Genomic DNA, 71,685 nt, shown 5'->3' with positions numbered 1-71,685 from the left:
AGCAGCAAAGAGCTACATATATAACAGGGCTGCAACTAACGATTATTTTCTTGATTAAATGATTAATTGATTAGTTAAAAAGTGTCGATCAGTGTTCTCCAAAGCCCAAGAGGACGTCCTCAAATGTCTTGTTTTGTCCACAACTCAAAGATATTCAGTTTACTGTCACAGAGGAGTGAAGAAACTGGAAAATATTCACATTTAAGCTGGACCCAAAACAGATTAATCGATTATCAAAATAGTTGGCGATTCATTTGATGACATTTGATTTGATTCATTGTTGACAACAAATCAAATGAATCGATTCATCTTTGCAGCTCTAATATATAGTCTTTGTTTATTGCAGGTTACACGCTGTTTGGTTGAAGTTCTGTCCAAAGCTCTTTCCAAACCGGACTCCCAGCTGGATCAGGAATGCAAAGATATTCTCCAAGCAGGTTTGTAGCACAAGCAGATTTTTCACTGTGCATGGAGATAGTAAACAGGCATATTTAAAGCATTAAGGATATTGTTGATGCAGTAATCTTTTAACTGTCAGGTTGCTGAGACATTGAGAAGCTTGTAGATTCAAACACATAAAAAACACTTGAACAAATATATCTTGGCAAACAGCTGGTGACAAAAATAGAGCTACAGTATTTAGATTGCTTTCAGCTTTCAACTTCGGGGTTGGTGATGGCGCAGTGGATATGACACCTGCCTTTGGTGTGGGAGACCTGGGTTCGATTCCCACTGCGATACATCAACCAATGTGTCCCCTGAGCAAGACACTTAACCCCTAGTTACTCCAGAGGAGTGTGACCTCTGACATATATAGCAATTGTATGTCGCTTCGGATAAAAGCGTCAGCTAAATGACATGTAGCTTTCATGCCACAGACAAAACAAGAGTGACCAAATACAAGATGGGATTTGACCTTAAGGCTGAAGTCTTAGAGCTATACTGAGCACATCTTATGATTTTTCTTTTGTTCTGTATTCATAGGGGTTAAACATGCCCCGCTGGACAAGAAGAGTGAGGAGGGAATAGTAACTCATGGAGAGGTGGCCAAAGGTCATCCTGAGGCAAAGGCAGCAGATGTGAAAGACATCGAGGCTCTCCTACAATCTGTGGAGGAAAAAAGAGAAATCCCCGAAGACGAACGCAGCCAAGAATCCTGGAGCCTGGGTGATGAGAAAGAGAAGAGACACGAGAACGAAGAGGAAGGAGAGCGGGAGAAGAGGAGCAGCTGGAAGCCTGGAAGGTACCACCAAAGGAAACACAAACGAGGAGAAGAAGAAGAAAAAGAAGAAGAAGACAATGAGCGCAGTCAGGAGAGCTGGGGGATCGAGGAAAAGAGATCCGAAGACGAAGGAGGTGAAGAGCGAGAGAAGAGGAACTGGAGGCCTGGAAGATACCACCAAAGAAAACACAAACGCAATGAGGAAGCTTTAGGAGGAGAGAGGGAGGAGCCAGAGGAAGAACGTAGCCAAGAGTCCTGGGATGTGGACAAAAGGCAAGGGAACGAGGACGAGGAGGAGAGAGACAAGCGCATATGGAAGCCCACACATCGCTACCACCACAAGAAAAAGCTCCACAAACGTGGTGATGAACCACTGGAGGAGGAAGAGGATGGCGAACGCAGCCAGGAGTCCTGGGGTCTCGACAAGAGGGACTGGAGGGCTGGAAGGTACCACCAGAGGAGACACAAACGTGACGAAGAGCTCGCCGAAGAAGCCAGGGAAGAGCCAGAAGAAGAACGCAGCCAAGAATCTTGGGGTCTTGACAAGAGGGACCGGAGGGCCGGCAGATTCCACCAGAGGAGACACAAACGTGACGAAGAGCTCTCCGAGGAAGCCAGGGAAGAACCCGATGAAGAACGCAGCCAGGAGTCCTGGGACTTTGATACTGGAAGAGAAAAGAGGGACTGGAGGGCCGGCAGGTACCACCAGAGGAGACACAAGCGTGACGAAGAGCTCTCCGAGGAAGAGCCAGAAGAAGAACGCAGCCAGGAATCTTGGGGTCTCGACAAGAGGGACTGGAGGGCTGGAAGGTACCACCAGAGGAGACACAAACGTGACGAAGAGCTCTCAGAAGAAGCCAGGGAAGAGCCCGATGAAGAACGCAGCCAGGAGTCCTGGGACTTTGATACTGGAAGAGAAAAGAGGGACTGGAGGGCCGGCAGGTACCACCAGAGGAGACACAAGCGTGATGAAGAGCTCTCAGAGGAGGTGAGAGAAGAGCCGGAGGGGGAACGCAGCCAGGAGTCCTGGGGCCTCGACAAAAGACATGGAAAAGAAGAGCAAGAAATAGAAAAGCGTATATGGAAACCGACACATCGATACCACCATAAAAAGAAGTTTCACAAGCGTGGCGGAGGCTCATCAGAAGAAGAGGAAGAACAGAGGGGTGATTCAGAGGAATATGAGGAAACGGCAAAGGACGGGGACCAAGTAATGAGGTATCCAACAACTCGTACTCTTTAATTCTGCAACTTTGTATTCTGCACCCCAATACACAAAACACTGCAGAGCTCAGTTACACCAGTTTCCAATCAATTGGGATCAAAACACATTTTGCACAAGAAATGAACAAGAAATGAAATGTACCTGTGCTGCCATAAATACTGTTGTAAGAACAGAAACTAATTGGGGCTGTTTTTCAGGTATCTAGCAGAAAAGCGCAATCCATGGATTTTCAGAGGTTTCTACCATCCTGCGTGGTATAAAAGGGATTCAGATGAGCATGCTGCAACTTCTAACAAGGTAGGCATCATGTGTATCTTATTTTCCTGCATATATGAAGCAGAAATATTTCTGCAAATTGCTTTCGATTAGCGGCAACGGAAACATGCAGATTAAGGAAATTTGATCTTTCTAAAAATGTCCTTGGGTAACTTTGTAAATGTTCCTAGCCTATTAAACCTTTTAGCACGTGTATGTAATTTTGCTTAGTATTAACCCAGCACCAGTCAATTTTCTAAAAAATAAACTCTGTTTCTTCAACCATTTTGATTACATTATCAATTACCAGTAATGGTTTGATTAGCAGAGCAGATCATTATTTTGCCTACATCGTACAGTTTAGACATAATGTGATTCTGCCTTTAATGTGTTCAGATGGATGAACTGGCCAAGTTACTGAGCTATAAGATAAACCAGCTGGCCAGCCATTCTAATCAAGAGGAGCTAAAGAGGAGCATGCACCAGAGAGCACTTACTCCACAGGAGGTAAACACGGCTTTCACTTTGTGCAAAAACAAAAACACCTTTATGACTGATGTGAGAATTTATTTGGTGTCATGTTCACCTCTGATTAGACCACTGAACTGAAAATACATCTCATATCTAATACCATGTAGCAGCCAGGATTCAGGCAAAACTCAGTTCTATGTTTGAAATCACCTTTGATCCATAATGTAAAGAACCTCAATTCGGCTGGCATTTCCATAAAACAAATCTTCCCCTTTTATATAAAGCTGACCCAGTAAAGCCATGAAGCACATCAAGTGCCTCTGCCACACTGTTTCACAGTGGGGGAAAAGCAACCATGCTCATTATGGTAATCTCTAGTCTACATGGAGATGTCAGGATTTAGCCTTCAGAGCATCGGTGAATATGCATCTGTGCAAATGCACATCAAGAACTGTCCCCCATGAGCATGTCCCAAATACATGGAGGAGAAATATAACCAGTGTATTCATCATAGGCAGTGGCTCTTTCCTCAACTCTGGAATACGCAAGAATGATATTTTATTGTCTGGCTCAAATCAGTTCTTCCTCACAGCATCTCTCTTCTCCACAACAACATGTGTGCTGTGTTTCTATTTGCACACCAGCTTTTTATGACTGCTGCAGTAATCACACTAAAAACCCCATGATTATAGCCTCCCAGAGCAATCAAAGTCATAATATGCCCATTAAAAAGAGAGCGCCGGCCTGTAGAGACCTCCCTATCTTGTCACATACTTAAAGCAGAAAAAGTAATCAGGAAGGAGGTGGTGTAGTGATGTCAGTTCTACAGCACCACAAATCAAGGGATAATTAGGGAATGTTTAACCTAAATGACCAATTTACATAGATTACACAGATTTCTGAGCAGGCATTTGCTGATGTATGCTCGTTTTTCAGGAGAAAGAGCTGGAAAACCTCGCAGCGATGGACACGGAGCTGCAGAAAATCACTGCCAAGTTGCATGACAACAGTGCATAACCAGAATGGACAGCATTTAAAGACACTATTAGTGGACAAAAGCTGCTGTCTTTACTGTATGTCAGCCAATTTAGTGTGCTTGGTGTTAAAAAAACAAAAATGTATCTTGGAGCCTTGCTAATACATTTTGTCAACTTGTTTATCAACATATTTGTGATATTCAGATGTTAAATGAATCTGCATGGGAATGGTTTTGATGTTTACATATATATACACATCTGAGGCAAATTATTCAATCATTGTGTTCTGAAGAGTTTGTTCAGTCTGTACTCAATAAAGGAGTTATTCTGGGACCAAACAAATTACCTCTCAAATTATTTCTTGATGAAAAAAATAAGTGTACACACATCCGGCTTAGTACTGCTTTTTAATCCTGTGCAGATACAGATTTAACCCACAGTGAAGCTGCATTAGCAACTAGATCATCAAAACAAATGGCACTTTCTGTGGGGAAAATAAAAAGCCTACCTAGAATCTGGAGAGCATTAACTCGGTACTGCCTCAAGTCACAAATTTGTCACTTACACTCAATTTAGATTTCAGAAATTCCTTACGCAATACATACACTGAGCTTACACTGCCTAAACTGATTTATAGTTTGCTTCTCAGCATTACACCTTTATCTGCACTGATCTGAACACACACGACAGGAAAAAGTGCTCCGATGAATGCAAACCAGACACTCCGGTCTCCCTTATTCCAGATGTGTCAAATCATTTCAGCAGAAAGAGAAGTCCGTGCTGGAGGAAGATCCCTATAGGCCATTGGTAACGTGCCCTTAAAAGATGGGATTCTTCTGTATTCGTTTATCCTTCAGTGTGGGTCAGTTTCAGTCTCTTTGCCGCTGGTTCCTCAGCTCGCTGGGAGCCGGCGGGTTTGGAACGGTCCGCGGCAACCGTTGTTCCTGAGAGGAGGTATCCCCCGCCCCCGCTCATCAGTAGCACAGGATGTGTCCTGTTAGGCAACACCTAGGGACACGACGCAGAAATACAGTCAGGAGACATTCACTCTAGAGGAAGGGCTGGGTGGAATAACACTTTGGTATTGAGGGGGAAGATCTGAGTATGCACATTGTTTTCATCTACTTGCTGCATAGTACACAATTCTGGAAGAAGCAACACAAACAAATAAGTGTGGGCAGTGAGTGCAAATGTTGGGGGAATTCAAGAGGATAGAAATGACAATTCTGACAATTTATTTAATGGTTTAAAAAGCAAGTAAAAATGCCAAACATTATTGTAATGTGAGAATGTGCTGCTTGTCTATGCTTTGTCGTTGCAAATTATAATTATAACAAAAATATTTATGGTCAAACAATAGATGTTAGTCAGACCCAATTTGATTAGTGTCACCTTCATTTTTCTTTTTTCTTTTTACAATTATCTGACATTTTATTGACCTAAAGATTAATTTACAAAAAAAATAAGAGATGAATTGCTTACAAGAAAGCATAAAAAGAAATGTTGAGCAGTGATTTGAAAATGACTCAAATTAAGCATCCAATGTATTCTATAGAGCAGCCATAATACTATATATCAGTGCTGATTTAGAGTTTAAATGTTACCTGGTAATGTCTGAGCCAGGTGTCTGTGAGTCTGAGGTTGACTGTACCGCCCTGTTCCTTGAGCTTTGTGTAGCACTCAATAAGAGCCTACAGAGATGGAGATGGGGAAAAAAATGGCATTGAGGAGGAGGACTGCAGAGTCAACAAGTCAGGGTGATCTTTTCAGCTACATAAGCACAAAAGGTAATAATAGGCAAGGACGTGATGGCCATTGTAACTCCTTGGCAGTGACAGGAATGTCCGCTGCAGTCATGTTATAAGGTCATTTCCCACTGGAAGATTAAAAACCTGTGTGCAGTGGCAGCTAATGAGAGACATAACTAATTATCCTCATCCAAACGTGTTGTGGTTCCGGTACATAGCACTAGCCATGATGATCTTACCTCTTTGTATTGGGAGTAGACTACAAAAGGCCTGGAGGGGGAGAGGAATTTGAGCAGGCCCGTTAGGACTGGACACGGGTGAAACCGACTGGCTATGACCAACCTGCATGTGGGAAACAAACAGATGATGAAGCAAACCTGTCCAATATGACATACACTGTAAACCGTGCACTTTGTTATTGGAAATGTGTATGTTGGCAATATCGATGCGAGTTATGACCGGAATACTTGGGGATTTAGTACCTATTGTAGACCTTCATTTCATATTTTACGTAGCTGGATGAGAGTCTGTAAAAAAGGCTGATTTAGGACAGCCTGCTCTAAGGTCCAGTTTATGATATAGCTGCTATGATGTAGAGAAGACTCAGAGGAAAGTCAATCGACTAACAAGATCAATACTCACGTCACCCTCACAACACTTCATTCATTAATCATGAATAAGCTATAAAGCAAGTTCCTCATTTTATATGACAGGAAGCTGCACAGCAATCACTTTGTTCACCTAGTAGGGGCACCGTGTGTGAGCTCAGAGAAAGGCATTCATCATGACTTTTTATGGACATATATATAATACTTCATCATTCATCACTTTGTAATCCCTGTAGATCTATTTTAATTACTGTTGTTTACTCCACGGCGCCATCCAGAACTGATAAAGCCGAGGTGGAAGAGAAAGAGGCCGATGCCGAAAAGAACAGAGCGGTGCAGAGGAACAGAAATGTGAAAGCAAGAAGCCAAATCTGACACCAACCCATCAGCATTCCTGCCTTCCAGCAGGGCAGCAGCAGCAGCCAGCTTCTTCCGTTTCTCCTCCTGCTTCACCTTTTTTCCCTGAGCCTAAAAATAGATTAAAAAAATAAAAATAGGACACTGAATTTCAGATCCTTTTTCTTTTTTCTTTACATACATGCTTCATCCTGTTGCTTTCAAATATAAAGGCACGACAGTGACACAAAAATGAAGGATGTCCTAAGTGGGGTCAGTAAATAGTGGGCATACTCTGGCTTCTTTGAGTTTCTCCTGCTCAGCTTTCTCGTGGTCATGGCTGCCATCAGCCCCACTGCTGGTCTCCATGCTCTGTTCCTCTGGACTGCCCCGCCGTTCTGCCTCAGGCTGGTTTTGCTCCTCCTCTGCAGCCATGTCAGACTTCTTTGAATCTGTAATGTTGAGGGAGAGAATCCACCTCAGAGGCATGTCAAAGACTCTTAAGTCTGTGTAGTTAATAAAAAGGTCAAACTATGATAAAATGACCATCCAGGAAATATTTAGTTTTCTATGGCTTTTCAGCACTAACTTGCAGCTACTCCGTTTCATCTAAAAACAACAAGCCTATAACTATTATTTATATATATATATATATATATATATATATATATATATATATATATATAAAATAATATTTTTTTTAAAAGGCAGGCTCTACCAGCACTGGGATCTTTGGCGGCGGTGTCCAGAGTGCCTGCCAGCAGAGCATTGACATGGCAGATGGGAAACTCATGCAGCATATCGTGAAAATGTTCAGGGAAGCCAAAGCTCTCCACACCCGCCCGAACGGGCCCACCTCCTGGGTACATTTGGATCACTGAGCCATAGCCTGGATGAGGAGGAAAGAGAGGGTCATTATACAAAAGGGCCAGTTAAGGCTTTTTAAATACATTATTTGTATAGAAAATGCTCAAATCATTTGGTCAGACGGAAGAACACTGCAGAAAAGTTTACGGGACTGACGTACCGCCCATTCTTTCCATGATAGATCCCAGCACGAGGCCAGCACAAGTCTCAAAAACCAAAACTTTACTGCCAGCGTGGATGTTTGCCAGAGTCAACATCTGGGCAAGTGTGTCATACCGCAGGTGGCTGCATCACAGGAAAACATACACATCATACATTCATCGCTCTCTGCTCTATTAAAGTCAACTTTCACACATGCTGCTAATCCTTGTGCTGACTCACCAGATCTTCCCCGGTTCCCGGCCATGGTACATCATAGCCAGGATGCGACAGGACGGTTTTAGAATCGTCACAGTATTTTCATACCTGGGAAAGCACAGGAATGGTAACAGCTGATAACACTAATTACAACGCACCACATTATGTTAAGTCAGAAACAAATTGTGGGTGCATCCTCGGAAGTGACTCACTTCTTCTTTTTCTTCTTGATGTACTTATCCTGGGCATATTCAGTCTTATCTCTGAATGTTGAGCTGTTCTCTATAAGCTGCTGAATGATTTCCTGTGGAGCACACACACACACACACACACATTTTCTCCAGTCTCTCTTCTGTTATACTTCGACATTTCATCGGATAATTTAAAAGATAAAGGTTCCCATGACAAGACAAAAAACAACAATGCTTTACGTCTTCTCTACCCTGCCTGTGCCACTCAGCCCCCAAGCCCACTGATTAGCTATTTAAAATGTAAGTCATTAACAGTGGGTCACAAATATTTCATTTCCTTTAAAGGTCGAGTCATTTCCTGAAATTGCTGGCCACTGTAGTTTTAAGCATACATTATTCAGGAATTTGTTGGGGACTATTTTCAGTTGTGAATTGCATTTATTTTGTGCACAAGTTAGTATTATTGGCAGCAGAACCTTGTAGATGGATTGATAAACTACGATGCTCAGGTTCAATAAAGCAACCAGCCCTGTGCGACTTGACAACAATGGATCTCTATGGCACAGACGGATACACTATATCAGGCTTTGGCTACACAGACAAAACGTTTTACAGTGATCCATCCATTGTTGTTTTTTGTCTTTCACAATGTAGATTTGATGGATGTCAATAAAAGAGGATATTGAAAAAAAATTGCCCACGTTATTCTTCAAACAAAAACAGACATCTGGCAGTACGGTCATACTTTCCCATTTATGTATTACATAACATTACATTACTTTCACAGCGAGCTGGGTTGACTTTGTGTTTGAAAGGGTAAACCCGCGTTGATCGACTCCATCGACCTTGCGAACTAGGTCCAGAGGTGGATCGGACATGGGTCAATTTTAGTGCGACTTGCACAAGGGTCACTAACAACCGGTGCGGGATAAATGATGTCATTAGGTGGAAATGGGAGCCATAGTCGTTACGCAATTGTCACAGGTCGCTGCAGCCCATAAACAAACGGCGCGATGGCAGCAGGCATGTTTTCAGCTACAGTGGAGGTAAACAACAGTTTGAACCACATATGTGTGTGCGTACGTGTATTTTAAGGTGCAGGAGCTCCTGCCAGTCCAGTCCGTGGTGAGGAAGAAATTAAGCGGCAGATTACGGGGGGACAGTAAAGGTCCCCTGGCCATTACCAGCACATGAGGTAATTGGTATGCATCGCTCCTGGGTTGTGAACCAAGTCCTATCTGAATTTTGTGTGTCATGACGAGGGATCAACCCGTGTTGACTGGCTTGGTTTGAATCAAACCAAAGTTTGACAAAAGAAGGGTTGAACACGGGTCAGTTTGCCCTGGTCCGACCCTGACAAGATTTTGTTTATGTACCTGACCCTTCATTCCTTTCTCTTTGAGCGTCTCAATGTCATCCCTGGTCAGTTTCTGTGATTTTCCATCGTCTACAATGTTCCTGTTGTCTGTGCCTGCCTCCTTTGCATCTGGGACAAACACATAAAATAGATTACTCAAAGTAAAAAATGAAAGCCTGTAAAAGTCTTTTACATGTCCATGCATACAGTCTGGAAATAACGGATTTATACTCTGGAGGTATACAAAGTGTCAGTTGTAAAACTCAAACATGAATGTGACTAGTGGGTGCTATTTAACAGCAGCAGGTTACACACCAGTGGAGCTATCTGTGTGCTTGGGCTTCAGTGGCTGCAGGATCCCTCCAGACACAATCTCAAATGTGCTGCTGTATAACTGTCCAACAGCTTTATCCAGGAAGAACCACTGCTTCTCAAAAATCACCTTCCTGTGAGTAGAACATACAGATCTATACATCCCTATGTGCGGCATCCAGCATTCAAATGTTGCAATGTGTATATCACTGGTGAGGTGTCAGTTATGGTTTAGCTAGCCCCAGTTTGTGCCTCTTATGCAATTATAATAAATGGGGCTTATGTTTAGTTAGTTTGTTTTGTTAGGTTTACATAGTTTGACTTACTTCTTCGGTTGAATTTGCACAGCTTTGAAGATATCTCCCCGTTTCAACACAACGTAGTCGCCCTCTTTAATTCTGTACAGAGAATCATCGTCAACATTGTCCGCCATAATAAAGCAGATTAAACCAGCTCACCAGTCCGCTGTCCCCTTCAGATAATTATACGGAGTCGCCGTTGACAAGGCACGGTTCAAAAAGGCACTAAAACACCCTGAACTAAAAGCAAAATACGGCAAATCACTATTTCCACGTGTTAGCTTTCACTTCCCTAGCTTCCCAGGACGACTAAACAATTGCAGATTGTAGAGAGTGCCATGTTTCAACATAGTCATCGGTGATTGGCTGGATTTGCGTCGCTGAGCTTGCTGGCCAATAGGCTATAGCCAATGGTAAAGTGCGATGACTTAGTAAAAAATATAAATTTCAGAATCATCGATGAGCGTGAATTTATCGTCAGAGGAGAGGGAAGGTGCGCTATGAAGAAGTACAGACTTTAGACACAGCCTCATTTCACAGTCTTTGTGCACAACCCGAGTGCTAGAGAATATATATTGAGATGTAAACCACATTGTGCGCAATGTAAGCAGCAGTGTTAGAAAAGGGTACACATTAGTGAAGGTGATGTCACTGTATCTTGCACACAAATTGAACGAGGTATATGGCTGAAGCTTTATTGGCGAATACATTTTGGATTATTTTAACGTTAATATACTATAATATATATAATATTCACTGTGTGTATAATGTATAATATACACTGTGTAAAAATATACATTATAATTATTATAATCGTTGTCCAGTTTCAGTGAGGAGATGTAGAATATTCCCAGTCAGTTTTTTCCCCCCATTATTTGTCAGTTGAATTCTCTTCCCACAATATTTCAACATGTTTGCATACGGGATGACATATCTCATATCTTTTATATACAGTAAGCTAGTGTGTATTTAGAGATGTGGAATATATCAAATAGTTGCAATATATGGCAAACACACCAACTATTGTAGACTTATAGCCATAGGCTGTAAAGTCTATGCTTATAGCCTATAAATTGCAACAAACTATTGACACATTTTTTTATTTTTCACATACCACTTACCATAATAATCTGAATAATTGGAAAATGGATGATGTGCATTGATTCTGGCCAGATGGTGTTAAGGCATGTTGAGAATATTTACTTTTAAATTGTACGACACATTCCTGAACACTTGAATTCAAGCTGGATTTTGTTATGTATAGTTATAAAAAAGTATACACTTGATAGCCTACCTATCAACATGGGAGCTGGTAGCCTACTACTGGATTGCACTTCAACACAGTTTGTAGGGTGAACATATGGCAGATGTGGGACCATGTCATCACCCCTTGGTTGGGTGTGTATTATTTCCCACCATGGGGCCACAATCTGGTGTTTTATAACAGCCTTTAAACAGTGTGCCAACTCTACCTGCCCACCACTGCACAGCAGTGCAGCAGTGAGGTGGTTGAAAGAGCAACAGAGAGCCTCTTACACTGCAAGAAATGAAACAACCCTGGGAAACCGCTTCAGTAACTTGCAAGTCTCAAGTTATTTTCAAATGACCCAACTACAATCAGACAGTAAGTCATAGTGACCTCAGTCCAAACCCATAAGTTATCCATCATCCATCCATCCATCCATCCATCTTCGTCCGCTTATCCGGGGTCGGGTCGCAGGGGCAGCAGCTCCAGCATGGGACCCCAAACTTCTCTTTCCCGAGCCACATTAACCAGCTCCGACTGGGGGATCCCGAGGTGTTCCCAGGCCAGGTTAGAGATATAATCCCTCCACCTAGTCCTGGGTCTTCCCCGAGGCCTCCTCCCAGCTGGACGTGCCTGGAACACCTCCATAGGGAGGCGCCCAGGGGGCATCCTTACCAGATGCCCGAACCACCTCAGAATGAGAAGGCAGAATGAGTCTGCCTTCTCCAGACTCATTCCCTACCTGGAGAAGGCACTCCATCGGTTTCCTGCTGAGAACCATGGCCTCCGATTTAGAGGTGCTGATCCTCATCCCAGCCGCTTCACACTCTGCTGCGAACCGATCCAGTGAGTGCTGAAGGTCACAGGCCGATGATGCCATCAGGACCACATCATCTGCATAAAGCAGCGATGAGATCCCCAGCCCACCGAACTGCAACCCCTCCCCCACCCCGACTACGCCTCGATATCCTGTCCCATAAGTTATATTAAAGTTATATTAAACTTGAAGCATGTTCTGAAGCTTTCAGTGTTCAAATTGTTGAGTAAATCATGAATCAAAGACACATACATAGTTCTTGTGAATTTTTAAGCTTCTCTTTTAAGGCCATGTCGCAGCAGTTCACAGTGTTGGTATGGCTGTCCATGTCTTTAAGCACAGAATATAATATTTTCTGAAATTACATTCCATCATTGTAAGGAATAAAGTTCATTACCGTCTATGAATTAATGAGTTTAACCTTCAATGTAAAAACTCATAGTGTTACAGCAAATGAACAAATGTGAAACAAGTTGTGAAATACAAAAAACACCCTTTAATGCTTTTTTACAAAATGTTTTTCTGTCTGAAACAAGGACATTTCTTCATCTAAGCTTAATTCTTACAAATAATGCATCTACGTTTTGAGAGAAGCTTGACAACATATTTACATCGCCACTATTTTTCTAGTTTAGGGTACATTGCTATAACTTCACAGATGAATAGATGACAAAAAATGATGCTATTCTGTGAGTGAAAATGTTAAACTTACAGTATACAGTATTACACTGTCTTTGGCAGCGATTTGCTCAGTGTTTAGGGTTACCATTGCTACAGTAGATGAATGCTGTACATTCACATTGTAACACATGTAAATAAACAACAGATGTACTAAAAGAAGCACGGGCTCGTATCTTTCCTCATTCTTGGCCTCCAGTTAGCTTATGGAACAGTTCTTCGTCTAGCGTCTCGTTCTGGTCTTTAGATCTTGTGGAGAGGAAGATGTAACCGCCAATGAACTCATGGACCACCTTGCAGTCACAACTCAAACAGCAGAAGGCTATTGACACATTCTGGTCGAACTCTATGGTCACCTGGAATTACATACAAAGTATTCATGTCTCTGAAGTAATACTGTCTGTAGGCAATACCCCAAACTGCTTCCCCGAACGAAGAGACATATCAAAACACAATATATGGCAGAAAGATCCCTCACCTGTCTTATCTCCCAGTTAACGTTCCACTGCTTCATGTTGGCGAACCTCCATGTGGTGACTGGCAGAAAAGAGGACATGTCAAGACGAATCAGACGGTTGTATGAGATTCCCAGAATCTCATCCTTCTTACTGCCTTTGAATCTGAAACGAATAACCAAATCATCAATCATAAACACAACATTTAGATGTTCAAATATGTCGCCAGTTGTCTGTATCATAAACACAACATTTAGATGTTCAAATATGTCGCCAGTTGTCTGTGTAATATGCCTGAATATGTGCACTGTACCTGACAATGTAGTAGTTGATACCGAACTCTGGAAGCGACTGCCAGGCCTGGATGAAGCGCATCTTGGCCTCCATTAGGGACAGCCGCGCTATGTTCTGATGGGCCTCCAGGATACGTGCGGTAAGCTTGAAACAATCACAGGCAGATTAAGCAGATATATTTCGTGCTAACAGTAAGGGAACGCTGATGATTGCTGGCAAAGTATACTGCACGTAGCCCTTAAACAGACCTGTTTGGTCTTGTGCTTCTTGGTGTAGCGTGGAGAAAAAAAACATTCGGCATTCATGTCCATGGCGTCAAGGTCAGGAGCGGCCTGACCAGGAGGGGGCGCCAGGCTCTTCATTTGCAGAAAGGACTGGATGTTCCTCACTTCTGACTTGTAGGAGCTGTAGGCCATTGTCTTGCCCTTGGAGGCCAGGATACATGCAGCTTTCCACTTGGCGTACTGTGTTTCCTGCAGAAATTACAGGACGGTTACAATATAAGCCCGTATTTATGTATGCACACTTTACAGGGATTTAAAAAAGGAGGCAGAATTGCTGCTCATTACAGGATAATGTTCATGGGGAGAAAGGTGTGGGACATACATTGTCACATCTGATGTACACCTCGTTCATCCCGTCAGCAACCGGGAGCAGGAGCTTGATGCCGAACTTCTTGTCTGTCACGTTGACATCAGGGACTACCTCACAGCCTGTCAAATGAAGAGATAATTGAGTGAATTTAACTACAGAAGAAGAGCAAGATACAACAGATCTGCTAATATTATCACAGAATAAAACTGCAGCTACGGTGGAGGCTTAAAGGAGAATACCACTGAATTTCTTTTGGACTGTAATAGTTGATATTTACTACTTTTCCCATACTAATAGCAGGAGAAAATAATTTGTATAGCATTATTATTATTAATAAATAATGACAATACCTTGGTTCTCTGTTTTCTAGCTATGCTCAAAGATGTAATCACACATCATGGAAATGCTCATATTCAGGGGTTATTACTCCTCAACAATACAGAACCCATTAAGAAGTGGTTTTCCACATCATTCTTCTTCACTGACCTCGGAGGTGTAACTGCTCTATGGGTTCTCCACTGGAGGTCTCCTTGTTCTTGTAGTAGGAGATGGTGGTGTCCTTGAATACAAACCAGTACTCTTTGTACGGCCGCAGCGATAGTCTTTTGGGCCTGATTTGAGAACGAAAGAAAGGAAAAACAAATCATTGGTTGTTTTTTTGGTTTTTTTTGCCTGCAATAAAGGTTATTACCTTGATAGCGCTGCGTAAAAGACTGTAAGCAAAACAGCATAAATGTTTTATAATGGTATTAAATATATATTTCCAGTGAGCAGCTCAACAGAAGGTTGTTTTCCTTTGAATCAATTACCAGACTAGTCTTGGGCAAGATACTGAACCACAAATTGTGTAAATGTTCAACCAGTGTGTGAATGGGCTGAATGGTGCTTGTGGTGTGTAAAGCGTGGTTGCTGAGACTAGAATCGCTATATAAATGCAGTCCATTATAAGATAAAAGCAAATATCAGAGACGTAAATACACATAATAAATTTGAATAGAGAATATTTTTACCCGTCCCATAAATGACCTTATGGCAGCAAGCCACTAAATTAGGCTGATTTAAAGGCCACTGGACAGGTGAGGGCTTAAAGGACAGTAAAAGATCAATTTCAGATCGAGATATTTGAGCTCTTACTTCAGTCATTAATGTTGGCATCTTCATGTTATAGAAACAAAGGTGGGTTTACCTAAACAGCCGGAGGGAATCTGCCAGCTCTGGAATGTCTGTAATGTCTTCCTGGGGGCGGGACAAACAACTGTAAATTATCCCGTGTCTTCTCCTGACATCACCATGTTAAGACATGCAATCATCGGAGGCCTACCTATCACTCCTGCTTAAAAACAGGTGTTCTACTGTAACCTGAAAACCTTAAAATTACAGTTAATATTCACTCCAGTGTAGTAGCGTCTAAAAAAGAAAAATATGTTTACCAGAATTCGGTCTGTGTGTCCGCCTTCAAGCGTCACCTCCAAGTTGGACAGGGCAGCCTCCACTTCATCTATTTCTGGTTCGTTGGAGTGGTCCAGTGGTTCACTTGACATGGTCAGTTTACAAATGTGGTACTGAAAATGAAATGGAAATCAAGGTTTTTAGAAAAACCCTCCACTGACTTTTCTAGTAGCAATGATCAAATATTTTAACAAGTACAAGTCATTATGACTTAGGAGGTTATGCAAGGCGGGCATGAGTCAGAGGGAGGTTTGAGCACAGCCTGGTGTGCCCGCCATTGCACTAATGTGTAGGTGAGTATAACACTGATCTCCTTTTGAATCACTGTGATATCTGAATCAACGGATCAGAGATGGCCTGAGACTACAGAATGTCACAGCTGAAACATGACACAGTTATGATGGTAATCATTAGTTCTTGAGAGCCAATTTATCTGATGGGGTGGCTATAATTCTTTCAATACTGCTTTTCCCGCTACTCAATCTCTCTTTCTCAACATCCCCCTGCCGTCCTCCCTCTCCAGGGGGATTTTCCTCATGTCCTGACATGTCCTCACGTGGATTTAGACACCAAACCAGCTCTCACGGAGGGATGATACTCCTGAGCTAAGACACACACATAAACTGTCCTTTATTAGCTAATGTAGGCTACATTACTGTGCCCTTCAGATAACTGTGGTTTGAATGCAGCATTTATAGATCCACATACTGTTACAGAACCTTATGTCACTTTCATAACTGTGATTGCATGTTGTTCACCTGCAATGAAGCAAACATCAGCATTTCCTCCTCAGTGCAGTCTATCTCCTCCAGCAGGATGGACCAGCGAGCTTGTTCATACAGCTGGGTTATTCGGACCGCGTCATACTAAAACACAAAAAGCATGCACTCAAATTCATTTCAAAACCAAAAGTCAAAAATATCTTTTTTTTTTTTTTTTTTTTCCCCAAGGGGATACATTTTGGGTCTCTTACTTTGGGATTAAGGTCATAGAAGACATTGTACTTGAAGCGAAGCAATAGCTTTTCTTCGTCTTGGATGTCTTGCTCCATAAGAGAACGAGACGAGTCCAACCACCTGTCAATCATAGAAACGAACAATTAGAGGTGCTGTGGTAAGAAATATCATCCACATTTAACACCCTCTAGTTTCAAATCAATGAGCAAAAGCCTATTATCTACCCTGCATTGTTGATTGCTTTGTCCACTGGCGAGAGCGGCTGGTACAGCTTTGCCAGCTCAGCAGGCGGCAGGTTTGGCTGGGAGTCGGCTAGAGGGTTTTCTCCAAACCAAAGGCTCGTGGCAGAAACCGGCATCCCGTTCTCTGGGTCGTAGGTGGCTGTCATAGTCTTACTGTACATGGGGCCTTGTTTTAAGGAGAATGGCAGATACATGATTAAAATGGTCAGGTTTCAGCAAAAAGGCTTCTGCATACCTTTTATATTAATAATGTATTTAAAAGGAATTGTAAGGGGAGCTGCACTTAAAGTTGAGATCAACTCACTGTCAGATTGTGGTTAAAAAAAAAAAAAAACATTTTTAAAGAAGGATTAACAGTAAAGAATAAAAGGTACCAACTGGGTCGACATAAAAGGCGGCAGAGATCAAACGTCTTTATTAGAGTGATCTTTCGGTTGCTGTGGAATCTGAACCGGATACTCAGTGTAAGAGTGAGCGAGTGCGTGTTGGGGAAACCCCAAAGACTATGGCAGCATACTGAACAATTCTTTCAGATCTCACAGATGACCTGTCAGATATCCGCAGCACTATATATAGAAATTTCTCATTTCTTCTCCTCCAGCAGAAGTAATTTATAGAAATAAAAATGCTATCCCTTCTAGGGCTGGACATTAATCATGAATGTATCCAATTACAGACATTATAAAAACTAGTGAGTCTTCTGTGAGCTAAATATAAATTTAAAAAAAACTGAAAAAACTTCTATCTGTGATTAGACATTTTACCTTAGCAAACTGAACACGTAGCACTCCAAACACAAAGCATTACTATTTCATGCAAAAGGTTTACATATTGGTGGAGGCCGAAATGATAATACAGCATTACACTATGACAAATTAACGAAGGCCAAGACATGTTTAATAACGCTGGAAACATTCAGAAAACATTTTTTTTTTTTTATTCTCCAGCCAATGCATCGGTTTCTTCTTTACAGAGATGCTGCAGATTGTTTTGAAATTAAATTAGATGCTTTTGCGCTGTGAAACTAGTTTTTTGTAAGAAACAGCACTGTGTTTCACAGTACCTGTGCCTCCTGGCCCCCCGCTCAGTAAATCAATGTCCCAGATGTCGTCATCTGCTGAATTCTTGTCTTTCTTCTTCTTCTTCTTCTTGGAGGGATCGTCTGGAGGCTTCAGCAGGGACAGTTCCTCTGATCGTCTGATGTCTGAGATGGAGCCAACACCAGACGGTGTGGGGGGGGGGGATCAGGGAGAATATGGGAGCAAGGTGAGTCTTAATTTCAGATCAATCCACGATGTCTCTGTCTAAGACACATTAAATGTTAAGAAAAGCAGCACAAAGGGACACTGCGATCAGAAAGGACAGAGAAACATACTGAGTATGCGACAGATCTCCGCCACCGTCTTAAAGACCACACTGGAGAAGCTGACGGTCATTTTGATGGTTTTCATATTGGGGAGCTGCAGCAACAGGGCTTTGTGCTGGGGTGTATAGCGCAGGTCAGCATCAGCCTGTGTAGAAAAATTTATGTTTTTGAAACCACACCATCCACCAATCCATAATTATCCTTCCTTTTTTATTGTGCTGATTTGGAGATCTTTTCAACCTTAGTTGGGCTTAGAGGAACTTCCCCGGTCTGTGGAATGTGTACACAGAGGGTATATGTAGTATAAAGTGATGTTCACACATGCAGCGCAGATAATGGACACCAAAAATAGACAGTGAGCCTGTTTTGGAGAGGGAACTTTGACACATAAATTTGTACATATTTTCCTCATCTTTCTCAGCATTCATTTGTTCGCTATCACTTCGTTAACAGTGACATCTTCACTATGACTATATATGTAGTTCTTTGAGCTTGAACAATGCTTGGCTGTACAATATGTGTTGGAATTATAAACCTAATAAAGGCTGGGCTGACAATATAAAACCACTGATGGGTAGCCATGCCTCAAGAAGCTACACACTCACAGACACACACAGAATTAAATTATTACGGCTTTGACTGGAGTATTCTACTGTGCCATGGGCATTCAAATAGCATTTGACCTTTTGTAGAAATACATTTTATTAAAGATTATTTTCTGGGCTTTTATTTTTGTATTAGATAGTGATAGTAGATATAAAGGAATGACACGCAGGAAAGGGCCACAGGTTGGCTTTGAACCCCGGCCGCTGCAAAGGACTCAGCCTACGTGGGGCGCACACTGTACTGGGTGAGCTAGAGGTCGCCCCTGTAGAAAAACATTTCTATTGATTTTTGTTTAATTGTTTTTGGATTTATAACATATTAGCACAACTATAAAAAAAACAAAAACAGATTTAATCACTGGCATCTACATGTTACCTGAATTCCATACTTGTCCAAGGTCCAATGGGTTTTGAGCAGCCAGCATTTCCTCTGTTCCCACCACAGGGCATGGTCTGACCAGTCCTGAGGAGCCTCTGCAGACAGACAGATTAAGTAAACGTATTACTACCATGTTACTGTCATATCTCAAGTTTAAAGGGTAGCTCACACCTAAAGTTATTGCACACATTTACATGTCAAGTTTAAAGGGTCTTTATGTGGAGCTCTTGCATTCTTAACTACAACCTCGACATCTGCTACCGACACAAACACTTCCCGTACCCACTGTTGTGTAGGTGGCTAAGCATGATTAAAGTGGGGTTTTATGAGTCTACCTGACATCATGTTATGGTGCTGGGCTGAAATCCGTCTGTTGATGACAAGCTACTTAGTCATCTATTATGTCTCATGCTGTTTAAACCACCTTACTGAAGTTGCCATAATACTAGCTCCTCTGAATTTACAGAGACCTGTTAAGCAATATCAGATAAGATCCTGGCTGAACTTTGGCTCCTAGGGCTACATAAGCCAATGCATTGTGGCAAAACAATGGCACTGCAATGTAGAGAAATGCAGGGCAAACAAGGGTGTGGCTTGACTAACAGACCTGTTGTGGGAGCAGGGAGAGGTTGAGGCACTGTGCTTAAAACCGAGTCGAATGGATGTAAGCTTTTACCAGGTAAACAAACCAAAACTGAGTGTGACGGATTACGGTACGGCAGTGTTTTACCCATCTGAACCACTTACTGATCTTCTCCACCAGCTTAAGCATGAGGCCTCCAACGTGCAAGTCTCCCTTCACCCTCAGTGTAAATTTCATGGACTCATCTCCATCTTTTTGATCCACCTGCACGGACAGCTCCCATGATTTTTCTCCATGCTCTGCGGCTGTGGTCATGGCCCTGTTCTTAAAAGACAGAGGTGCATAGATTATAGACAGGATGCTCCTTGGTTTATATAATAAAACCTACCGCTATCTTTATAATCCCATGGTGGGGAAATTCCACTAAAATATGTTGATTATTTCCTTCTTTCTTTTGTTTGGGAGATTAGGAAACATCTGGGATGAAAACATGAGTCAGCGGATTAAGTGTTTCTCAACATCCTGTGGGAACATCCAAATGATCTTGGCCAACAGTTAACAAACACAGATCTTTCTTGGTTTTCAGTGGCCAGCAATGGAACAGATTTTCACCATGCTTCTTCTGTATTATCTCTGCAATGATACCGCAGCCCCTGAAGTACTCCTCTTAGCCGGTACATTTATAAATAAGATATCAGCGAACATGCAGACTGGCAGATGTACTGGCTGGTGCCAGCAGGAAAAAATACATGAGATCGCAGAACACACAGTAAACACAGCAGGCATATCACAGCTGTAGGGCTCTGCACAGAAAGGCACAACTAGGTGGAGAATTGTTGGATTTTAATTTTGAGAAAGAGTGAATGGATAAAAGACATCAGGCAGGTAAGAAAGGGGAGAAGAGCGGAGGAGGAGCAGGCAGGGTATGGAATGTGTGACGAGCAGGGACACGAATCTGGTGCAGGAGAGACCATGCAAAACAACAATCTCCCCACACTGCACCAATCTCCCTTCATTTCACATCTGAATTTAGAAAGTGTGGTGAACAAAGAGATGCCAACTCACACACACACACACACACACACACACGTCTAGGCTGGGGCTATCAATAGAAATACCTGCTTCATTTGTCCTGGGTAGCCCAGCAGAAATGTATACTGTGTGAAACTGTGTTGCCGGGAGGCTAGGTTTAACGAACCCACTCTGCTTTCTTTGTGCTGCTCCCTCCCTATGCAGCTGTAGGGTACAGTTAAAAGTTTGAGCCTGCATGTCTGCTGAGGAAAGACTTGTTGAGATGTGTTGGAGCGTGATGAATTGACTCCAACATTACACTAGCTGCAAATAAAGGCCACAAAGTGATGGGAGGAGCAATGATGTAATTTGGGCCTCATCAAAATGCAAACAACAAAACATAAAATCTATTTTCATACAAAATATGCAACTGTTTAAAGAGCTCTCATATTCTAACTCCTTAAAAAGGTATAGCCAATGTGAACAGTGTTTAATCGATTATTTCTAATTTACAGGTGTTTGATTTCCAACCAAAACTCCATTGAAAGAGTGGACTTAATATTGGAACAACTAGAGGAATGCAGCACTGGAAAAAAGACATGCACATTCCATGAAAAACACAGCAACCCATTCTTTACAATGCAACTACACACATATTATTATAATAGGAGACATTGTCCAAAAGCACCGTGCATCTCTTCTTATTGTAAAATCATTCTTACTAAGGCAAATAGTCTAAAATAAAAAACAAAAACAAAAATGATGACAGTGAACCCTGGGGCAATGAGTATGATGCCTTACTTTTGAGCCATAAACAACACTACTGTTACATTTTAGTATGAAGAATACAGTACAATGTCAGCACAGTCTGTTCAGCAATAATAAAGTCCTACCAATTACCCATTACCTTTCCTTCTGTGTAGGCTTACCACAGACACATAATCTAAACTGGACCATTTCCAATCATGTGATTTTTTTCCTTTCTTCTTCAGGGACATGAGAAGTCTGCTTTATTCATTCCCAGCTGGATAATGGCCCATAAAACTAACAACGTCAAAACTCTGAAACCACTCTTACCTTTATTCAAAGTTTTCTGCCGGAGAGCTATTCCTAAAAATGTCTTTTGAAGTGGAATGAACCAGGAATGAACGAAGCTCCTTCAGGTGTAAAACACGCCCCGTGCACAGGTAGAGAGTAGGTGGAACCGTTAGAGGAAGTCGGTAAACGTTACGCTACAGGTAAAGGTGGGTTTGTCCACAACCGGCGTTTACACGATGTCTAATGTTTGTGATTTAATAAATTAAAACAAGTTCTGCAGGGCTCATATACCATAGCTAGTGCAATATATAGCTAGCTAGTACGCTACTTCAAATGACTAACATTAGCTAACTACATGACAGACATAACTGTAATATGATAAGTAACGTTACCCAAAAACCGTAACATAAACATACTCTACCTAACGTTACTTAACGACAGCGAATGCTAATACTTGTCGGTCACAGTGTGGCGGTAAACTAAATGACTAACGTTACATAGCAGTAAGCTAATGATTTGCAACTTGGTAAATATTAGCATTAGTATTTAGCATAACAAAAAACTAGCTAAATATACTGTATCAAGGTGCTTTCAGTGTAGCATACATTTTAAATGAACCCAAATTTGAAAGAAATGGACCAAAAGAAAATGGCAGTTAACGTTAGTCTTTTATTGATAAAATAATGTGTCAGCACCTACTATTAGTATACTTAGCTAGCCAATAATATAATAATAGTAGCAGTAAAACATATAGTAGGCTAGGCTATAAAGTATAATTTTATTTGGTTGGGGCTTTCACTGGATGGGACTGGCTAACCACTGATTGATGGATTGATAGAAGACTGGACTTATTTGTGACTGCATTTTTAGGAAAGCATAACTTTAAACTGTTACGTTAGCTAGGTCAATTAAAGCTACATATTAAAGGGGCAGACCCCCAACATTACACATTTAAAGTCAGTTTACCAGTCATGGGAGTACTAGCTACTCAGTTTGTGGAAATAGTATCCTACTGGTTGCTGTGGTATGGGGGGGCGGGGTATACTCCTTTAAGAAAGTAGCTAACAAACAATACTTAATTTTACATACAGCAAATAACTACCCAGGCTAACACAAGCCTGCTTTGTGTCAAAATTCAAAAGTTACAATCTTTAAGAACGTTTTTTTGAAAAAGTTTAAAGTTGTATTCTGATGTTGACCTATTTACACAGACTACAGGAAGAAAAACCCTGTTGGGATTGAATTTGGATACTTACAAAGGAGGTATAGTCATTGTGAAAATATCATATCAGGGCTGATGCTCCACTTTAAATGGATTTAAAGAGACAAGCCCACAACATGATGAATAATAGTTTACCTCAGATGAATCAGCCCACCTTCCTTAATGCCCACATCCTGCCTAATGAGTAAATCAAGATGAATCACTTGAGTTGGTCTTTTCCACGCTATTGTCAGCTTATGAAAGAATAACAACACAGTCAAACTCTTTTATTTGTACAGATGGCGTTCCACTGACACACTGAGTTATAGCCAATTTTGTAAATTTAATATGTAGGTGTGTTTGTGCCTTCTGTGGACTTTTCTTGTTACAGGCACTTGGTCATTATGAGATGAGCCCATGTGTGAAGCCTGCCACCCCCTGGTTTCAATTGGTAAGATCATACAGTATCTTTTTGACTTGGCTGGTAGTACTTGAGCAAAAGGCATACTATGACTAGATGGGGACATCAGACTCATGTAATCAAATGACAAACATAAATGAGATCACATGGGGTAATAAGGCAGCTTGAGCACAGATGGAAGTTTAAGATTAAGTTACATTTTAAGATAACTGTATATTGAATAACAGAAACCTTCTAAATTCTGAAAGACAGTAATCAATTCCTGCACACTGTCACCACTTATTTAAAATGCAATTTCAATTTCAATTATAGACTTTCGTAGGCACCCAATGCCTAAATTACATAAATTGCTTTCTTTCACATGATTTAATGTCCTATGCATGTGCATTAACACTTAATGTAATCTCCAAATTGTAGAAAAAGGGGAAAAAAGATAGAGAGACACAGACACTAAAAATTATGGCTGCCCCTTCTTAGACGTTAGTCGTCTTAGCAGTTGAAAAGTCTGTTATTTAAATCTTGGTGGACAAAGAGACTTTTAGTTGATGAGTCATTTTTATGGTCATTTAATGGACACTAAGTTAATATTTATTAGTCATACTGTAACTGGAAAATTAGTCATATCTCTAGCATCACAGTAATATTCACCACAACTGTAAGCACTAGTCTTTTTGTATTTCGGAGATCCTTCTGCATGACTGCATTCATCTGCAGAGAGACATTAATAAACAATTTGACATATTTTTCTGTTAAGTCAACCGACTGATAATTAAAGGACACCCAAGAACTGTTAGTGGACATTAACACTTAAAGTTCTGTTCCTGCCACACAGTGGCGCCATTAGACCACGTCTGAGTTTGAGGAGGGAAAGCTCCTTAGTTTTTGAACCAGTTTTAAGAGAAAGGCACTTCATGTCTACGGCTTATAAACTGGCCACTGTTTTGCTCCAACTCTGTAGTTCTTTACATGTGTGTTTTATAGCACTGAATCATAAAGGTGCTGTAATGGAGAAATTCAAGTATGTATTGAAATTAAAAACATCTTTACAAAACGGGTAGCTCAAATCAAGTAATTTGATTGGTTCATAGCCGTGATATAATAATCATATACAACGCCTATGACGTCTAATTCCTTTGCACAATAAGTATCATACCACATCTGAGAAAATGAACTGATAGCTGGTGCCACGGAGGGAAGCCATTCATCTGCGCACACACTAGCCATGACACACAGCTGGTTTAATATCAGCAAAGTATCCCTTATAAGTGTACACTATATTTAGAATATTTTCACCGCTTTACCTTGCGGTCAGACAGCCCTTTCCAACGGGGAGCTGGAGCCGCTATCTATGCTCTCTTCAAAGCCACCAGACCCCATTGACAAAAACAGTACTTTTAGCTTGCAGAAAACACGAGTTGCTGTATACTGCTGCCTTGATCGGTTAGTTTGTGTTATTTTGTGCTTTTCTTTATCTGTAAGCAAAAGAAATAGCCTGTGCTAGTTGCTAGTGTAGGCTAAAGTTACCTGCACTGCGTTCCTTAGCAACCGCCTCAGTATGTGCAGACAGACAGCCAGCCAGCCCAGGAGGGCCCATTTAATTGTGAACATGATTATTTATTAATATAATACTGAACGTTTTATAAAAGCAATAGCTCACTTGAGGCCGTCATATATCACAGCTAAAGGGGTTGCTGTCCCTCCATTTCGCATTGAGGCGAACAATGGCCTTTCGCAAGCTATTTCTTGATTATCATCTCCTTCGTCACATGATATTTTTCTCACTGGAAGAAAGCAGGAACTGCCAATCACCACTCAAGTTATTATAATATGAAAATGGCTTTTAAAGGAACGTGGTAATTAAAAATGAAAGGCAGTATTTTTGAGTCACTCTCAATTAGTGTCATATCAACAGCAGCCCTGGCTTTCTAGATTGTGATTATAAAACCATGCCATCTCAGGGGTAGTCTGCAGTGGTGTTTAATTGTTGATAGTAGGATATCATACTTTATTGATTAAGTGGGAAACTTGTCTCTTTATTTAGGGACCCATGCCAGAGTCAGCTGCAGAGAAACAGCCCTAGAATGGGTAAGGACACTTCAGCATAAACCACTGCGCTCCAGTTGAAGGTTTCTTTGACCACCTGATCATTTTGACCACACCCTACAGATTACTGTAAGTGTAGCAAACATGCCTGCGAGTCTGTCTAAGCTCTCTGTTCCAGCTCAGTCTTTAGTGCTGGCACACAAGGTCGTCTTGAGTCCTTGTGTTTAAGAGGAAATGTAAATTCCATGACAAAAACAAACAAATAAACCCTGAGCCTCATAAACTGTGTCATTGGTGGACAGGCACATGGAAAATAACATCATTTGGACCTGTCAGGCCTGGATGCAGTACAGACAAAGTAACACCATGTCCATGTCATCATGACACCTGTGGTCATAATGGCAACATAGCACACACAGTCCAAGCTAAAGGAAAGGACAAATATCAACTTCACTTTACTACAGTGCCTGGGAGAATGATAAAATGTAGTCTTGAGGAGAGAGAGAGGGAAAAACGCTGGACTGTGGTTTTAGACACAATAAATTACATCTATTGCCTGAAGCTGGTCTGAACCTACTTGGAAGCGGGTGGGAAACAACATCTGTAGAAGCCTTCGCCGGGTTTCTGTATTTATGGAAAGAGAAACCTCCTGGTGACCTGGGAACACGCTTACCCAATTAGCAGCCTTGCCGACGGATCAAATGGAAGTGAAAACATTCACTGCCGTGACGGAGACGCATCACAATGCCCCATTCATGCTGCCGAGCCCCATGCTTTTGGGGTGAGGTTGGAGGGGGGGGGGGGGGGGGTGTTCTTCTAGGGATGTAGTGGGGAGGTGGGATAGGCGAGAGGGAGTAATGAATGCAACAAGAAACTAACTTACCTCACCAACTTCTTTGACGTGTCGATGGAGGCCGTAATTCATGACTGAATATGGGTTCGGAGGTAAACACTGTTCAAAGGTGTTGTTTTCATAAGGTTACCGACCACTGCTCACCTCGGCGTTCCACATCCCCTTCACCTCAGCCCTTACATCCCCTTGGACGCTCCCACCTCTTCATCCCAACGAATCCCTAACGAACGAACTTATCCTGTGGGACCAGCACTGAGGGGGTCAGGAGGCCTGAGAAACTGCACTGGAAGAGAGGCTCTTGACAGCACAGGGCTCTGGGGAGAAAAGGCTACACTGCCTCATGGTCTGCAAAGAGTTGCAGCTCTGATTCATTTTTACTCTTTGAGGGTTTGAAAATGATGTCTTTGTTCTGTTTCTTACTTTTCTTTTCTTTTCTTTTTTATTGGGAATTGATTCATTCTTAAGCCACTGACCTCCATAGTTACCATGAAATTCCATACCAGTTCCTGTTCAAATAGAAAAATGAAACTCAAGAAAAGACAACCTGCACCTGGCAGGTTATTTGTTTTACAAATGTCAGTGTAATGTGAAATTCTGTCGTGATGAGAGTCAAGCAAAACAGGTGTGATGGTCAAGAGAGGATCTATGACTTAGAGCAGAGCGATTGACTAAATACAGACTGTATGTGTTGATAAAAGTGCCTTTATTTGTCTAAATATTACCGACCTCCCCTTAGATAGAATGTGTAATCCTTGCACCGCAGTGAAGGCTCAGTATAAAGGCTCTTTTATTTCTAAAATTAATTGTATGGGTGGAGCGATAGGTGCTTAAGTAAATGGCGTCTTACGTCCATGCTTGTGGATGTTTCCATTGAAGCTTATAAAAAAATGTTACCAAGCCAGGGTCAATGCTGTAAAAAGAAGTTTAAACATGAAGTTCATGCATTTTCAATTACATTTGAACTTTCCATACGACACAGCCAAACTGATACATTCCTTATTTTCTGTTCACCTCTCCTTGCATGGAAACATCTGATAGAAATAAACCTTTTCATGGTGTCAGGTCAGATAGCCATAAATACAGCTTGTCAGCGCAGTGTGGCCCTCACATCTAGAGGAGAGGCTGTTCTGAACCGTGGTTTGGAACAGGATATCACATGTTTAAATATTGCACTTCTTTCTGAAAAGTGGCTACTGTAAAACAACTTCCATTACAGAGTATCGCTTTACCTGTCACCGGCCGTATATTTCAACCCTTTGCTACCCAGAAACATAAAAGATATAGATCAGCACAGCCATGTGGATAGATGGTGATCATTTACCTCAGGCATATACTCTGCTAGTCCAAAATTGAAAGAAAGAAAGATGGCCTTTTTCCAGATATTATGCCTGATGAGTTCACTGGCCTTTTTGTTAGCAGAATTTGTGATGAAATGCTGTCGCTCAGATCATAACTGTCCCTATCCTTCTTTGTCAGTTTTAGCAGGTGTGCATGAAAGTTTGAAGCTGTTGACATTTTTGTTCCTGTGTGAATATCAAATATGTTGAATAAAGCCATATGCAATGCTGTGACTTTTATTAGGTTTGTCAGAGCACACAGAGACTCAGTGGGAACACTGCCCATATTCTGTTAAAGATAAAATAACACCTTTTCTTGCAGGTCCTGTATGCAGAGGATGTTGGGTGATCTGGCCACATGTGCACGGAAGCTTTTAGATGCCATCCAGCCACGTCCTGTGCTACAGAGCGACATGGAGGAAACAACCCTTGTCACTTGGCCTTGAAGTCGCTGTGACTGATCTCACAGGTACGGCATAAGAGGAAGCGGTGTACTGTGTTCCTTTCCTCCCCACATCAATTTGCCAACTGGTTCTGAATGGGTGCCATTTTGAAACATGCAAATGTGGGTAGCCTCTGCCTGTATCAGCTGATGCAGGTCAGTGTTGTTTTTGGCCAGTCCTTAAAGGCCTGAGGCGAGAAAGACATACTGACAGTTAGAAAAGGTCGCATAAACTCAAGCGGGATTACTTTACCAACACTTTCCATGGCTGAGATCCTGTGAATAGATCCATTGTGGGGTGGGTCTTTGCTCGCAGAAAGCAAACCCTGTCAGGATCCAGTTCATTAGCACCCAGTTTACTGTTTGAAGTCAGATATTTATCCGGTGTCTAAAGGGGAACCCCGTTCAGGCGTGTGTGTGTGTGTGTGTGTGTGTGTGTGTGTGTGTGTGTGTGTGTGTGTGTGTGTGTGTGTGTGTGTGTGCGCGCACTTGTACAAATGTACCGTACTCATAGGATCTACAGGGGGTTTCCAGAGCAAATTGCTCAAGAGCAAATAAAACTTTCCATGGCGCAATAAAATGTATGGAGAACGAACAGGAGGGACATTGGTGCAGCTCTGAAGGTGGGAAACAACCTTGAGAATTTGTTGAAAAAATATATACACAAGGTTTTGATATATATATATATATATATATATATATATATATATATACATGTATATGTGTATATATATATGTATATATATGTATATATATATACATGTATATGTGTATATATATATATGTATATGTATATATATATATACACATATGTATATGTTCTGACAGCCACTGACCTTGACTCTGTAAATAAAAAATAGTATAGGAAGTTGAAAATATTAAACAAAGAACATTTATGTTACATTGTTACGTTATATTTTTCAAGAGGCACGCTTCCTGAAAAATGAACAGTGAGATTATATCATCAAAAGTTTAGCTATTCAATATGAAATGGAATTGGTGTTAGTAAACAGTGCTTGAAACACTGTTTACTTGTGGAATAACACTGAAGCAGCAGTAGTCCGCCCTCTTCTGAGTTATTCTACTGTATTTCAAACTATCAAGTGAGTGTGCCTGTGTTTTCTCTTTTCTTTTGTTTTCATTTGTTCTTTGGAAGGCGTCCCTGTGCCTCTGGTCAGACAAAAGTGCTGCGTTGAGCAAAACCTCCACTCCACTTTTATGGTCTGTGTGGGCCGTCCTATTTGTACATGCTTAGAGCAAATTAGACCAGCAGCTGCGCACGGCCGTCCCATTCCATGTTGGCTTTTCATGATAAAAATATGCTTCGGTAAACCTCGCAGCTTGGATCCAGAAATATATGGCCCGTTCCTTCTGGCCCTGACACCTCTCCATATTTACAATCAGCACTTCCCTTTTCCGGCATAAAAAGAGACATAACATAAGACATAAGGAGACAGAGAGGCAGAATAGAGGTGTGGGAGTAAATGAGAAAGAGAGAGAGGGTTGCAGAAAGAAAGAGAGGGACCACCTAAGCAGATTCTTTCCACATGTAGAAGGAAAACAAGCTGCACTAAGATGAGTATGAGGAGAGGGAAGAGAGAAGGCTGCACCTGTTGTGGGGTGATGATCGGGCCACGGCTGACATCAGTCCTCGTCACGTGTCACGCTACTTGAGTCATTAACCAACTCCAAGCAAGTGAACGCTTTTTGTACACATTTCAGAATAATCTCTTCTTGATGTAGTTTGGAAATGTAACGAAAAAAAACAGCAGTATATTTTTAATGTGGAGTGATTAAAGTGTCCAAAGAGGAGAGCTTGTCTTCAAAACAACATTGTAAGCTGACAATAACATTTTATATATAAAGTGGCAACATGTTTGTTTGATACGATTAGACTTTTAATTCATTTCCAGATGGTTATTTGAAGGAAAACAACAATTTAAAGGATATAGAAGCACACGTTTACTTTTGTGATGGTATTTATTGAAATATGCAGTTAAAAAGGAAATATCTGAATTAGTGTAGAAGCCTTTTGAAAAATCTTTCTTCCCTACATCTGTGTGTACCTGACACGGGACACATTCTGAAATGAGGTTGACTTTACTTTTTAATATTTAAATAAATATCACACACCTGCCTGATTTCCATTGATTAGTCAAGTCCCCCTTTATTTCTTGGGACAGTTGGGAAAAGTGGTAGGTAAATATAATTTCTGACAGTGTGACAGGAATAAGGAATAGTCCCTGCTCGGAATTGAGTTCTAAGGCTAATCATCCATGATAACAACATTGGAAGCCAAAACACACTCCATGTGAAAGAGGTTGTTTTCATCTGCATGTTGCACCAGCACGGCTGGCTGACAGAGTTACCTATTCTCCCGAGGGCTCTCACTCTCCTTCTGCCTGCTATTGGACTGGCCTGCAGCAGGTCTCGTAGCCCCTGGGGACTGTCCTGGGAGACCTGGACAACATTGGCAGCAGGCGGCTCAGCGGTGTCATTTCGCCGTGGTAAGCTATGGACAAAAGCATCTCTTGTTGTCGCAAGCTGTATGTGGTGCTGCTTTCCCAGCCCCGTGGAAAGCAAAGGACAGCCAATGACCAATGCCAAACAAACCTGCTCCAGCTCACCTGTGCAGTGAATGTGGAACCGAGTGACCCAGATCTGGATGGAAACCATTGCAAATATTTCCCAGCAAGGTCTGTGGAAGAAGCATTTAGCAGGGCCTCTCAGCAGGGAATTTAACTAACTGTAAATGACTCTGACTCCCTCCAGTTTTTGTCATCTGTTCCTAAGAAGTAGTAAACAGTCGGTTTACCATCAAACCGTCCAGCACATAGCTCAGTGCAATGCAAGGTGTGGATTGAAGTGTTATAAAACTCCAATGCCTGGACGGTTGTGTTTACCTTGTCACTCGCTTAAGAATTTATTGCACAAAAGAGTAAGTAATGAGAATGACTTAGTGATTAGAAGCAGAGTTGTTGTTGATGAGCAGTGAATCTGTTTATTGCCTTGTCTGTGCAGTGCTGCTGGCCAGGCACACCTCTTTTGCCCAAACTACAGCTCAGTTTAGAAGCATAAGCCATGCTGCAAATATTTGGCTTGGCCACAGAAATTGAATTATATTGGCACAGCAAGCCTAGAAATAAAAAAAACCAGCAACCTTGGGAACAATTATGCAAAGTGAAATGCGGTTAAACCAAGTGCTACTGGTTTTCCTTTCCATCCAAAAGGAGAAAAAAAGGGGGACATGTGCTGTGTTTATCTCCCTTAATAAATATGTTAAAACATGTATCCTTGCCATGGAAGTTGTAGCTATAGCTCATTTTTGTAGTGTTGTATAGCTTCTTGGTGTTACACACAGCCTTACAAAGTGAACACATCTGCTACAGAGTTGATGCGTGTGAACCCAAAGCTGTGGTGACTTGATTGGCCATTTCAACCACAGATAAAACCCAATGAGAAATAGCATTTAATAAATGTTTCTTCTGTTTCCTCAGAACATGTGCTCTGACAACATAATAAATATCATTTGATATAAACAGTAATTATGTCTGCCTGTGCAATAAGATACATAGAGGATGATTTGTGCATCTGTTCAAGTATTCATTTATTTTCTCTATTCAAATTGATTGTAGAGCAATAAAGAAATGTATGCTATGTACTATATGTATATATAGTAATGAATTAAAAAAAAAGATAGATTTGGATAAAGTCACAAAGTATAAGTGCAATATTGAGTGACAGATGAATATAAGTTAATATAGGAATATTTTAAAACGTTATAATGATGTAAGAAGTTAAAGTACCTAAAATAAGGTCACTGTAAAATCTCTAAATCCTAAAAGATAAATGCTACCAATAAGTCCTTGTAGGAATAATATTCAGTGCTTGTCGCCCTACTTTTTCAGACCTTTACAGCTGTATTTACCAATAACACTTGTCTGTAAACAACTGTTTCAGCCTGCCAACATTGGTGTTAATGCTGTCCAACTAGAGACCAGTTTTTTCCCCTCAATTTTATCTGTGGATGACACAAAATTGAAACGGTCAATGTCTAGAGTTAGATATTCGGAAGGCTGATAGTTCGCTTACCTGCTGGCATTGAACATTTCAACTAAGAATAATCCCAAGGAAAAGGCATTGAGTGTTTCATTTGGATCACATTATGAATCCTTGAGCTCCACTCCCCACTAACCATAAGAAATAGGGTTATTGGTTTTTATAATGGTCTCATCAGTGGAGTATTTACTGGCTTTTCTTTCATTTGCCATTGAAGCCCCACCTGCAGAACACAGGAAACACAAACTCCATTGCTCTCATTGACACAAACACTAACGCGCCTAGCCAGCTAGCTAGCTAACCGTCATGCAAACCTTTAAGCCAGCTTTGTTTGCTCACAGCTGAGGCTCAAAAGAAAGGCAGGACCAGTACAGAAAAGGGCCAGCTTTGACAATTTTCACACAAAGGGAGCACTGTTGGCTAACAGTGAGGGGCCTGTTTCTGGGAGGTTTGCACTGTTCCTGGGGCCCATTTCATGGAACAGTTAGCAAGGCCAAAGGCAACCCGTGGACTGTAGTGATAGTTAAGGCCTTCGGGGCCAAACCTGGGTCTGGCCCTCTGGCTCTCCCCTCTGTCCCCCACCCAGTTCAGAGGCTTTCACAAAGCCGACAGGGGAAGCTGGGTGCTGCAGGTGTCCTCTAATAAAGACCCACATCACATGGGCTGGTGGACTGACTGACTGAGTTGGCATGTTTTTGTTTTTCCCCCCACAGGTGTTGGAAAAATCAAGACAATACTAATTTAATATTATATAAGCCATATGCTCACTATAAGAATGTTGAAATATTAGTTGTATAATAATTGTTGTATTTTCATATTTTTACTATATGTAAATAAGTCAGTACTTTGTCTGTCAGCCAGTTCAATGCTGTTGATGGTTTATGTTACTATTACATGTCAGTGATCTGTGTGTGGATTTAATAAGAATGTGGTCGGCTTCAGTGGTCTGGAGTGTCAAGGAAGGTGTGGTTGACTTATTCAGGTTAAAGCAAAACAGTCCAGGCATTTATTAATGGAGAGATTAACATAAAAAAATAACCCAGGCCTCAGCTTAAGCTGCTGGACCTATCCATCACTCTGAACTGGGCTTAGGACAGAACGTTAATTTCTTTCTACCTCCCATCCCCACACACAGTGTTTGAGAGGATACTTCCTCCAGCTGCAACTGCAATTTCAACAGCTATCAAAATGAACAATCTCTGCCTTCGTTTGATTTAGCCCTAATGGGATGGAGAGCCCAGAAATACGGCTTGCGTGGTGAGAAGGGGAAATAGGAAGAAAGCATGCAAGTAAAGACGAGAGAGAGAGAGAGAGAGAGAGAGAGAGAGAGAGAGAGAGATTAATATCCAGGCTTCTCTCCTCCTGACCACAGAGTGGGCATAAAGAGCCCGGCGCCTCATTGATGTCAACCCTAGCTGTGCCTGTCCTGTAGTTTTCAGTTTGGTTTGGACAGAACAGGCGGCCTGGCCTAGAGGGGTTGGGAGGACAGGGCCCAGGGTTTCCCACATCACTCAAAGGCTTCTGATAGGCGGTCACACAGGCCGGTAATGACAGGGGGAGAGATTTAGTATTAAAGTCTCCTCTGCTGCCTCCTCTGCTGCTGTCTGACGTCAGGCTGTTAAATACGGGGATGAGAGCATGGCATGGCCTATGGGGAAGGGAGTTAGACCTGTCTTAAGTATACAGCTTTGTGTGAGAGAAGTCTGGCTGGGTTCCCTTGGAGTGTTGCTAAGGACACAAGCTGTACACAACATGGGGGAATTTGGGATCACAGTTAATCATTAAAGGGATTTGCATCTGCCATAAATATGAATTCAGTAAAGGTAAAGGGTGATACGATTGAAGGAGGAGGGACTTCCATGTACTAACATAGTGACTCATTCTAAGTGGTTTGTAATTCACTGAGTGGACTCTAGGTTAGAAATACAATAATGCAGGCCAAAACTACCAGCGAAATGATTCTTCATAGTGTTTAGTTGTTTGGAAGTCCTGGCTTTCCATATTTTCAGATGTTTAACCACTATCCCACATACAATACTGAGGGGTTTTCCCTGGTTATTTGTAGAGTGTTATAACATCTTGGAAAGCCAACTGGATGGCTGGAGACTGGTTTATAAATGTCATACACTCTCAAGTAAAAGACCTCATTGTCTTTGGCAGTTTGCAACTCAACCGTACAACCAATACCCAAAGCAGCTCAGCAACATTAAAGCAGCCGATTGCTGCACCTGCACCCACAGATCATCACACCATTGTGGCATTTAAAGAAAAGGCCTCAGTCAAACACGCCCCCTGACCTTCCCCAGCTAACATAAACTAATTAGGCTGGCTCTGAAAGGAATGGCCCGCCATTGGATTAATCAGCCTCCACAGATCTGGACCATGCCATTCTGCGCCGGCCAGCTCTCCCCACTAGAACCTCATTATCTCACGTTTTCAAAGGAGCGCCATGGCAAATAGCAGAAGGGGCTGAAGGGATGGAGAAATGGAGGAGGTGGTGGTGCAGGAAGGGGCTTCCCCAGTTCCTCTCTTCTCACATCGGACTCAGAAAGGAAATGTCAAGCGTGAAGCTCAGAGAGTGGTCAGTACCGCTCAGTCCAGCAGGCAGCACAGAGGGGGCCTTTGTCCACCATCACTTAGCGCCAATTACAGCCCGTCAAAATAGTTTTTCTGCTGTGGGGCGACGTGTTAATGGGCCCGGAGTTGGGTGTGAGGAGCGACCTTGTCCACACACACCAACCAGGGGTCAGGGGTTAATAGGGACCCTCTGATGTGGCGGATGAGATTTCGGCAACCTTTAGCTGGCGAGGGAATGTCGGGACAAAGCCTGCAGAATGTGATACAATTAGGCGGACAGCTAGCCATCTTGAATGCTCCATAGAAGTGGGATGGCAGCATTAGCTAGGAGCAGATGGGCTGCCGGATGCTAGCCAAACAGGTGCCACAGAAGGTCAAAACCCCTCCCAAATGTGAAAGAGGACCCAGGTGAGGACCCACAACACTCAGGGCTTTATTTGGAGTGAGCAGCAATTAAAAATCCTGTTGAACAAATGACTCTTCTGGACACAAAGAAGGTCCCTTTGTACTTGTGAAAAGGTCAGAGACCGTCCAGTTTTCTGTTGCATTTCCCATCCCAATCATGAACCCATGGAGCCGAAGCTTGTCTTCAACAGAGGACTGGACCAGCAAGCCTGAAGACCGCCCTCAGCCAAACTCGGAAGCTGTCTACTCTCCCATATGAGAAAGTGAACTTGGCACAACTGCCGTCTGACCTATACTGTGTTTCCTGAGTTTAAGTAATCAGTGATTATCTGATGTAAGATGAAAAAGTCCTGGCAAAATGAAATGTTCTTAACATTCAATTGTGCTACGTGTGCCTGGTCTGGGCATGTGAGCACAAAGCCAGGCCTCCGTTTACACCATAAGTGTGGGAACAGAACCAGTGCCAAACTACCCATGGGCTCTTCGCAGACCCACAACTCTTTGCCAGGGAAAGCTGGAGATTTTTGAAAAAATACGCTCCACCACACTGAGTAAATCCAACCACATGCAAGCCTGTGGGAACTAGTGGATGACATCTATTCGCATATGAATACTCTCAAAATACTTTCTGGACTTACTGGTGTTCAGATCGTTCCCCCCACCCAATCCTCTTGGAAATGGAAGTGGTGATCTGGCCCCCAGCTTCATCTACTTAATGTTGAAATAAAGGAGGTGATTGAACTCAGCCTCCAAATTGGATTTGTTTAATCTGCATCAAGTTTGAACATCCTGTGTAAACACAAGCGTGTGCAGATGCCGGAAACGCCACGGCTGGAAGTGTAAATGCCCGAGGTTGGCTTTGGCAGAGAATCAGAAGAACAGGCGGGGGGGAAGGAGGCCTGAATAGAGGCTGGAGAACTTCCATTGTTACTAAAGGGTCAAAGGCTACTTCTTCAATGTACAAATGAGTACATTGAAATGGTATAGATTGATTATGGGTGACACAATGACAAGGGTTAAAATAATTTCTATAATTCTGATAGTTTACAGATAAGAAAATCCCACAAAGATAATTATTACCAATTAAAAAAAAAAATGTCTGAAGTTCTATTTAGTTTTGTTAGAGTTCTAGGAAGTCTTGTTAGACTCACAATCTCTGGGAACAGAATCTGCAACCTCTCCTCATAACCTTTACACCAACTTTTTTCTTTGGCAAATGATGTGGAGGCAAAATTGAATAAACACAAACATCATTAAGAGTTCATGTGTTCCAGTTAAACAACCCTTTGGTTAGACTCTCATTTCCTTAATGGCTTTGCAGCCATATTTCACCCCTGTGTTAAGTCACAAATCATTGGCAACCAACATGTTTTTTTCCCCATGTTTTCCTCAGAGATAAGTGAGAATATGGCTTTGCCTTGATAGGATTTATTTGCTTACAGCAAAGGCTGCACCCTTTCAAGACCAACTCATTAGGGAGTGTGTTTTGGGGAAGGGGGGAGAAGTAAAGGTCGCTAGAGGTTAATTCCAATCGCAGTGCCTCCTTGAAGCAGCATGACAGCATGTCTCCTTTGCTCACAGATTGGATGAGTTCTTGGTGATCAGGCTGGCCTGACTACAATGTGTGAAAGATTGAGTCTCTCGCTAACACACACACATTTTCTTCGTCCTCCTGCATATATGAATTATATGCATATATATGTAATCATTAGTTAGATGATTTGCACTGTGTGTGCACATTTAAGTTAAGTTTATTCAGGATAGTAATGATGGTAACTGCTAAAGGATTTGTGGTAGATCCTGCCTGCCACAACAAAGGCAATTCCAATAAACCGAATTCTAAACCTAATTTGGATGTTTTGACAGTTTCACTGTTTTATGTTATTTTATTATGTCCGATGTCTGGCCCGGTTGATATGTGATTGTGTTGCCCTTGTTCTTGCTGTTGTCTTTTATTGTTTTCATCAGCACAAGCTGCTGCTATATGACTTATCAAAGTACTACACCTTGATCTTGAAGGAAGCAAAGAGAGCAAAGGGGAAGAATGAAAGAAAATCAGAAGAGATGAGGGAGACAAAGGATTGACCACAGAGTGGTAAAGACATAACAGCAAAGAAAGGAAGAAAGTATGTGAAAAAGAGAGAGAGAATGCATGAAAGAATGAAAAATAGGAATGAAAGGAAGAAAAAAGAAAACAAAGACAGGCGAGAAAGAGTGAGATGTGGGCCATTCATAAGCAGACTTCTCCAAGGGATCTCGGGCCAGCACACCTGCTACTATTCACTTCAGAGGAAATAGACACTCTGTGGAAGAGAGGCTCTTGGCCTCGAGACAAAACCGCTGCAGCGCCAAATTAGAAACAGGAAGGACTGTGGGTAAGGCTCAGATTAAAAACGCACTCCCCACATGGACTCAATATACTGCAGCCCTGATCCCGCTCTAGAAACCCAAAACCCAACAGCACTATTTTATGTCCCAGTCAACAGAACGCCCGCTGTTTGCACAGTGACAGTACAGAGATTCAGTCCAATGTCAACCCCTGAATGTTGGTAAACTGTGGCCCTCTAAATGCTGCCCATTCTAATGAGGAAAATAAGTTTCTAAGTATACTTTATCAATTCCGTAGTCACAACTGTAAATACTTAATAATAGTGCATTGCAACTGCATTTTCACCAAGACTGCTTTGTCCTAAACAGGCAACAGTATACTTTATATGAGTCTAGTCATGAGGAAATTATGTGGATGTCAAAGAAAACCAGAGTGGGCCTGAGCCTTCCTTTTTTCTCGCACTGGCCTCTTTTTGGTCTATACCATCTATCAGCACCAGAGCCAGATGAATGTGACACACACACACCAAAAGAGAAAACCAAGCACTGAGTTTCCCACAGACGACCATTAGAGCAGCTAATGTTGTCAACAGGCAGCTAGCAAGAACTAATGATCCATAACATACTGTATAAAGGAGTGAAACTAGCAAGAGGTCTGTGAATGTACCCGAAAAGGAAATGAATATTGATATATGCCTGCCGCCTTCCTCTTGCGACCCCTGACCTCTAACGGGTTTCTCCTCTGCTGACGGGAGCTGTAAGGCATTTCCTGCCCGTTCACATACATACACGTTCAATCTGAGGGAGAAAAGAGCAAAGAAAAAAGAAACATCACCTCTAACGGCCCAGGATGAGGGAAAAAAGTATGCACTCATTCTCATACAATATTTCCATTCACTCATGGGCCTGTCCAAGTAGTGTGTTCCCCTCAATCTGTCATTTTCACTGCGGTCACCGATGGTAGAAAAGGCCTACTGTAATTATTCTTACAGATATTGAGGACATCTAGAGGTTGTTTCACCTCACTGGAAAACAGAACTGCTCCTTTCTCATAAAGGTCAAGTTTTCACTACGCAAAGCTCAGTCACGATTCACAGAAGGATTAAAAGCAGTAATTGAATGCGCAGACACAAGGTGGCAACAAATGGACATATTTGTTTCTTAGAGAAAAAGGAAGCAAAGGAGAGAAAAAAAATCACAATAATCCATCTTCGGGACTGAATCCTTGTTCCATCAACCACTGTACTTTTCCTCCCGTCTGTTTGATGTTCCTTTCTACTCTGCAAAGCCTTTCCCCAACCGGGAGAGGTCATCAGTTAAGCAATGAAGGGCTGCATTCACCGCAGGTCCGCTGACTGATGTTTGAGCCAGGCACGCTGATGGACGTACACACGTAAACACACACGCATTATCCCAGATGGGGAGTGTACATGGTAGCACGACTCCAAGAGGAAAACCTGCCATGACATCACCCAGGGGAGTGCAGGTGCAGGGTTGGGACAGGAAGTGAGTCACAGGAAGCTTGGTGAGGCAGACTTTGCCATGCCAGTGACAGGCTGGGGGAGAGCAGGGTGAAGAAGTGTGAGTTGCAACTCGTAGCTGAGTTGGCTTGGGCCCTCAGGTTGTGGACCTGCTCTTTACATAAACAGGCTTCTCTCATCTTCCCTGCAATCAGGTCGATGAAACCTCCTTTCAAAATAGCAGACAGGCATGGAAAAATTATTTCTCCCACGTACCAATGTACAAGTATTGTTACAAAAACAATACATATAAAACAATATTTTTGAGCTCCCTTTAAACCATTGCATGATCTCTGCATTTCATCAATCATCTGATTAGCAGGTTCTCATTGAGCATAGAGAGCATTATTTAATACTATTATAATTTCTATTATTTGACACAGCAATGTAAATACAACACAGCACATGCTCAAGGGCTAGAGATTTGATGTATACAGTTTGGACAAGGTTCAAAATAGGTGTTTGTTTGCAAACATTTCATCTGAACGTGTTCCAACCTGCATAGCTCCAGCACAGAGATGTGTGACAGATGTGCTGTATATGGACGGATGGATAGATAGATGGAGATGGTGCGTGTGTCCTTGACATTGTCAGTCCGCTGGTTTATACAAAGCTTATTACACTAATGAGAAAAGTGTGGGGAATGGATTTGTCCCATACCACCCAGGGAAAGAGAGTCTGTTTCCCCTGGTGCACTGCATCTGGAAGCAGCCTCCTGGTAATCTGCTCTAAGTACAAAAGGTTCAGCACCAGCTTGTTCTCATAGACCACCAAGTGAGGCCCCGAACTCCAGAACAGGTCTCCTTTCATAGCTGGGGATCAACTGATGCTTGGTGGACTGGGTTTCCAGGCCTGGAGCTCCTCAAGGTGCCGCATCGACACGTTGCAAACTTGTGACAGTGATATTCACGTTTGCATTTGAATCAAGGAGACGTGTACTTTGGTCATAAAGAAGTCAAACTTTCCTTATCTTTCTTATCCCCATTGCGACCGGCAGACAGAAGGAGATAGGGTTTGTGGTATCGGCCGGGTAGCGTTACAGATGGGTTATTGCCATCTACTGGCTAAGGACAAATAAAAGGTAATTTATGCACATTTTATCTATCTATAGAGACTGAATAAACATTTATATTTATATAAGGCTGCAAAAAACATGTAAATGTTCAAAAGAAAGTAAATAATATAGACAGTGGTTATCAATTTTACTACCACAGGTGATTAAGTAGAGTGATCAACATCTAGGCCATATTTTTGTATATGTGTATATATATATATATATATATATATATATATATATATATATATATATATATACATGTATGTGTGTGTATGTATGTATATATATATATATATATACATACATGTGTGTGTGTGTATGTATGTATGTATATATATATATATACATACATGTGTGTGTGTATGTATGTATATATATATATATACATACATGTGTGTGTGTATGTATGTATGTATATATACACACATATATATATATATGTATATATACGTATATATATGTGTGTGTGTGTGTGTGTGTGTGTGTGTGTGTGTATATATATATATATATATATATATATGTATGTATATTTATATATTTTATATATTTATATATATGTGTGTGTTTAACATGTGTATATGAGAGAAAGAGTGTGTTCTGCTTTGGCATTATTCACTTTGTATTTTGAGCTTTCGTCTACTATCTGTCATCAGACAAAACAGATTAGTTTTGAGCCTTCTTTTTATGGCCAGCACAGAATCAGTAACATCGCTGATTTGAAGCTGTATGCGTGGTAATGCACAAGATTTACTGTGCTCGAGATTGACATTTATTTAACAGGCATGCTGGGGGATGTCATGTAGCTCCCTTTGATTGATCTCTTCACTTCCTGCTACAAAGATGGAGGCTGCTCCCGTAACCACACAACCCCTTTCAAGCTTGGGGTGTAGGAGACGCCCTTCGGCAAGGTTCCAGGATCAGTCGGGTTCACCCTTCCCCCCAAACCTAACTGTAACCATCAGAGGAGTAAACACGACACTGACCTTAGATCAGTGTCTACAGGCAAATCCATCCTCGAGCCTGTTTTAGAAGCCCATATGTGGTCCATATGGAACTCCTTCCTGTATTCTCTGTGCAAAGTGCAAGGTACACATCCTAAAGTCCATTCCTTTTTGATCCCAGAATGACACGGAAAATACATAGAAAAGGAAAATGAATTATCTTATTGATAATTTACCCAAATCCTCCAGTATTTCCTTTCTCCATATTTCATATTATGTATGTTATCAGAACAGTGAGAGAGAGCAGGGAACTGAGAGTATTACACACTTTGTCCAAAAAATGTGAGTTATTTAACATCCTTGGGTGAGAGATGAACAGCTCTAATGTTACGAGGTTGTTTCTCTGCTGCTGCCCCCATCGCCCATCGATAAAAAGTGTCTTGCTTAAGGTCTCGTCCATCTTCTAAGGTTTCATTGCCTTGTTCTCGGGAGTATCATAATGGCAGGCAGGCTTTTAACTCTGTACTATAGCTTAACTGCAAGACTATTCTGCTGTGTATAATGGTCTCTTCCATTGAGTCCAAGCCAGAGGTAATGATTTCAGCATGTCACTCCAGGCCAACTGCACTGTGATTGCATGGATGATTAGCTCTTACAGTAATGGTAGTAGCAGAATATATTTCAGGAGTAAGTTTGCGATTGTGTTTTAGTAATGTTGCTCTCATTTCCTACATGCCTTTTTGTAATGTGAATGTACAAGTGCATTTAATAGTCAAAGCTAGTGCGTTTGCAGCACATGTGCTCACAGATACGCTTTAATTCATATGTGCTTGTACGTGCAGACATATACACGTGGAAGAATAAAAGGCTAAGATTGTATATGTGTAAAAGTACAATCATCCGTGCCGTCATTCTGGAAAAGACATTTCCATACTTGCTCTGCTCCTGAATCTGTGGACGCCCGTCTGTTTGATGTGTTCAGAGCTGCAGCACAGATGCCACAGTCTCAGCTATGCTGGACGTCATCTCACTGGCTGTTCTCAGAATACAGAAAAAAAACCACCATGTGCACCAGCTCTAAAATTAGTGTGTGCTGCACATGAAGGAGAAAAGATCCAAAGTTAGAAAACACTCTATAGTGGCCTCCGTCTCTCTTCACTCCTGTACATTTTCGTGTCTCACCTTGGCACAGGGCTAGTCGAGATCTCCCATAGTGACTGAGCCCTCTGTCTCATCAAAGATACACGGCACGCATACTTTCCAATTCTGGGCCAGCCAGAAATCTGGAAATCAGATTTTATAACTCTTATGATTTAGGTTGTTTGGAGCAGCAGATAGTTTTGGTGTGGTTTGCTGCGCACCAAACAAAACGAACGAGCCCTGCCACGCTAGTAGGTCCCAGCTTCCAGTGTTATGCTCATCAGTTGTGCGGCTGCTCTGTTGTGTGTTTGTGCGTAAACAAAGACAGCGAAGGACACCTTTAACAGATTTACCAGATGTTGGTGGAGAAGGAAGGGGAAAATCTGTTTTTCGGAGAGTGACTTTGCAGAGGTCTGTGTAGCAGGTGAAGAGAATCTAGCCAAGAACACATATCTTGCATGTGCTTTTGTAACTAAATCATGGGATACACAGTCACACACAGACTATATTTTTAGCTCCTCATCAGTTATTTCATGCCATAAAATAGATGGGTTTTTAAAATCCATGTTGCGATAAGCTGTATAAGAAGAATGAATGCGGAAACGGAAACATGCTCTCAGTTCCTACCAGTGGCTGACCACACTTGAAGTCACTAGTCTGTGATGACGTGATGAGCCTGGAAGTCAGTCAGTAATGTCGGAGATAATAGGCCCTTATTACTTTGACCCTCGACCCCTGTTCTTAGTGAGAAGTTTGGGATTGGTCCCTGAGGAGCTGTCAGATACTAACGTGGCTCTGAAATGAGAAGCCCCAGAAGTCAGAGGAACAGTGGCCAGCTCACAGTACAACCAGAACCCAATTCAGCTGAGATGGGGCTGCAGGAGGGGAGTTTCAGGAGTGCTACCCATGTGTCACCCACCCTGGGAGCAGTATTTCCACCCAACCCAATGAAAGGTTTATGGACTTAAACTATAAAGGCAAACTATTAAATCTTAACACTTTTTTTTAACATAAATATTTCCAGAAACTGTTTTTGGGTTAAGGTTTTTAGTGTTCATTTTTATCAAATGTTCATTAAGTGTGCCAGCGAAGTGACTTCCAACTGAAGTCCATTAAAATGGTGCTGCTCTGCTACTGGCAGAGTTATGTGTAGCCCATGTGCGGGGTTGTGGTATGGTGGGGTCCACAGAGGAGAAATGATCACCAGATGGGACCAAGGGGGGTGGAGATGCAAGGTAGAATAAAATAACACATGCAGAAGATTGAAACTGAAATGTGGTAGGAGGAGGAGGAGGTGCGTGTGTGTTGGGGAGGATATAAAATAATTGGATAGTTGCATCATCTAGTATTGCCGGGTGCAATACACCCTTGGAGGATAAGAATGGGTAAACAGATATGATCTGAGGCACAGGAAGAAAGAAATTTGACATTTCAGTGTTTTTACTGCCCGTGAATGAAGTCTCACGAGCTCTAAATGTTTTGATTTACATTTCCTATATAAGTAACAAGCGTATCTTTGTTCAATGCACATTTGTTTTTTGAAGAGAAAAAGCCCACCAGGAAACCCTTGAATAGATGATTGAAAAAACAACCACGTTGGTTTTCCATGCAAGCGTATGCATGTGTCTGAGATTGAAAACCAACATTCCACGGTCCCAATGTGCGCTCACATAAAAAAAACATTCTATTTAGAGCATTTTGAGCTGCCTTGTGATCCCTCCAAACCCTTTCTAATGCAAACACAGCAGAAAACGCAGTCAGTCAAACTCCGCAAAACTTTCTCTTCTCCCTCTCATTATCTGATCTGCTATGGTGGCTACACTGTACACTTTCATCTGTGTCTTTGTGGAGCACTTTTAGTCCTATTCAGTTTGATCCTATGATCTGTGATCCTATGATATAATCCGATCCTATGTTATTTCCATCAAAAACATTGCAGTATGAAGATATTGACTCAGATGTTCATGCTTCAAACTGTCTTATTGCAACATATGATATGATTTGTTTTTGCCAGCCAGCCAACAAAACATGACTCTTAGGCGGTTTATGGTGTCAGTTTGGGGTATTGTTAGTGTTGCAGTTCATTATCTGCTGCTGCTGAGTAATTTTGTAAAAAAAATAAATTGTGTATTTGTTATATATATTTTTTTACCTATATGCCAAACACATCAAAACCTTATGACTCAGAGACGAAAAAGAAAGGCAACCAAACTCTAAAGTGGGGACAAATCTGTCTGAGCATGTGCAGTATGTGGACAGGTGCAGGTGTGTGTTTGTTTGTCTTTATTAATTAAAGTGCCAGTAGGCTTTTTTTTCTTGCTGAGAGGCTGTTGGTGTGTCTGTTTGCTACAGTTTGCAATCTTTCAGTCTCAAATCTCACTATAAATAAACTCTGTGCCATGTCAGACCTTCCTCAGAAGCCCCTGCAGATTCACAACTCCCCCCCCCACCCCCCTCCCACACACACACACACACACACGTTAATAATGGTTAGCAACAGCAAAAACATAGGAGCTAGCTTCTAGTCGAACCTTCCCAGGGATCTCTGCAGTGACATGTACTGCATGAAAACATGCTCTGGTGTTTTTCTAATCCTCCCATGGGAGTCTATCACATTTGTGGGCTTGTAACCTGTCAGTCTCGTCCCGTGACCCTACACCCCACTGCAGTTCATTACACCCTCACCCAGCTCCGTCACTTTCTTCTCTACACTTCTATTGTTGTTGGTTTCCAATTACATTTACCAAAAGAGTTCAATGCTTGGTTTGCAATCAGTGCAGTGTGAGCTTCTTGTCATGTGTTATATTTGTGCAGCTAATTTCTGTCAGAATTTGAAACTCTTGTTATTCGTGTCAGCCACCCATGTCGGCCCCTGACATAGAAACATCAACAATGGTTGACTGGTTCACTGTAGCTGGAAAATTGGAGTGACCACATTTTTTTCCACGATAAATACACATTATTTATTTACAAATAAAGTGGTTATAATAGAAATAAATACAAAATAAAAATCTGAGCATTATACTTCATGTGGTATTGCACCCATTTCGAAATGTACATCAGAAATACATTTTCAAAACCAGTAAAGGATTATTATTCCTCTGATTAAAATATTTATTTTTCCCAACTTTACGTAGACATAAATATATTCATATATAGTTTTTTTTTCTTCTTCTTCCACAATAGCTCTGTTTTGTCTTTCATATAAATAAACGTCTTCATTGGGAAACCGGGTGTCCATAATAACCTCTGATGTCTCTTTCAGTCTCTCTTGCCCATTTTCTCTTTCTTTCCATGCCACTGTTCGCTTCTCACCGGCAGCCACATCCCTCCACCACCATATCCTGGTAGTTTTTCAGAATCACCTTCTCGTATTCATCCAGGTAGAGCAGGGAGATGGGGCTGAGGTCAGTGGGCACACAACAGGCTCTGGGGATGTTCGAGTTGACTGAGTTGACCAGCGTCTGCACAATAGCATGATTGGTAGAATTAAGGTGGTCTGCTAGGGGGAACGGACATTCCCCATGGCAATAAAAGGCGTGATAGCCAGGGGGCGCCACTATCCACTCGTTCCACCCCACATCACTGAAGTCCACATACAGGGCATGTCTCTTGCAGCTGGCCTTGTGCTGCTGCTTCCTGCGCTGTTTACGGAGTGCTGCCTGACGTTTTTCCCGTGTGTGGAGTACCGAGTCTCCACGGCCGTCATGGCCATACGTCACCAGTAGAGGCCGAGCCTGAGGCCACGAGTCCTGGTCCTGGTGCAGGGACCGGCTCACCCTGATGTGCCTACTACGTCTCTGGGCGTGCTCCCCATCCATCTCCCCTTCCTCTGGGTGAAGCACCTCCACCATAAAGCCATGGTTGTGACCTTTCCCAGAGGTCCACTGGGATACAGCAGGGCTGACGTCAAAGCTTTCCCAGCGGCTCAAAGAGTCCTGCACTAGCCGAGTGTCCAGCAGACGTGCCAAAGGTTCCCTACTTTGAGTGGCAGGAACTCCGAATATCTCATAAATGTTGATACGATGGAAGCCAGGAGCGCTATTACTGGTGCTGCTGTTTCTTAAGCTGTTGTTGGGGGGTGCAGCTCCCATCACCTGATCCCTGTAGACGCGTAGCTCTGCAGAGGTGATGAGCTCCTCATCAGGGATAGAAGTGAGGTTGAAGTAGAACTGCTGGGTCGTTTTGCCTTTCAGCCTGGCCAGGGCCTCCATAGACTCTACAAGAGATAGCACAGAGACACATGGTTAAAGGTGTGAAATGCATGCCAAGGATGAAACAAAGAGTGTATGCATGGTACAAAATTGAGAAACAACATCTATGATGAAAGCCTAGTTGGCGTTATGGATCCTCTGCAAGCAGGGAAACATTGGCCATGAATGGTTTCTCACATGGTTTCTCTGGCTGTCTCTTGCTCACACATACACTTGCAGACAACTTGCAGTCTTCTGTCTGTGCAGCCAGCCAAGCTGCCACGTGGTTGTATTGAGTGGGTGTGGGCCATTGTCAAACAGGCCTAACACACACATCAATACTTTGCATGTGTGACTCACTCACAGTGTACTATTCTCATGGTGATGTAATACCGTCATTAGTGCTCATAAACATACCTGGCTAAATGTCAGGAGATGAAAGCAGTGTGCTTCCTTTTATTGATACGATCTAAGATGCCTTTAAATGAGAACTTGTTGCTGCAAACAATTCCCGTTATCGGTGCACATGAAAAAGTTGTAGCACATATTGAGGATCATTAAAGATGAGTATGAGCAAAAGAGCAACGTGGAAATCAATATAAAACTGATATACGTTCTAACATAAATGGCAACTGTTGCATTAACCTTTATAGAACTGGCCAGCTCTGAAATAGCACTGGTAAATGTTGCAACGTGAAACCTCATAATTCCATTAGATAATCCATTCACAAATGGAAAGCTGAGTGAACAATGTTTGATATTTGAATGTTAACTTTATTGCAAACAGCCTGGAAAGACTCCACTCAAAAATGTGTTTAAGACATCTATTATAAATGTCCTGAATCATATGAAAGTCATATATATATATATATATATATATATATATACGTATGCTCATTGGTATTCCCCTCTATATTGCACTGTAAATGACAGAAATCTCAGTAAAAGCTGCAATTTGCTTTGAGGCAGCTCCACTTTGAACTCGTCCTTTATGAAGTTCATAGATGAGGTATAGACACAGTTTTTAATCTGTTTGGTGTGGTAAAATAAACACAAACTTTGAACTCTGTGCTCTTTCAAAGGAGGCATTTAGGAAATTCCACCATCTCATTCTAAACCTCCCTCCAGAGGCACAAAGACCTCAATTAGGCCTATCACTCCTCATTTGATGTGGGAAAGCCCCCTGTCTCTCGTTCCCTCTCCTCTGTCCCCAATCCCTCTCTTTCTTTCCTTCCTCAGCTCCCAAATCCCCTTCTCTCTCTGTTCTCTTAGCCCCAAATCCTCTTTTCTTTCCCTCTCCTTCTCTTGTCACTCTTTCTCTGTTTCTTACTGCAGCAGCATTCTCACTGTCTCCCGTCTGTCTCTCTCCTGAGGAACTGGCTGTGTGAACAAGTTGAGTCTTGTCAAAAACGTGTGAACCACACATATGAGTGTATCAACATTCCTAATTTCTTTTTGCGCTGCATGCCAAAACAAAAGATAAAGGCTAATGTTGGGTCATTCATCACGGACCTGTCTCAGGCAGCCACTTCCTGTGTAATAGTGAAAATGTTCTATTTGGCATGGAAAGTGGTTATCTTTGAAAACTGATAGGAGCGAAACTAATTATCCTAGTGAAATTAATAGCAGGCATATGTGATGAATGATTAGAGCCGTTTGCGTTGATGTGCTGCACTTACATCTGTAGATATATGCTTATTGAATGGAGTAGCCATCAATTGCACGTCTCTTGACATGGGAAGAGTAACAACCCCGCAATTCTGTTAGCGTAGGATGAAAAAGCCAGGGGAGCATATGTAAACACAGTCTGAACACATTCGTAATGGTCGGTGGTGTCAAGGTGTGTGATGGCCTGGTGCAGAGGTTTCCAGTAGTGGGCAGGGAGCAGTCACTCAGCTTGGCTGCCCGGGCCAGGCTTGTTTGTAGTGTGTCAGTGTAGCCACTGGGTGTCATTGCACTAGGCCTCTGGAGAGCACCCAAGCAACCACTCAACCACCCCTCTGACTCACCCCTGATGGAAACTTCCCCACTCAAACACTTAGGACTCTGTATAAGGACTCTGTGTAGAGCCCCTATGGACTCAGTAACTTGTATGTTGTAAAAACTGGAACATGGGCCATCGGACATTGAACGGTAGATACAGAGTTGCTATATGTTTTACAGTAAAAGTTATTTTTTATCATACATAAATCATTTTGATATTATGACCAGGTGCACCACTCTGCTGCTCAGCAGTTAAACGTAATATATACATAAAGCATTAGTCATGTTTAAATTCCACCTGTTAGATTATTTTAGACATCTTAAAATAACCCACTTCATCAGTAACATTGTGTAAAGGCATAGTGTATGACTGGTGAACTAATGCACTCTATCCAGGATCTATGGACCTTCGGTGTGTGTGAGCCTTATTCATCTGAGCAGCATATGTTAACTTGAGAGTAAAATGGAGTTGAACTGAAACACTGAATTCAACAATCAGCGCGTATCCAGCATATAAACTAAGTGAGCAATTATGGTGTGGAACGTGCGTAATGGCGCACAGCGCGGAGAGAGAGGGGTGATTTGGAAAGAATAAGGCGCGCAACCCCATCTCTCCCTTTTTACCAGGACTAATTTCAGTCCTGTTGGAAATGACTCAGAATTCAGTCTGACACGAGACACGATGACTTTGTCATAATGCGTGTTAGTATAATGCCATGTCCTGTGTTATTGAAGTAGCAGGGTTATGACTATCACCTGCGAAAAGGGCACACCGCCCTTCACCCTGCTCCTGTGGTGCGTGTCTGGAAAAACTGTTTTCAGAGCCCAGGCAAACACCATCAATTATTAAGAAACAAATTACCCCAGGGATACCACCGCCCCTTGATGTTTTTGAAGCCTGTGACAGCTGCGCCAGGGGAATGTTTGGTTAAAGGTTGCATCACTACATATATGAGAGTTAATTTAATTGCGCATGAGATACTTGTTTGTAAATCGTGTCAGTGAGTTTTAAGCAATCCCGAACGTATTACAGAGTTACAAATAACGTGGACGCGTGTCACCTGTAAATGACTAACGCTGCATAAAACAGTGAAGACTCTGAAGTTCAGCCTTGGCGCACTGAGTCATGTTTAAATATAGGTTTGGGCTGTCTGACAGAGCCGAGGAGCTCTCCGGCTGACAGGTAAAGGTATGTCACTAATACATACCTTCATGGTGAAAGCTTCTAATCGTGTTGGCCTTGCTGGCGGCTCTCTCTGCGTGTTTCCCCATGCTCTTGGGTCGTTTCGAGCTGTGGTCTCCGTTTGCTGAGTGCATGCGGTAAAGGTCCACCATGTACTGCGGCACAACGGCTTCCTTGCTCGGGGTCGGCCTGCGCCTCAGTCCAAACATATTGAGAAGCCGAAGCTCAAACTCGTTGAAGAAGCTCTCCGACTGCTCAGGGGTCTGCTTCCCGGATTCGCTGTATTTCCTCCGGCCGACCTCGGGGATAAGTCCCGCAGCACCTTCCAGCAACACCTGAGCGAGCAGCAGTACCATGAGAGAGCGGACCACGGCGACCATGATCAGTCAGTCCCTGTGGAGAAAGTTGGTTTCTGTCAATACACTGGCGTTGAGGTATTGACATGAGGTAGATACAACAGGGGCTTCACTGCAGCTTTCTCCAAACTGTGTGTGCCCCCCCTCCCACCCCCCCATACAGTAGGAATGATGGAAGGAGAGCAGGTTAAAAAGGGAAGACACCTCTTCACTTTGAAGTAGAACAAAAAAAGGAGCTGTGAATAATAACCCCGCCGGCAATATAGGGCGTCTAAATGAAACAGAAGATTGATCTTAACGTGAACAGAAACATGAAAATATCAAGGTGAGGAAGTTATGAACAAGACTGAACAAAAAAAAATGACACGGGGGGAGACAAATCAAAGAAAGTTGCGGGGGGGGGGGTGGGGGAGAAACTGCAGACATAAAGTCTCCAATTGAAGAGATAAGAAATCACGTTTAGTGGCGTGATATGAAAAGAAATGCAAGTCTGCATGGCCCGAAAGATCACAAGAGGCATGAAAGAATGTTGGAGAAAGAGTTAGAATACAGAGCAGCAGGAGAGGCAGTCAGACTGCTACAAGCGTCTATTTGCAGTGGCTTTGACGGTCATGTATAATCATAAGGGATAGAGTTACTTCAAGAGGCTCGCAGGTGTTAGATCTGACGTGCGTACCAGAGCCAGATGTAGCCCGGGACAAGACATCAAAAACATCAAAAAAGTAAATATCATCTGAGTAGCACAACCTCCAAAGGGGGAAAAAATAAATGAAACTTTAATGAACTTTTAATGTGTATTTCTCCTTTCACTGCGTTTTCCCCGAGGATCAAAATATAAACGCTTTAACTTTTACGCACACACCCTATAAGCGTGTACAGTAGGACAAATGTCGATGTTCAGTTGTAAAGTAAACGTTTTCTTATAAGGCACCTTATTTTACACTTGTTGACATTATTAAGATTTGGTTTCCTAGACAAGTTTAACAGTTCAGTCCATCAGTCTTATTTTACCTGACGAGGAAGCGCTGTGTCCGGTCGTCGTTCCACCTTGGGGCTCCGATAAATTCCACATTAATTCGCGTTTAATCCACGCTGCTTCTCCGTGAGGGACCTAAGACAGCCCATGCCCTTCGCCGATCGCCTCTCGCACATATTCTCACCAGCTGCAAAATTCGGGTTAGGTCTTGGTCAGCACGGAAAGAAAGGGGGAAAAAAAATGTTAAGTCTATGAGGAAGCGGGTTCGCGTAGGCAGGACCGATCTAAGTATAAAGCATCTTGGTTGAACATCTTCAAAAGAGAACAGTTCGCTGAGACACAAAGTTGAGCGGAGCCTGGCTTTAAGAAAGATAAAGCGCACTCAAGCGTCGCTCCTTGGACCTTGTTGGACCGAGTTGGGGAGCGCGTCGCCTCTCCTCTGTGCGCCACAGCGTAGTGGTTGAATTGATTGGTGCCTTCTCTTCCCCCTGCGACTCTTTTTGTCGTACAGTGATGTCACGGCTGTCAATCATGAGTCCACTACGAAGCACCTCCTGCAAACTTTTTCATGTCTAGCGATGTCAAATAAACACACATTAGAGCCGCGGACCCCCTTTTTGATAAGATTTGGTCACTGGACCCCCACAGGAAGAGTTTTTGATTGGAATGGTGTGGATCAGTGCAGTGAACACTGTTGGAATAGTCACTTTTATACAGTCTCAAATTTAAAGTAAGTCTTGCTAATTTACATTATGGTGAAATTAATTTATTCCACAAAATCCCCTCCAAAATCCCCCCCCCCCAGAACGTTTGAAAACCATCGGCATATATATTAAAAAATACCTATCCTTATTACAAAGCTCTTTTTCTCTTGAATGTTTACATAGCCTGAAAATTCACACCATGAAAATAGTTCTAAAGTGAAGAGTTAAAACCACATTGTTGCTTTTAGTTGTTTGTTTTTATGAGAGATATTTTCCATACATAGGAATAGTAATCCTCTATTTGTTGTAATGTTTTTAAATATCATAAAAATGGCTTGTTGCAGTTCCTAGGTGGTGTAATATTCCTGTGAATTTGACCGCCCAGAAGCTAAAACACCCCATGTCAACTCATGCTGCTTCATAAATAGATAACTGATCAATGAGTTAATAGCTGGATCAAAGATAATGGTATCGCAATGTGTTGCTTTTGTGGTTTTAAAGGATTAGTCCCTGCAGAGGGACTATCACATCCTGCTGCTGAACTTCAGTGCTTTTTTGTGTGTGTGTGTGTGTGTGTGTGTGTGTGTGTGTGGCTGCTTGTACATGTGTGTGTGTCTGACACCAGAGCAGATTTATACATGCTTTCTCCTCGCTTGATCAGTCTTTTCATGTCATTCCAATTCACAGCAGTTTATCAATATATCAGTGGCAGATTTTGGCTGCACATGTTGCTGTCTCATATCTACAATAATGTGTGAGAAAGTCTCAAGAGAAACCCCATTCATTTCCCAAGAAGGACATATTCTTTCACTTAGTTTCGGGACACGCCACATTTTGAAAGTGCTCGCAAAATCATCTCTAAGATTTTAGTCTTTAGACTTTAGTCTGATACAAATGATGTATATCCTCTTATTCTTCATGTACGTCAAATGTAATTCATTTATGTTGTTCATCTAAACTTGGTAGGGTACCTGCTGTATTTGTACAGTGTAGAGGGGTGAGAGAGACTTTGCTGCATTGTTTTTTTGCCTGTGGGGTGTAGTCAACAGCATTAATGTTTGGGTCATCTCCATAAGAAAAGCCTCCATTCATTCCCTCGAGTGACTTCCATTAGGTGATGATGGTGGGGCAGGCGGCTGTGTTTTGGCCAAAGCACCGGGCCTGTTTTCTTCAGAGAGATGGCAATAGATTAAATCCCACAGAGATCACAAGATATCTTTGTCTCCTTCCAGTACAATAACATTTTTATGAGGGATAATCCCAGATCATCCACTTAGCAATTAAAATACAGAGAGGCCCGTTTGGGTGCATGCCGTTACCTGAGTGGCAGTGTGCACTGTTTCTTGGTCTTCCCCTTGCTGGATCCAAGCTTTTTAGATTCATACTTGTTTTGGTGGTACGTCTCTTAATGCTTCTTTTGCTTTCCAGCTTGTTTTTGCCTTTTATTTAATTACCAGTATCAGTTAAAGGTAGCTTATAGTGACATATACTTTCTATCCAATCTTTTTCAATTTCGTTATTCCAGTCCAGTTCATTCGTTCAGTTATTCTTCCATTCATAAAAGCAGGGTATGGGAGAACATTTTAATTCATTCATTACTGCTTAGATTTGCTCTATTGTCATGCTAATCTGTTGGCAGTGATAGTTGGGCCTCTGCTGTTGCCAAAACACCACTTGGTGAACCTAGTGCTCTAAACCCAAACCCAGGTAAAAGCTGCTCGGCATTTAGATGCTTTAGATTAGGGGATAAGGCCTCGCACAGTAAGCTGTGAGTAACTTTAATTATCCGAGTGAGAGGATTAGAAAGAGAGGGCTTTATCTGATGCTTTCTCCCTCTTTTTCTTTCTGTATATATAAGTGTCTGGTTTAAATGAGTTTACATGTAAAGGTGTGCATTTTGATTGCAAGTACATGCACAGTTGGTGTCAGGCCAGCGCTGAGGAATGTGTCTAGCCAAGGCTGTTGATGGACTTCATCAGTGATGCCCAGAGTAGTTTGAGAAGATCATGCTGCTCTGATACTGTGTATATATATATATATATATATATATATATATATATATATATATATATATAAATAAATCATTGTTTTGAGCCAGACACATCATGCTTATCTAATCGCTGCGGCTGATCCAATTACATGCTGATTGAAAGGACAACATCGCAGAGCGAAACCCTGGCAGCCAGAGAGGGCAGGTAGAGATACGCTTATCTGAAACACAAATGAACGAGCTACTGAGGGGGGGAGGGGGGCGGGCTCTGAGAGGTTAAACTGTGACTCAGCCACACAGCGTTAGCCCAGCACGACCATCACCATCACTAGCGCCATTATTTCCTTCCAACAGGCATTTGTTTGTTCGTGATAGCAGTAAATAGTCTCTGAAAGATACAGCATAAAACTCCGGTCAAGACAGAAGTACATGGATCTCAGCTGTTCTATAATACCTCAGAGCCATCGGCCGATTAGGACAGAACAGTTTACAAACGTTCTTTCTGGCAATATTTCTATTTTCTAAACTCTTAACAACAGCTTAAAGGAAGGGGAAACATTATTCAAGTGAAAATGCAGTTTTGTCAAAACAAGCACATATGCTGTACTGGGTTTCCCACACTTATTTTTAAGCTTAATTCCATAACATTTTAATAACATATACTGTATACTCACAGATCTTGTTGCAGTGAACATTTCTTTACCATAGACAGAAACCTAAAACTTTTTGGGCTGCAGGAAAGTTTGCATATTTAAATAGTTTGTTATCCCTTTGGTGATTCAACATCTCCCACAACCTTCAGGTTTGTTGAAAAACAATGCACTAGAGCATCTGTACATCCTCATAACGGTGGTTTAGCCATAGGCTGTTGTTATCAGCTTAAACTGGAGTTCTTGGAAATCCTTTTGTCCCAGCAGTATGGACTAATGTGAGCGGTCTCTGATCTGACCCGAGGCCTTCAGTCTAGGAACAACACAACTAAAAGTTCTAACACTCTCTGTCAAAAATCCATCTATTTTGTGACTCTCTCTTATCTTCTGACCCTTGTCATCATAATTTATTAACCCGTTCTGACAAGTTGAAGATACTTCTTTTTTTAAAGATTTTTTTCAGGCATTTATTTCCATAGGACAGATGAAGACATGTAAGGGGAGAGAGAAGGGGGAATGACATGCAGCAAAGGGCCGCAGGTCGGAGTCGAATCCGCGGCCACTGCGTCGAGGAGTAAACCTCTATATACGTGCGCCTGCTCTACCGACTGAGCTAACCCGGCCACAAGTTGAAGACAATTTTGAGGCTAAAATTCAGGTTAGTATAGCATGAACACCAGACTAGGTTTTGTATCATGAAACCTTCACAGACCCTCACCTGCATATTATATATTTTTTTTCTAAACATTTGTAAGTCAGATATCTTCACACGTTCCATTCATCCTTGACCTTCAGGGGGAATCATCTTCAGTAACCAAAAGAATAATATACAGCAAACCACCTTCATGTACTTTTGCTCTAGTTAATAGATGTATCTTTTTCTTGTATGGAAACCCCCTGAAGGGAGAACAATGTGCAATACATAACACTTATAACAAAAGTATAATAAATCTATTCAAGGGGGGATATTTGAGGTTATTTGAGGGAGATTAGGATAGAATGTGTTTTGTTATGTTAATACGTAAATCCTGAGGAAGACGAGAAGACATGGATTATTATCCTCTGCCCACCAAGAGTCCTGTACATGCTCATTTCTTTGCATGCCACAGTACGTGTGTGTGTGTGTGTGTGTGTGTGTGTGTGTGTGTGTGTGTGTGTGTGTGTGTGTGTGCACGAGTGCGCACGCGCATGTTGTGCTGGATGTGGATGGTACGGCCTTCTCTTGTCATCACGTACATTCCAGGAGTCAGGGGGCAGACGAAGCCCTGAGATGACACTGCAGATCCAACTATTAGCCTTTCACCTGCTGTTAACAGAAACTTGGCTAGACTCAGGGCCTGCATTCCTGTGCCTTGAGCCAGATGTAGTCTTCACACACAGTAACATACCTACAAGGAGATAATCTTCAGAGATGTTGCTCGAAAAACCAGGGAACGATTTGTTGCCGCGACTCGCCTCTAATTCGGCACTCGAGCCGAGTTGTCTTTTTAATTTGGAAGCCAATAAAAAAAACTTCATCAATCCACATGTGTTTGACAGCAGAAGCACGACTGCTGGGCTATGCTGAGCACGAGCACATGGTGCATGAAAGAGATTGTGGGGAAATGGGACACATTTTGTATAGGTTGTTCCCAAAATGGAAACCCACCAAGGTCAGAGACGGCCAGCTAGAAAGCCGGAGTCAATATTTATGGATACTGAACATGTGGCACACTTCTCTACCCACTAATTTGAGCAACAAGTCCACCCCCAGATTAAATGGCCTCTCAGAGATCACAAAACAGGGTCCAAACCTTGCTTACATGTTTCAAATATTGAGAAGCACATTGAGGTGGGTCGCTGACTAGAAGCTGTGCATAATTTGGCAAATTGGCACACTGTTTATTTGTTTGTGTTTTAATTTCCTGTCTAAATAGGGGACAAGGGAGCTTTGATCAGGCAGCGACGGTTACTCCTTTATCTAGAGCTGCAGTTTGTAATTATCAGTATCACTAGTAACGATATCATTGTAATTATCATATTGTGAAATGGTTTGCTTTAATTAAAACCAAAGAAGGAGAATTTCATATTTAAATTGTAAGTTATATGTGTCTTTATGAGACACGTCTTTTTTTTTAAGTCATAGCCATGTCTTTGTTGCTTGTACACATACTGAACAAAGTGAAGTTTGATGCCTGGTGCTCTAACTGTGTAACAGTAATAACAGCACACTATAAAATCAGTATATCCGTACGAAACATTTAGCTCTATACAGACCTCACACTTAAACAACTTACAATAGGAATTCATATTAACACATGCTTCATTTAGCGAACTAGTTGGTTCCATTTCAGAGAGAGAGAGAGAGAGAGAGACATAAATACAGGGATCTGCCCTTTGAATGCAGCTCCACTCATAAAGACACCATGCGTCACTCAATTATACGTCTGCATGATTAGAAGCTTGGGCTACATAAACAGCCAGCGTCAAGATTTACATTTTACCGCTTAAGCACAAGCAGCTGTTTATGGGCCAAGGAAGGAAAACACTTAGCAAGTATCTATACATGAGAGGGGATCGGGAGCTGACACATCTCCAGCAAAGACGGTTTCAATTAATAGTTGTTTATATAGATCTAATGCAATAGTTGCTGGAAGAGAGGGCTGCTTTTTGTATTGTTAATGCTTCTGGGTTTTAAACATGTTAATGTGTGTATGCAGCTGAGTTAAACTGCAGTGTGAAATTAAGCTTGTTTCCGTGCAATTGCAGCGCCTTTAAAGGTCCAGGAAACCAAAAATACAAATAGAAACATCCTGATAGAAGTGTTGTGACCTTCACAGGCAAACACAAACTGACAGTGTTTTCAATCACTCACTGGATACCAACAAATATTTCATCTGCAGTATCAAGCCATACGCAACAACACACACTGTAGCTTCAAATTGTCTTCACGTTCACAAAAAAACATTTCAACTACACACAATGTGATTAGACTGTTGGATGACGTAGGACATTGCTTGACTGTGGGGGTTTTATCATATGTGAGATACTGAGAAGGTTAGACAAAACTGAGCATCTCATATCAATAAGGGCAAGGCCAATACAGTGTTTTCTCCAGGATTTTTTCAGCAGCGGGGGGAAAGGGTTAGGGTTAACAGAAAGTTTGCTGATCCTGGACCGCCCAGCCTGATCAGCAAACTTTCTGTTTCTGCCGTTATACAGATTAGACCCAGCGCTGCCGCTGGCCACCAGCCCGTTGTGACCCCCGGTACTGGAGTTTACGCTGGCTGAATTGAGCTGCTACAGCCTTTAACTGAAGGTCAGTTTCTGGAGCTGTCCTCCTAGTGAAGTAGTCTCCTAGCAGCAGGGACTGAGGCGGGTGACCCCCGGGGTGCAGCAGATAATTTTTGTCTCATTTGTGGTCTGATAAACCATAAATTCATCAAAGTTACTGTAGCTGTAGCGGTTTCTATGGGAACGCAGCCGTCAAGGCTTTCGTTCCTTTTTGTCATTCTGCCTGAGGAAATAATACTGTACTCGCGTTGTTGTTGTTGTTGTTGTTGTTGTTGTTGTTGTTTCTTTCATACGAAATAAGAAATATAAACGTTGTGTTCCCAATTCACCATCCAGCTACAGTCAACCATTAAGAGCATGATAACATGTCTTTCACAGGCACCAACCAAAGTACAAATACACTTATGGTTAAAATACATCGCGGATAAACAATGACAACATTTTGGGCGATTGTTAAAGCTGCTCTCGTCAACAAAATATGTCACTGTTTTGATTCACTTTTACGGCTCTCATTAGCAGGCAGCTGTTTTCAGCGAAAAAGCTCTGATAAACCCAGTGTACCCTGCCTGCCCAGCAAACAGACAAAGTTAGCGACTAGCTAGTAAACACAGTCAAGCATTTTGTGGCTAAATAGCAGGATATTTCTCTAAGGAGCTGGCAGAGACCAAAACAGAGGTAAAAGAGAGTGAATTTTGAACTAACATTTGCTAGGTTGGCAGAAACAGGACTCCAAATGAATGCTGATGTTGTTCCAAAACTGCTGGATGTGTAAATAAGCAACTGTTGGTTAAGAGTAGGGCTGGGCGATCTATCGATTTTATAGATTAGCTTGAATGTGTAGTTAACGTTGACTTGTGTAAATGAAAATCGTTTTTCTCCTTAACATACGCCGACCGAGGTCTGTAGCAGCTTAAACAACTAGCAACCGCCGCTCTGTAGCACGGAGCTCCTCTTCGACGTTTTTTTACTACAAAGGAGCTTGCTACAGGTATGTTACATTCACGAGACCATGGGATGTTAACGTACGTCACTCAGCAACAGGTGAAAATAGGGGCAAGGTTGTGTGACTTTTTTAAGTTAAAATGAAGTGAACTTTTAGGCAAAGAATGAAAAGTGAATTACCTGTCTCCCCCCCCCCCCCCCCCACCCCAAAAAACAATGGTAGGGGAAACACTCAAACCAATATATATTTCCACAAAATTGGCATGAATAATCATAATGGTATACATGCCCCATGTGTATGCGTGCGTGTGTGTGTATGTATGAGTCAAAACGAAATAAAGTTAAAACTTGTTTTGAACAATTTCTTTGTCATCTGTAGATTTAATTTAAGTAGGGTGGAAAAATATCGATTTAAATCATAAATCAGATTTTTTGTGAAATAATCAGGGATTTTTTTTTTTAGGCCATATCACCCAGCCCTAGTTAAGAGGATTGCCATGTCTAGTTACAAAGTGGTAATATGTCAGAGTTGTGTTTGTAGCTTGTGTCTGCTGCCCCCTAGTGGCCAACAAAATCAGTTAATGCAGGCTGTTCACAGCTAAGCTACACTAGTGGTGTTAAGAGCAGAAAATGCTTTTGGTTCTGCTGCTAATGTTGCCCAAACTTTTTTTAAGTCTTCAATAGTGTGTCTCCTTTTAAAGCTAAATGGGTCACCTCTGAGATACAAGGCAGAGTAATTGTATTCTACAAGCTATGGTGTGCAAACACATCTTTAAATCAATTTCTTTTCTTTACATTGATTTGAACACTTACACAGTTATTACTAGCTCTGCAGCTATGTTGAAAATCTGCAACATCTTTATACAAATATATACAGCTGGAACAAAATGCAAACACTGGCTCTCACATGGTCGAAGTTAGTCCGGAACAAACCCATTTTATTGTCACATTTCATTATGATGGTGTCGTGCTGAGTCTGATCCCAGCCGTACAGCCTGGAGGGAGCAGAACAGCAGGGCTGTCTGACAGGGGGAGAGAAGAGGCTAGTAAGCTATAGGGAGGACCTGATTGTACTCTGGCATCCACAGAATGACATTATAGCTGTGTGGTTTCATGATAATAATAATCTTCAGAGCAGCTGTATAAACATTTAACTGACATCCACTCCCTGGGCATGCAGTATGTATCTTTAACTTCTACTAGGGCTAGTCTGATGCAACTATTCATATCTCCGCCCATCTCTCTTTCCCTCTCTCTCTCTCTCTCTCTCTCTCTGTCTGCTTGAGATACATGATCCATGTTAGTATTTGCTGTCAATGGAAAATGAATGTTCACATCACATTAAGCTTTCAACATCTGATGGAAAAGCACATTATTTTAAGAGAATGAGCATAGCGGGATGATTTACTGCTTGGACTCGCTCAGAGCTGCGACAGTTGTCTTGTTTCATTCACTTTGAAAAACTGGGAAAAAGTTTTCAGAAATTTGGGACTCGACAGAGGCCAATAAATTTAGACAAACCCTCACACTGGCCCCTTATAATGTAGCCTATTTCCTGGTAACATTTGTCTTAATTCGTGGCAGTTTGTGTAAATATTTATGTCACTAAACCAACTGTTCTGTATACAGTAAGCCCCCCAATCTTCCCTGGAATGTGATTTAATTGGCGGTTTCCTCTGTTTATCCTGTTTCATACGGTTATGGGCGAACTTACTGTAATGAATAATCAGGTAGATAAAATGTGGCCTTAAATTAAATGTCCTCCTTAAAGGAAATCAGATGACGGTTAATACCCGTTTCATGCCCCCTGTCTGTAATTCACATTCTCTCATCACATGCCAGATTACCATTATGTGTCATTTGTAATACAATAAACAGACTCCAGATGGCTTGGATTCTCTTGAATACACACAGAGCAACAGAAGCTATGGGAAGAGCTGCTGTATTTTACTGTGTAGTCACTTTGCCTTAGACAGCCAAGGCCAGCTCTCTCTCAGTGGCATATTATATCTTGAAAACTCATAATGTGAGACAAGGAAATGAGGACAACTATTAAAAAAGGTTCACGGATCGAGGCTTAGTGTGTGTTTTGTCAGTTACAATAAGAGCAGATGACCAAGCTTAAACAAATGCAACCATATTGAGAAGTTGTTTATTCTTGATGTTTAAATTTGTCCGGCTGGCAGTGTAGTGAGCTATATCAAAGTAGTTTCCTTTTTCCTCCTCACACATCTTTGACATTGGGCAGCAGAGCAGGCAATGTAAACAGAAGGCAAGAAATGAGTGTTTCTGATCTCCCGATTCATCTTGGCTCCTGCTTTGTCATTGCACGCTGTGCTTTTTATATCCACATCGTGGAGTTTTGCCACAGTCAGTGCCACAAACAGACGTGTGTGAAAGCTGGTTCTTTTCCAAAACACACTAAAAACATATGCATGACATATGAGATGTCAGCTGCAGACTTATGCCTAAACACCTCTGTTATGATGGCTATCTCACATCCGACAGTGATTTATCTGTGATTATTTGGCCTCTCTGCGTTTGGAGGCAGGGGACAAGGGAAAGACCACTCGTTCGGTTTATGCATGGATCATTGAGGAACACTGGGCCTCTTGTCAGTGTGTCAAATTTTACCCCAGAATGAAACATTCTATTTTCCTAACCTGGTTAAGTAATCACATTACCTAAGACTCCATAAAGTGGAACAAACAGTAGCATATAACCCCAACTTCTTTTTATGTGCCTTGAGTGACGGATTGGCTTTCATCAAAGAGGCAAGCAAAGAAGTTATATAGTCATTTTGCGATGCTAAGAATACTAAATTGATCCTCATATGTAGAACATCTGGTGAAAAGCAATTTCCACCCAAGTGTTTTAGTATTTCCTCCTAATTAATTTCACATGTACATGACAAGAGTGAGCGGCCTCCCAGAACCAAGGCACAAAAGCCAGCTTTGTTTCACCATTAGAAAAGTCATCTATGGTTCCTGGTTTTAAAAAAATCACTGGCGTTTTTGGCGCTTGAAATCAATGCTGAACACAATATTTTGGCGAGTGACTCTTCGGTGTGTGTGTGGGGGGGGGTGTGGCGGTGTTAGAGTTTACGTTTACCTTTGGTCAATTGGTGACTCGTGGAGCAAGCGGAGCATGTCAGGCAGAGTTGCATTGAACAGGCATGCAAGGTGAGAGAGAGAGAGCATGCACAGAGCCTGCACAGGAATGAGCGAAAAGTGAGTGCTAAGCCACCAATCCAAGCCATAATGAAGGAGTGTGCGTTAAAAATGCAGAGTATTAGAGGCAGTTCTGCAGTCTGTCTTGACTTACAGCACCTTAAAGCAACAATTATGTCAAAGCAGTTTACAGAGGAATCCCCGTTAAAATGTAAACCTTACTTTTCAATCGATCCCCTTGATATACTTTAGCTTTACATGCAGCATTGCCAAATAGAACAGCATTTCTTGCTGATGATCTTGTAGTAGATTAAGCATTATAATGTAATGTCGCACTGTATATCACAACTGTCTGAGAGACAGGCGTCTCAGCTTGTGAAGGTGATTTTGAAACTGCTGTAAGACACAACACGTCTTGTTATCACATGTCCAAATGACAAGTTAAAAGAGCTTCAAGAACATTGGTGTCCACAGATGAAAAGTTGCCTTGATCAGATTAATCATTAAAGTGAGAGATACGAACATACCGCTGTTTTTAACGCAATCTTGATGCCGCTCAATCTGAGACCTCTGTTTGGATAGGGCGTCTGGGACCACCTGGATGAATCTAACTTTTGTTTGCCAAAACCGCACATTTCTCACCTGAAGGTTTCTTCTTTACAACGGGTTTCCCCCCCAGAGAGTCTGCTTTTCATCTCCCCGAGCTCTTCATCTTGAGAGGAGATGTGATGCATGGCTACAGAGGAAAATAACTGTCCAGAGGTAGCTAGCAGAGGTTTTGTCTGTACATAGGCGAACAAGAACGGGCGGCATTTTACCCACACAGATGCAGAAGTGAGATACAAGCAGGTGTTTACAGGAATGTTTGAAGTTGAAGGGAGATGGTGTGTTCCGATTAGAGCCCTGAGTAAGACGGACACTGTAGGTGTTTCTGCTCACACAGAATGAAGACTCCTCATCCCTCCTTATCTTTTCATTTCTTCTTCCCATCTGCTATGTGTTTTGATGGCTAAGCTTGACTTTCAACTCAATTTGGCACCAGAGGAGCATGACATATTGCCATTCCAAACATATTATACTACCGGTGACAACAAAATAGTTTGCCTCCTGGGGAAAAACTCCATCACACTAACTTCAGGTTTGTAGCTTTGTTTCTGTTTATAGGATAAAGAGTTCAATAATTTCTATTGCTTCCGAAGATCGCTATTACCTCCTCTTTTTAGCACTGCACCCAACGCTGCACTGGACGCAGTGAAGAAGCCCTCCTTTCTATTGCAGCATCAAAGCATTTTTCCCTGGGCGGCAGAGTTACAGGTTCTTTGTGGCATGGGTTATTTGTCAGAGGGTTTGGAGAGTGACTTGTTTCACTCTGTTCTCTCAAAAAGGCCTGTGCGTGAGTGCTTGAGCAGTCTAAAGTTACAGCCATGAGCCCCAGTATTACAAGCCGATGACTGACAGGAAAAATGGGGTGAGCTCCTTTACGGGGCTTGAACAAAAACACCAATAAGAAGGAGAGGGAAACAACAGATTAGACTACTGATCTCAATCTGCTCTCCTTTGGTTATTGGGAAATAATAGCTCTGAAAAGGAAGTCATTTAAAAAAGGGCCTTTAATCAATTCTCCTTTGACGAGCAAGCAGCATGAAAGGCTGGAGTAAGAGGGAGAGAGAGAGCGTGCTCCTATAGCCTGCACATTTTGGTGTGGGGGGAGTACGCGAAAGACGGGCTCTAATTTGTGTTCTCATGGTGTCCAAGCATCTCCAAAGCACTTGATCACCACCACAGCAGGCCTTGGTGCCATGTGTGAGTGTAAATGGTTCCAAGGCTCCCTGGTGGTAAAATCACATAGCCAAAATGACCACCAACTCTAAATGAAACACTACCCTCTTTTTTTAAAAGGTCCCATTCAAACCCCAGTGTTTAAAAGAAGGCGCATAAGGTAGCAATTTCCCTTAAATATGGCGTAGCCCAGTAACTGTTCAAGTAACTGACACCATGTCAGGGTGAATGAAAGATTTGTATTTATTTTTTTTTATTTGTATGAAGCATTAAGTAGATTTAAGATAGTAAGGAATACTATAATAGTATGCAAATGGTTACGTCAGGAGTTGTACTGTACTACATTCATGCCATCACTGTTATTCTTTACTCTCTTTTTGTTTTATAGTCACAGCCAGAGTAGAAAGGTCTGTGTGCCTGAGTGAGTGCTTTGTTCATTCCAAAGTATGCACAAATCTGTTTAAAGTTCAAGAGAGGAGGAACCCTTTAATTTAAACCCTAAAAATGAACTCATTCATTCCCTGCTTAACTGCACTGTGACCCATAAGGTTAGGTAAACAAGTGTCCCTTGCATTACTGTCAAAAAGACCCAGACCCTCGCTCTGCCGTGATGTAAACTCCCACTATCCTGTTACAGCTGCATGAGGAAAAACTTGAGGGATGGCAGAAAGGAAAGGAAAGAAACATATTCATGTGTGCTTTTTTTTTTGGATGACAGAGGGAGGGAAACTCAGTACCTAAGGCTGTCCTCAGGAAGATGTCCTACAAGGAAAAGCGCTGTCTTGTTCCAAAGCAGAAAACTAAGGCAGGGGAGGACAGGCCACAATGCGCTGAGCCCAGCAGGCCTGCTCAGATCTATTACCAGCTCCAGCTCCAGCACGGACTGGAATGTGAGGAATCCTACTGGGCTGGGGTTCTAGTGCAGGGGTCCAAACCTCACAGCGCTGCTCACACTCATTTTCCCTTCACTTATAGTATTGTATTTGGGTAGGTGATTGTAATGCAGCAGCGACTGTTACTGTAGAGGAATAGTTCTGGAGATAGCTGCGGACAAAGCTGAGCCTTTAGTCATGAAGTGTACAAGATAATTGCACTGATACATCATGCATATTGACAAGATATGGATGTTTAAGATATCAAAACAAGAGTTTGAGATTATATATAAAGACAATCAAACAAAGCATTTGTTTATTTAAAAAAAAAAAAATAAATAATCAAACAGCAGCAGCTTTGGCAAGAAAATGAATTATACCTTGGATATCGCTAATGTGACACTAATTGCCTCTTAGTCTGTCAGAGGACAAGAGAGAGAAGAGACAGAAAGACAGAGGATGAGAAAAAAGGGGGAGCGAGAGTCCCGGGTGCTGACTGAGGGCAGTAATGACTGCCAATGGAATGCCTACACCCATAATCCTCTCTGTCACCGCTGACAGATCCTCTTGACCTCTGAACTCCTGATGTAAGGAAGAGAAAAAAAGGAAGTCACAACTTAATAAAATGACCTGGTGGTTAGCACTTGTGGCGGTTGTCTTTGGCTGGTGGACTGTTTACATAGGTAAAACACGTTAGTGACAATCTTTCAATATTGAATTTGAGAAGCTACAAGATAGAGTTTAACCTCCTGCTGTTTTGGATATGCCCTTTGCATGTGTGCACTCCAACACATGAGGTCAAAGGGCAAGGATTTTGTAACAATAGCAGTGAGTGTGAAGACTGAGATAAATGGAAGTGCTATTTCACATCTTCTAACATTTTGAAAAACAAAAATCCAGATATTTCAGATTTCTCTGACTAAGGCACCATAGTGCTTTCCTGTGGTTCACCTAGCGAATCACTCACACATTACACAAATACCTGACTGTGTGTGTGTGTGTGTGTGTGTGTGTGTGTGTGTGTGTGTGTGTGTGTGTGTGTGTGTGTGTGTGTGTGTGTGTGTGTGTGTGTGTGTGTGTGTGTGTGTGTGTGTTTCGGAGGCACACTGCGATCTATATTTTAGCAGGTCGGCTAGGTCTGAAGACGTGAGCCAAAGCTGTCAAAAGTTTGTCATCGATTCTCTCTGCCTTGTCATCAGTCTTATCTGATCGCACTGTGTTTTTCACTCCATGCTCTCCTCCCTCATGGCTAATGCAAACACACAGTCCCAGTGCTGTGGAGGGCCTTAAACCAACCGTGTGACTTTCTGTATAGTAGATGTATATATATATATATATATATATACATATCCCACCGCCGTGCTCTTGTAGTTATTTCACTAAGATAAGGCTGTTTGTCATTTGTCACTTTAAATGTGTCTTTGTCATTTTAAAATGTACTTTGAACAGAAAAAGAGATTTGTGCTGTCAATATATTTTCAGTCAAAGTACATTGTAGGATATATACATAGACAATCATCCTTTTGTTGATTGACACAGTTAGAGGAAACTAACAACTAAATGTTGTCTTGTCACTGTTAACGTTACATGTACCTTAGCTATATAGTGGCTTTACACTCCTCTACTATGGTGTTTGGCAATGGCATTCAGTAGCATTACCCTCCCAACACTGTGATTGGAAGTGGGATATAACCCCTTTTTGGTAACACTTTGACCCCCATGTCTGTATTGCATTATAAACATACTTATAATGCTTTATGATCTGCTCATAGCACTCCATAATTATATTTATATTAACTCATAAATATCCATATGTTTTTATAACAATAATCATAACACATTTTAAAGCATTTTATAATGACTTAAAAAATAATGAATACAATGCTGGTCACTCACTGACAATATAATAAATATTATAGTGTATTACAATTCTCATAGTTGTAATACATTGTATCCTATGATATAAAATCTAATTAGTGTTTAGAGTGAGGAACGTTTGGGGGAAACATCACATTAGTAAATTAGTAAATGTCCATCATTCAGTTGTGTCCAATTGGAGTACCTTACCAGTACTACCAGTACAGTACTTATTGTCTGTTATGATCTGATATAAACAGCTACAAGTAGAAATTGTTTCAGGTATTATCTATAATTGGAGTCAATTGAGTCTTTAGAGTGAGTTTTTTGGGGAAACATTACATTAGTGAAAATCATAAAAAAATTTGTGTCAAATTTGGGTATTCAATTTTTGTTATGACCCGTTAAACAAATAAATACATTTCACAACATTTTCTGTGTTGCACTTATAGATTTAATCATAGGTTTTTCACTTTACTTAAAGCAAACAATGACCACTTATTGTGACTTATAACCAATTTGTATTTGTATTACTTTACTTAAAGCACCCATTGAGCACTTAGAATAATCACTTTGATGCATTATAACACTGATTATAATGCATTACAATGTATTACAACTATGAAAATACACTATGATCTTTGCAAAAATAATGTCAGTGAGTGTCCAGCAATTATTATTATATTATGAAGTATTATGATACTTTACCTTATAAGTAATTATAAAATGCTTTATAATGTGTCATGCTTATTGTTATAAAACATTATGACTATTTATTAGTGCTAATAACTATAATTATACAGTGCTGTAAGCAGATTATAAAGCATTATAACAATGTTAACAATGCGTTACAGACAAGGGCGTCATAGAAAGTCTCACCCTATTGGTTACAGCATCCTGTAAACTCTGTTACTACAGTAACACTTTGTAGTATGTGCATTTATTTATTAGGACAGGTCTTTTAAGTTAATTGTGCAGATCATATATGACTATAGGACGATACTATTGTGCACAGTCTTGTGTGTAAGCGTGTCATCATCATGTTTCTGGCCCTTCTGTCTTCCTACTCCTGAGTCTGCTGCACTGACAATTCGTTTGACAAACATGCAATCACCGTAGTTACAGACAGCCCCTTTAGTTAGGATAGAGCACAGTGTGAATTATGGTTGAGATGGAAACCTTTGAATTATGGGTAAGCTCTGAAGTGCCTCTCGTCCAGGGAAAGAAGAAGAAGAGGAGGAGGAGGAGGAGGAGGAGGAGGAGGGATCTTTACAGACTTGTGCCACAGAGGAGTGCTGACAGAGACCTGGCTCGGCGAACTGCAGCAGAACCAGAACAACAAGAGGCTAACCCAAACACGGACCAGTAGAACCGGAGAAACCCAGCCTGGCTAAGGTCAGACGGTGCATCTCACCGCGGAACAGTGAGGAAGGTTGACGGCGCGTAACCTCTCACCAGTTGATCCGCCATTTACTCAAGCCAGCTCTGCGAACACACACTTGGAAAACATTGCAGGCATTCCTGCCTAATTGTACATTTGTCCTCTTTCAAAGGGAAGAAGTGTTAGGCCAGATACAAAGAATCTTGGGATAGGGCGATAGGGCCAGCATCCGTCCCTAGCCTCCTGAGGGCTATTTAAAGGTACAGTAGGCTGTATTTTCCGCCGCACAGTGAGGCACCCACCCTTCCGCCTGGCTCCATATTGGAACCAGATGCTGCTGGATGCGAGGCCCCACTAATTTAAGTGGACAGGGCAGATGGAAGCGACTCGCCCTGCATGCATACCACCCCCTGTTGGCTTTCATGTGATGAAAAATCTCTGCAGTATGGCGGGGGAGGTCCACCCAGTGATACACACATGCACCATTACACACACGCATTAATACAGCATGAACACACACTGACATACACACATGCTCTTGTACTTTAGGTAACTGTTGTACACAACCGCAGAGACACAGAGGCATAGCAACATAAAACACAAACACACACATGCGCTCTGGAAGATATGTTGGAGTTTTTCAGTTCAAGAACACCATGACATAGCGGTGTAATCCCGAAAATACTTTTGAAATACATTTTAATATAAAATCAGTTTTCTAGACTTGTTATGCTAATGTAAAAAAAAATATCTGCACACTGAGAGCAAAGTTTTGACATTCTCAAAAAGATGTGATATTGTTGGCAAGCATGATACTGGTTGTTTGGCAGCTTTCTCCTTAAAATGTAAATTCAATTCCATTCAAAATCTCAATAGGTCCAGAAAAATTTGTGCTAGCCTCAATAGAAAAACAACACCTACTAAGTTACTTATACATTTTCTCTTTCTTGTTTGTATTCCAAACATTGAGCAGTGCTGAAGTCTCTTCTCTCAGCCATGTATTATGCTGAATATCTACACTAGTTAGAGGAGGAGGGCTAAAGCCCTGTCAGCAAACGCTCATCACCTGGTTGGAAGACACTGATGCGGCACTAAGCCTGCAACACTATCCCGCCATAAATAACAACAGCGCCTAGCAACCATAAGCACTATTGTATCGTTCTTCGGTGTGTGCGTCTGTGTTTGTGTGTGTGCAAGTGCGCATGTGGTGTGAGTGCACGCGTATACGTCGAGTATGTCTGCATAAGAAATAGCCTTCCATAGTGTGTCCTTTGTCTGGTGAGGTGACAGGTAATTGAGTCAAAGAGGATGGAGGAATTATGGCTGGGAAGCAATTTGAAACGTTGCAAGGCTTTCAAGCCAAACCCTCACTGGTGGTTAATTGCTGTGTGACACATCCTGCATGCAGTCCTTTTGCTGGGTCTCAGTTAGTGTGAAATGAAAATGTAACACTTGTATATATGAGTACAGTTTTATATATGACATAGCAAATCCCAAATCTTTTTACAATACAAGAAAGTGTCAAGGACAAGAATAGTTTATAAGTGAGAGTATTCTCACATAAAATGACCAAACTCGGATTGAAAGGTTTGAGTTACATGTTTTGACTCTCTCTGCTCTTTACTGTCATATATGATCTCGAGCTAACCATGGCGTTACGCATTAAGGTGACCAATCAACAGAGTTCCTTTCTACTGACAGTCACTTGCACACACCCGTTGTCTCATCCCTTGGGATCATCTGGTGAATGTACACTAACTGTGAAGAGAAAACTTGCAGATTGGACAGGAAATTTCCTCTTTGATAGCACATGTTTGTTTAGCTGGACTTGGTTGACCTGTGTTGACCTATCTCCTCAAGCTCAGCAGTCCGCAGCTAGAGCCCTGCCTTGCACCCACAGCCAAACAAAATTTACTACACTGCTTTAAAACACAAATGAAAGCATTGTCCAAACGCTTCCTTCTCTATGGCGCTGACAGGGAATGTGTGTACGTCAACTACGTTGATATTCAGAAAAACCGGAGCGGAGCTTGTGTTATTGATGGTAAAATCTGTTGAATGCATACTCTGATCCCAGGAAATTCATTTAAATTGATTATATATCGTTGTTTTTCCTAAATCAATCCTATGCTTGATGTTTGTCTTGTATTTTACCTACTTCCAGTGTAGTATGACAAAAGAAGAGCATAACATTGAAGCAATACATCAGATTAACATTGTATTCCGTGTTAAAACTTGGTGTTAATGATCCTGGCCATTGCATGACCTTCGGAGCTTTATGGTTTTTTGACATCTCCATTCAGTGCATATTGGATAAACATGTGTTGGGAATCCCCCTCCAGGTGTACAGTAAATATGCCTGATCTGTGTGGAATTACGCGTGATTATCTTAACAGGATTCCTGCCCAGACCTAACGCTGATTCTGAGAAAATAAAGTAGGTGACTCATTTCGAATTAATGTGCTGTGGACCCTGAATCCCTGTGTTCAGAACAAGGGCACCTTTGGACCAAGAAATCCAAGCACAGCGACAAACAACCAAACACACACACACACACACACACACACACACACACACACACACACACACACACACACACACACACACACACATATTAAGGAACACACACAAACACAGAGGGGTTAAGGGGTTGCTTTGTTATCATGGAGGTGCCCTGTGGCTGTGATTAAGCGTTGTTTTCACTATCCCCCTGGTGTCCTAAAGCTTAGCTAGATGTCACAGCTATGGCAGGAATGCTCGAGCAGAGAGGCCAAGAAGGGGTCACAGCTAGGATGTAAACATCAACATTTTCTTTCTTGAAAGGACTTAGGCCCACTTGAAGGGAAAAAGCTCTACCACAGCACAAAGCCTGATCCCTAACTCCAAACCTGGCCTTAGGCACAGACCTATGACAAGCTTACCTCCACCTAATCCTCCATTTAAAACCATTTGTGGGGCACAAAACTGACCTTAGATCAGCATCTTAGTGCGGCCTGGGCTTAGTCAGCACTGGGTAGTTGCTGCGTGTAGGGATTGGGAGAAGGGCATTAGCTCCAGATCGCTATCAGAGCAGACAAGAGTTTTACGCCTTCTCTGGAACTGTGCCATAGTGGGCCATGGACAAAAGACCCTTTGTGCATTGCTGATTGGCAGATCTATTCATAACAAACACACTTAATGGTAAAGCCACAGTGGGAGGTGCAGTGGTCTGATAAATCCTGGTTTTCATTTAGACACAATGATGCCTTTTGCTTTGTCTCAAGATGTCAGTTTTGAAATGACAATTGGACATGTGTAACTTGAAGATGATTAGGGGGAATACCATATAGACAAGCTATGACTCTATGACTATGACAAAGAAATGGCCGAAGAGACATAAAACATGTTTCGCTCCATTTTATTTCTCTCGAGAAGAGAGCCCACTTCTCTCTCCCAGCTGTGGTGGATGGTTTGAATTAGCCCCGCCATCTCCCCAGAGGATGAGCTGTAATGATGCAAATTTATTACCTTTCTGACAAGACCTTGACACTTGATATGTTGGTCAACTCCCCGTTCCATGTTGGCTTTTACCAATCCATAAATATTGAGTCCTCGGGGACTGGTGGAAAGAAAAGAAAGAAAGATTGGGTTAAATAGCCAGACTCTATTCTGTTGTAGTGTTACAGACCTGCAGCCCCATCTACTGTTGTGCCACACAATAGGAGCAAAAGATGCCCAGAGGCACAGATGTCTGGGGTGAGCCTGTCTCTTACCCAAAGCAATACCCAACTGGGAGGGGAAGTGGTCAAAGGGAATGGCAATCAATTTTGTCCAGACGTTTCTGTCTTGTTTGTCATGTGTTATTATTGTTCAGAACTGTAATGCAAAAAGTAGATTTCAGTAGATACATCTCTCTTTCTCCCTCACTTTCCTAGTCTTTCCCTCAGACATGTGACCGTGGTTATGCTAACACAGCATGGGATGTGAACCATTTTTAGGTTGCGGCCACAACCGTGACATCTGCAACCCTTCCACTGGCCTCATCTGGAAGTTGCAAAATCTGGATTCATGTGGCGGATGGATATATTTAAGTAAATATTCATTCAAACACGGAAAAAGCTGTTTGTTTGGCGAA

General features: G+C 41.9%; 4 protein-coding genes across 6 annotated transcripts in view; 1 reads left to right on the top strand and 3 right to left on the bottom strand.

The window, feature by feature from the left end:
- The window catches only part of chgb (chromogranin B), a 7,353-nt gene extending 2,658 nt beyond the window's left edge, over positions 1-4,695 (top strand). The window contains exons 2-5 of the mRNA XM_078275417.1: positions 985-2,440; positions 2,645-2,744; positions 3,099-3,209; positions 4,110-4,695. Of these exons, the coding sequence (XP_078131543.1) occupies positions 985-2,440; positions 2,645-2,744; positions 3,099-3,209; positions 4,110-4,190 (1,748 nt within the window). The 3' untranslated portion in view covers positions 4,191-4,695. The remainder of the gene's footprint in view (positions 1-984; positions 2,441-2,644; positions 2,745-3,098; positions 3,210-4,109) is intronic.
- Positions 4,696-4,699: 4 nt separating this feature from the next.
- trmt6 (tRNA methyltransferase 6 non-catalytic subunit) lies at positions 4,700-10,550 on the bottom strand. Its single transcript, XM_078274871.1, has 12 exons — positions 10,253-10,550; positions 9,930-10,060; positions 9,634-9,743; positions 8,279-8,370; positions 8,091-8,174; positions 7,870-7,994; positions 7,561-7,731; positions 7,137-7,294; positions 6,889-6,974; positions 6,138-6,240; positions 5,755-5,841; positions 4,700-5,158 (listed from the first exon to the last, which is right to left on the bottom strand). Exons 1-12 carry the CDS (start codon positions 10,357-10,359, stop codon positions 4,997-4,999), a joined length of 1,416 nt encoding a protein of 471 aa, XP_078130997.1. The 5' UTR covers positions 10,360-10,550; the 3' UTR covers positions 4,700-4,996.
- Positions 10,551-12,761: 2,211 nt separating this feature from the next.
- Positions 12,762-22,087, bottom strand: fermt1 (FERM domain containing kindlin 1). Of its 3 annotated transcripts, XM_078274932.1 has the most exons (17): positions 21,978-22,080; positions 21,008-21,125; positions 20,054-20,213; positions 19,304-19,401; positions 18,332-18,467; positions 18,020-18,160; positions 16,939-17,122; positions 16,732-16,834; positions 16,517-16,624; positions 15,740-15,871; positions 15,496-15,545; positions 14,796-14,920; positions 14,322-14,428; positions 13,964-14,188; positions 13,735-13,859; positions 13,445-13,586; positions 12,762-13,322 (listed from the first exon to the last, which is right to left on the bottom strand). In XM_078274932.1, exons 2-17 carry the CDS (start codon positions 21,014-21,016, stop codon positions 13,149-13,151), a joined length of 2,019 nt encoding a protein of 672 aa, XP_078131058.1. In that variant the 5' UTR covers positions 21,017-21,125; positions 21,978-22,080; the 3' UTR covers positions 12,762-13,148. The 3 variants fall into 3 exon arrangements, with proteins under 3 accessions (XP_078131058.1, XP_078131059.1, XP_078131061.1); XM_078274933.1 differs by lacking the exon at positions 21,008-21,125 and having other exon boundaries at positions 21,978-22,087; XM_078274935.1 differs by lacking the exon at positions 21,008-21,125 and having other exon boundaries at positions 20,054-20,208; positions 21,978-22,083.
- Positions 22,088-45,198: 23,111 nt separating this feature from the next.
- bmp2b (bone morphogenetic protein 2b) lies at positions 45,199-51,436 on the bottom strand. The gene is made up of 3 exons (XM_078275137.1): positions 50,989-51,436; positions 49,647-50,014; positions 45,199-46,481 (listed from the first exon to the last, which is right to left on the bottom strand). The coding sequence occupies exons 2-3, from the start codon at positions 49,999-50,001 to the stop codon at positions 45,574-45,576; spliced, it is 1,263 nt and encodes a 420-aa protein (XP_078131263.1). The 5' UTR covers positions 50,002-50,014; positions 50,989-51,436; the 3' UTR covers positions 45,199-45,573.
- Positions 51,437-71,685: the final 20,249 nt, after the last annotated feature.

Source organism: Sander vitreus, chromosome 18 (assembly GCF_031162955.1).
Source record: "Sander vitreus isolate 19-12246 chromosome 18, sanVit1, whole genome shotgun sequence".
In the NCBI taxonomy this organism is placed as follows: Eukaryota; Metazoa; Chordata; class Actinopteri; order Perciformes; family Percidae; genus Sander; species Sander vitreus.
This window is presented reverse-complemented; position numbering and strand designations above follow the sequence as displayed.

Excerpts from the sequence above, each read along its gene's own strand:
- trmt6 (XM_078274871.1), bottom strand. The coding sequence starts at position 10,359 with ATGGCGGACAATGTTGACGATGATTCTCTGTACAGAATTAAAGAGGGC. Across the intron at positions 8,371-9,633 it reads AGAAAGGAATGAAGGGTCAG|GAAATCATTCAGCAGCTTAT; the intron begins GTACATAAACAA and ends TGTGCTCCACAG. Across the intron at positions 5,842-6,137 it reads TCTACTCCCAATACAAAGAG|GCTCTTATTGAGTGCTACAC; the intron begins GTAAGATCATCA and ends CCATCTCTGTAG.
- fermt1 (XM_078274932.1), bottom strand. Across the intron at positions 14,189-14,321 it reads TGTACATCAGATGTGACAAT|GAAACACAGTACGCCAAGTG; the intron begins GTATGTCCCACA and ends TAATTTCTGCAG. Across the intron at positions 13,860-13,963 it reads AGAAGCACAAGACCAAACAG|CTTACCGCACGTATCCTGGA; the intron begins GTCTGTTTAAGG and ends GATTGTTTCAAG.
- bmp2b (XM_078275137.1), bottom strand. The coding sequence starts at position 50,001 with ATGGTCGCCGTGGTCCGCTCTCTCATGGTACTGCTGCTCGCTCAGGTG. Across the intron at positions 46,482-49,646 it reads TAGAAGCTTTCACCATGAAG|AGTCTATGGAGGCCCTGGCC; the intron begins GTATGTATTAGT and ends TATCTCTTGTAG.